Source organism: Teleopsis dalmanni, chromosome 2 (assembly GCF_002237135.1).
Source record: "Teleopsis dalmanni isolate 2A chromosome 2, ASM223713v2, whole genome shotgun sequence".
In the NCBI taxonomy this organism is placed as follows: Eukaryota; Metazoa; Arthropoda; class Insecta; order Diptera; family Diopsidae; genus Teleopsis; species Teleopsis dalmanni.
In genome coordinates, this window is record NC_051847.1 from 121,016,773 (window position 1) to 121,078,584 (window position 61,812).

Here is a 61,812-nt window from a genome sequence, read left to right on the forward strand (position 1 = left end):
AGAACTGTAACTGTTATTAATTTAAAATATAGTGAAAAATAATAATTCACATACCAAAATTCCACTAAAGCTAATAAAACCACTAAATGCCACGCTTCATAGATATAATAATAAACTCTTTAAATATTCCAGATACAAATGGTGTTTGGAGCATGTAATTTTAACATTCGATTTTTGAACAAAAAGCATATGATTTCCTTAATTTGAGCATTTTCGAAATTAACTTAATTTCATTTTGACGAAATTTATAAAACATTTTTAATTGTTTCATGGTATACTTATAGAGCTAGAAAAAAATACAATTTTTCGTTTTAGTGGCAGTTCATTTCAATGAGCTAATGCTAGAATTAATAGTACAGCTTACATAAACTTAAAAGTAACCACTTTTAATCACTGACATTGTCTTGTCTGGGTTTAATTTTTTAATCCAAAGTATACTTTTGATATTATTTGCTCTAATCTGATTTACTACAGGGTATTTACATGTTCTCGTTTCGTTTTCACTGTTCCTTTTTGTTTTGTTTTTACCGAAGTATTTTGCAAATGTTTTTGTTGATAAACAATTTGGAAAAATAGTAATTGCCGTTTTTGTTAGATTAATATTTTTTATATTTTGTAATTAAAAATGCAATACCAAAATAAGTGTTGCAATTAACAACTCAAATAAACCACTTTGGGCAGTAAGATCCTTAAAAATTTCAATCTAAGTGGTGTAGTTCCTATCTAAAGTTTACGGAATTAATCATCCTACCATTCATCAGGGATCCAACAAAGGAATCCTACTTACAAAATAACATTAACATGTAAAAATATTGCTAAAGTATGGATGGCTCAAAACTCTTAATGAGTGTATGACAGCATTTGATTGCATCGGTTTCCAAGCGATGCATCAGCTTACGTGGGAGTAATACCAAAAATAATAGTCCTCTTATTATATATTATAAATTACAACTTAGCAATTAACAAGAGCAACAATTATGTCCGAAGACGTAAGATAATATGTAATTAACACATTCCTGAATTGGTTTGAAGAAGTCTTTGAAAAAATGATTTTTCTAAAGACACTAAAACTGATATTTAATGGTGAGACATTGGTCATTTATAGCTGTTTTAATACACGGTATTAATTAAATGGTATATTCATATAAATTATAAAATAAAAAATTTTTTAGAAGTCATCATTGCATAAATCCCACAAAAAATTTCAATATTTTATTTGGAGGATTTCGTTCTAAAATTCTTCAATTAATTTTTTTGCTAGAAACTGCTTACTTGATCTACAATCCAACACAATACAATCGGTCATCCAAATGAAAGATTCAAGTGAACCGAAGTTTTATTCTAGCGCTTCGCCTTTGCCAATCTCATAATGAACTTCACAATTAAAGAACCGATGTCAACACGGACCTAATAAAACCTGACCTAATAAAAGAATGCCATGTAAGTTTTATTTTATTCAAAAAAATATTCTTCAACAAACTCGATCCAAAATTGATCCACTGATAAATAGCTTGAATAATAGAAGAATAGAAGTACAGCGAGGGATCTATTAGGGGCATTCCCGTATACCCCGTATACAAACGTGCAAAGGCACGCGAAGCTAATTAAAACTGTACGAATTCCTGCGCTATACGGGGAAATGCTCACGTTATACGAGGGTTTGAAATCGGGAGATTACTGTATTTCCTTTTTTACGCATTTTTCTATTCAAAATAGATATAAAATTTCTACAAATTGATTTTCTATAGTCCTCTATTAATCTAGTTAGTTTGATCCCAATTGTGGTTGCTTTTTCTTTTTAGAGAAAACTGATTAAACTCCATACCTATACTATAGAAAAAAATGTTTTCATTCTATATTCGTTATAGATTATAGTTTCCTGTAATCTGTCGTCCTTTGACAGTCTTGTTTTATAATTATTTATTTTTGAAATTTATCGAATAATATATTCTAGTTCCGAGACGGTTAAATTCAGTCTATAATATAATACTACGTTTTTATAATTAATTTTTTATATATCTTAATATTAAGTTGTTCAATATGATTAAGTTTTTTCTAATTTATTTCATTCAGAGTTTTGTATTAATAAATATATTGCAATCAGAAATATATTAAAAATATATTAAAATTTTGTAAAGTATCAGCAGTTTTCTTCCGAACATTTCACTATAACTTTTTTATATCCAATATTTGCTTCGTGTTGCGCTGTGTCGAAAGCAGTTTGTATTTGATTCCATCCAAAGATTTTTCGTACCATACAGCACATTTGTGCCTTACCAGTTGACATTAAATGTAAGGCGGTCGGAAACCTATATGAAACTTTAGTTATTATTAATGCGATATGATATGTAATAGATAAGCTTACATATTTGTAAATCTAAAACTTGGCACCAGTCTTAGATTTTTCATAAGTACGTCTATTGCATTAAAAGTAGCACACTCCGATTCGCACTCGGCTAGCACACAAGTTCCACAGGGTTGCAGTGCCATTACAGCAATATTCATTGTCTGCTCTGATACCGAACAGTTTATGACTACCTCTGGCCAATTATTCAATTTGGCCCAAATCGCATCTAGTATCTGCCGATGACTTGTATCACAATCATAATAAACATAATCAAAGTCGAAACATTTTCGCATTTGTTCCAGATTTTTATGCATATTACACACCACGCAAATGCTGTGTACTCCCATAGATCGCGCACAAAGTGCAGCTGCGATTGCAGTAGGACTGGAACCCATAATAAGTAGTCTTGTTAATGGTGTTATGTGTGTCTTAAAGCAAGCCTGGCAACCCAAGGCTAAGGTTTGCGTTAATGTTGCTTCTTCCAGTGACACTGATTCGGGTATTTTATGACAAAGATCAGCTGGATGTACTTGATATTTCGTTAAAAAACCGTTATAAAGGAGTTGCGCACACATATTGTATGCACCTCGTTTGCAAAAGTCGCAAATTCCACAAGATAAACCAGATTCCATCGCTACTCTGTCACCTGGTTTTAGATTGGTTATACATCTTCCCACCTATGTTAACGAATTGAATAAAAATCAAGAAATACTTTTCGAAATTTTAGTCTACAAACTTTTTGTACTGTTCCCGAAGCATCATGTCCCAACGTCATAGTTGGACACAACTTTCCACCAGTTTCATACAGATGTATGTCAGAACCTGAGATAGCTACCGAATCCGTCTTTATAAGTACATCTAAAAATGCCCATTTTATTAAGATTATATTTTATAACATATTTTTGTCTTCTTATTTATTAAGATATTTACCATATTCACTGAACATTGGCATTGTTTCAGAAACTTTGGTGAGTTTACACACGTCTACAACTTTCACTGCCTCATTTTCACATTCATCATTGCTTTCTTCACATGGATCTGGATCTTCGCATTTATTTTCTTTATTGCAACATTCAACCACTTTCGAACTAAACATTCTAATAGGCCCCGAAAAATTTCGACATGGTATTTGATAATTATTTTTTGAAAAAGTTGTACAATAAGACCCCTTTTGAGAGTACTTATTTTCTACCTTGTAGTAAAATAAAAATTTAAAGTCAAAAAGTTAAAAAATGTGAAATAAAAATATAATTATTCAAAAACTTTGAAAATAATGTATTAGTTATAACCCGCTTAAAAAGCGTTTTAAAATGTATGAGTCTTTCCAAATAAAGTGGCATAAATGCTGTTCATTCCTTAGTCCAAGAAATGTACCAACAAAAGATTTGAGAGAAATAAGTAATTATCGAAAAAAACTTTTAAATCCTTTTAATAACAAAGCCATATGACCAAACAATTTTAAGGATATTTAGTGAACTGAGCTGAAGAGCGTTTTTGATCAAGTTTTACTTGTCAGCCTGCATCTTGATGAATATATATTAGAAGTTGGGATCCTTCATTTACAATATTTTTCTTTAATAGACCAAAAAAAAAAACAACTACTATTTTTTAATTAATAAAAATATTTGATTCTTAAGACCAGAATCGACATAAATTTGTAAAAGATAACAAACCACTTCCTTTATAAAAAAAACCCCACCTTTTAATATATCAAAATTCGAGATCATATAGAACTGACAGTAGCTATCATTATAATCATAATTATATATTGCAATTGTAAAATTATTTATGTAGTATGAACTATGTATGTATCTTACGTTTTTTACATTTCTTTTCCTTCTTCTTCTGCTTCTTGCAGTTTGGTTCCTTGCACAATTTCTTACCGCATGGATTGTCATCATTTTTGAAACAGTCAGCACCATCTTTACGGCGTATTGTTTTGCGTTTTTTAGGAATGACAGGTCTTCCCTCTATGCATTTACCTGAAGAGCCCTTATCAGCGAAGCTCCTAATACAACTCAGTGATAATACTCTTAGTTCTAGTTTTGTTTTCCATGTTGACATTGTTGTGTGATATTGACGATGTGGAAATATATTCGTTAAGTTTGGTACGAATGCCAATGTACTGAATTTTTTGTCGCTTCCCCCACCGCATTTGGGTTTTGTTGGTTTAGTAGGTTTGTTGCATGCGCCTTTTTTGGCTTCTTTTTCTAGACTTTTACAAGGATCTTCTGTCTTACATTTTGCGTTCGCTTTTTTCTTGCAAGGATCTGCCTTCTTAGACTTACATGGATCTGCGCTCTTCTTTGATTTACATGGATCCGCCTTTTTAGATTTGCAAGGACTTGCTTTCTTGCTTGATTTACATGGATCTGCCTTCTTTTTAGCCCCACATGATCCTGATCCTGAAGCTGCTTTATCTCCGCCTTTATTGCATTGTGGATTAGTTTTTTTCATTTCTTTCTTGCAAGGACCTCCACTTTTCTTTGCATCTGCCTTTTTAGCCCCACACGGATCTGCCTTCTTTTTAGCCCCACATGATCCTGATCCTGAAGCTGCTTTATCTCCGCCTTTATTGCATTGTGGATTAGTTTTTTTCATTTCTTTCTTGCAAGGACCTCCACTTTTCTTTGCATCTGCCTTTTTAGCCCCACACGGATCTGCCTTCTTTTTAGCCCCACATGATCCTGATCCTGAAGCTGCTTTATCTCCGCCTTTATTGCATTGTGGATTAGTTTTTTTCATTTCTTTCTTGCAAGGACCTCCACTTTTCTTTGCATCTGCTTTTTTAGCCCCACACGGATCTGCCTTCTTTTTAGCTCCACATGATCCTGAAGCTCCTTTAGCTTCGGCTTTTTTGCATTGTGGATTAGTTTTTTTCATTTCTTTCTTGCAAGGACCTCCACTTTTCTTCGCATCTGCCTTTTTAGCCCCACACGGATCTGCCTTCTTTTTAGCTCCACATGAACCAGAACCTCCTTTATCTCCGCCTTTATTGCATTGTGGACTAGTTTTTTTCATTTCTTTCTTGCAAGGACCTCCACTTTTCTTTGCATCTGCTTTTTTAGCCCCACACGGATCTGCCTTCTTTTTAGCTCCACATGAACCAGAAGCTCCTTTAGCTTCGGCTTTTTTGCATTGTGGACTTGTTTTTTTCTCTTCTTTCTTGCAAGGACCTCCACTTTTCTTTGCATCTGCCTTTTTAGCCCCACACGGATCTGCCTTCTTTTTAGCTCCACATGAACCAGAGCCTCCTTTATCTCCGCCTTTATTGCATTGTGGACTAGTTTTTTTCATTTCTTTCTTGCAAGGACCTCCACTTTTCTTTGCATCTGCTTTTTTAGCCCCACACGGATCTGCCTTCTTTTTAGCCCCACATGAACCAGAAGCTCCTTTATCTGCGGCTTTTTTGCATTGCGGACTTGTTTTTTTCTCTTCTTTCTTGCAAGGACCTGATTTTTTCTTACCTGAATCACCTTTTCCGCATGGATCCGCTTTCTTTGATTTACATGTATCTGCCTTTTTTTTAGGCTTACATGGATCTGCTTCCTTTTTCTTGCATGAATCCTCTTTCTTTTTAGGTTTACATGGATCTGCTTCCTTTTTCTTACATGAATCCTCTTTCTTTTTAGGTTTACATGGATCTGCTTTCTTTTTCTTACATGTATCCTCTTTCTTTTTTGGCTTACAGGGATCTTCTTTCTTCTTATTACATGTATCTTCTTTCTTTTTCTTACATGTATCCTTTTTCTTTTTTGGCTTACAGGGATCGTCTTTCTTTTTGTTGCATGAATCATTTTTGGCTTCTTGCTTTTGTGGTTGACATGGATCTTCTTTTAGCTTATTGCATAAATCAGCTGTGGCAGCTTTTGTTATATCTTCACATGGTTGGCAATCATCTATTGATTTCCTTCTTTGCGCTGCCTCAGCAAGCGCTTTCGCATAAACATTGCAATTCATTAATCCCCACAATGCTCGACTGCCGCTAGATGGCGAGAATACAGAACTGCTATCTACAGCTGGTGCATCACCACCTGTTGATGAATATGATCGGTTTTCAGAGTTCCCTGGAGACACACAACCTTTTTCGCCTTCACGTACACATGTTATGTGAGGATTACGTGGCTTACTCTCTCCCTTTTTAGAAGAATACGTACGAAACATATCAGTTGGAAAACCTTTTTGTAATGCAGCACTGCATATATTTGCAGCTATAGCTGTAACGTTATCATTAAATTGTGCTACCTGTAGTTGGCTTAATTTTTCAAGATTAATTTTTGAGGGATCAATCGATATAACACCCTGTATTAATGCATTAAAATTAAGTGGAATTGTTTGATTTGGATGAATATTTTCCAAATCAAAATTCGTCGTGAGTCCTAAAGTAGGATTTTTAAGAAGCTTTGGGTTTGGCTGATTAAAGATCTCCATTGATTCAACCTCAGCGCTGTGTTCAATTGCTTCTTTAATATTAGTCATATCCATTTCGAAACCAAGTTGTACAGATGATACGGCCATCTGACTTAATTGGCTTTCAATTCCTTTTGACACCTCTGTAAATAAACTATCTTTTGATGCATTCCAATCTTCAACATTAAAGGAATTTGCTGGTACCATCTGCAAATTATCTCTTAGCTGTAGAGAATTTTCTACATTATTGTACATATTTAGATGATCTTGATATTCAGAGTCATCCAATACTGTTAGTACATTATCTGTCGATGGTTTTTCTATATTTTCGTCAAGATCTACGACAGTTGCGGAGTTAGTGACAACTTTAATGCTTGAAGGATTAATAGCATTTGTATTAGTCGATGTTGTAACTATGTAGTCTATTATATTACTGGTTTGAACAGTGGAAGGCGAATTTGGGTCATTCATTTCATTAGGTTTTGTCTCCATAACATCTAAAGGACAATTTTCCATTAGATTTTCGGTAATTGCTTCAACTTGTTTAGCGTGTTCTCGTATAACAGATATGGTACTTAAAGGATCATTCTTAAGGCTTGTACGATCATCAAAGATATTAAGTGGTATAAAGAGAATTTTCATAGAATTTTCATATTTATCCAGGTTCACCAAAGCCACAGGAAGGACGTTTGATATATTTTTATTAAATATTGACGTTGTTTGTCCAGCTACACTCTCAGCTAACTTACCTGACTGGCTGTAATTCCTGTAGAAAGAACTACTAGGAGACATAGGAAAATTTCTAGTTTCAACTAGCCTTGGACGGTATGGACTCTCTTGTCGTGGGCGAAAATGTTGATGATTTGTCGTTGTATGTCCACGCAAACCGAAAGTTTCGGGAAAAACACATTTTGGAGAAGAACATATCGATAGCCGAGTGGATAGCTTAAATATAAAATTTAAGTAAAATAGAGTAAAAGAGAAATGAAATTATATAAAATATTTAAAATAAATTAAATTAAGCTTTAAGTTGTTTTTTTATTTTATATTATTTTACAAAAATATTCAGTGAATAATACTTAAATTATCTACGGATTGAAAATAGACAGAAATATTAAATTTATTTATTTATATATTATTTTATATAAATTTTAATTGCTGTTTAAAATTAATAAATAAAATTATTGGTTTTATTTATTTATTATTTATTTATTTATTTTAATTTATTGTTTATTTATATTTTATATGATTTAGAGTATATAAAACAGAAGAAAGAACAAAGATCATTTACAAAAAAAATAAAATTAATTAAATTAAATTATTTAAATAAAATAAATGAAGCAAAAATAAAACAAAATTGAAGCTTGCCAAAAACTTGAAGATGAAGTGTTATTTATGGATTTTTGTGGAAAAAAGTCCTGATAAATCCAGAGAATAAAAATGGAAGTTAGAAAAGTAACTGTTTAAAAATTGTTTTATTTAATCCTGTATATTTGTTATATTTTTATTATTTTGTACTTACTATTTATTTATTACTATTTGTTACTTTTTAAGTAATTAATTTAATTATTAAATAATCTGTTCAAAAATAATTTTAAATTTGATTCTAGCGATTATAATTCATAAAATAAGATTCACTGGTTCCACATTTATTTCATTTAAAAAACAATAAAAATATGAATACCTTTAGGATTTCAAGAAATGTCAAATCAAATTTAAAATAAAAATTTCATTAAAAAATAAAAGTCAAAGTCCATTTTTATGCATTCTTTAAATGATGATTTTTTAACAAACGCGTAATGTGAGTAATGCCGTACTTAAGGGATTTTGAACTATAATTTAGTCCACTTTCTAAATGTCGCACTATCGGAACATTTATTTACAAACTACTTCGGAGTTGGCAAAAGACTCTGAGAGGTGATGATGAAGAATCTTACAACATAACCACAACATAACCGCGGACGTCCAGGAGATCAAGTCATTTATGAAAACTGATTATTATTACTTACAGGCCAAAAATAAATATTAGCGACAAATTAAACTTTAATAATTTTTTGCAAATTTATTACCTTTTAAAGAGCAAAATATTTGCATAAATTAAAGCATTATTAAAACTTATTTAAATAGTTTAAGAAAAAAAAACGAAGTTTGTACTTACTTTGAATGTGTTGAGAATTTTGCTAAATATTCGCATGTTGAATATTCACTAAACAAATAATTTTGTTTTTGCCGGAAGATGAAAACGGTACTTATAAAAATAAACCAAAATTCTTGCAAATTTATCCAGTAAGCATTTTAGCTTTACTGAAACTGTTCGGAAGGAAATAAATTATAATGAACAACAAACATTTTTCTTTCTATATTTTAAATTTTTTATGTTAATATTTCAAAAAAAAAAAAGTAAACGCTTGCTTTTCTGCATTTCATTTATTTAATTAGATTACAGTATGTTTACACTGTAGCATTTAAAACACTGTAGCATTTCCACAATTAACTCACTGGTTACATAGGTGGGCGTTATCTGAATACTACAAATTGAAATTCCGATACTTAACTAAGGCACTGTTGTTTGATGGTCAGCATCCAAAATTGATATTCCAAAACTCAGTAGAATTCAGAGATCAGCTAAAGTTGGCATAATAAGCCCCCTTAGTAAATGCACTGTGAATACACTAATTGTGATGTTACATTATCTACACAACGATCTCCATATTAAAAATATGCTTACGACAGCGCTGTCAGGATTAAAACAACAGATTGCTTAACAGAACATACACAAGTACATAAGCGAATTCTTAATAAAGTTTTCAACTTACTGTACATACTATACATATAATGAAAACAGTCTATTTTATCTCATATTGATGTTTCGAAAGCTATTTCACAATAATATTTTTATCAAAAAAAAACTTTAAAAAGAATTATAATCTCAATTTTTACGGAAGCCACGAAAATATAATACGAGGTGGATTTAAAACATTGCTCTGTATTTGCACACATTAAATATTTTCTTTTGCTAGTATTTGTCCAGGCTAAAGTCTTAGTGGTTACGTACTAGGATAAGTTCGCCATTTTTATCGATAGCAAGCGTTGATTAAAGAATTTCAAACTTTTGTCATTAAATCGAAGCTAGTTATGGTAGAGAATATAAGCCGGAAATTGTGAGACTAAAACGATTCCTTGTCATCTTTTCTAATCACATTAAATATTAAAATTAGAAGTATATAGTTTAGACATCCATCTTCCATGGACATCTCTCTGGGGATACCGGTTCACATTCTTTCGGATATCGTTCCTATTTCTGTTTTCTATAGCTAGTTAAAAATAGGTTAAAGTCACTCAAAAACATATGTAACACTCAAGCCTCTGTAGACTAAGATTTGGCCTTGGGAACTTATTGAGACTAACTGCTACAATTTATTATGCTAAATGTAGTTCTTTTACAGAAAAGTTACATATTGCTTTTAATACTTTTATAAAAATTATGACAATTTAGACGAAAAAGAAACAATAGAGTTTATTATGTTACTACATACATTCCACTCTAATAATTATGTGCGCTAAAGATAAAGTTCACCCACTTCTATATGGGTGTGTAGCCTTCAGCACGCCCTCAAACAATAATATTCGTCAGCTAGAAATTGCACAAAGACAGGCTCTGAGAAGACTTTTCAAGGTGCCATGTTGCGTTAGGACGAATGACATCCTCAGGGACCTCAAGATTGATCCGATCAAAAAATACATAAAGGATAGAGCCCTGAAACTATTTACGAAAACTGACAGATTTACCAACACCGCGTTATTAAATCTCAGAATGGTTACAGGCACTTCGGGAAGGTATGCAGACCTGAGGCATTGAGTAAAAATATTATAGAGTCACAATGCCATAGAAATTAATTTTTGTTCTAGGTATCTACTACTGGGTACCCAAATCACTCAAATCTCTGCCGACGTCGCTTCAGTCGTTTTTGCTTCATACCAAAGAAGATTTTGCAATATTCTCTGCTTCATAGGTTCAAGAAATTTTTATATTTCTTTTTTGTGTTTTTTTCTCCTTTTGCTCTTTGAGGTGTTGTTATTGCTTCCTTGAATTATAATGTAAGTAGTAAAAAAAATTATTCGCTATTTTATATTCATTCATGCCTACTTGCTTTGTGTTTAAATATAAACATATGGACATTGATATTTTTGTATGTAATTTCGGGGGCAAGAGATATCAAAATTTTATTTGCAGCATTGAAACAATTTTTCATTGTGATGGCATTTGAAGAAAGAGTTATAATTGTTTTCGTAATTAATCGTTATTAAGTATGGATTTCCAATTTTATCGCACTTACATAATATTTATATTAAATCTTAAGAAGTAATACAATCATAAGAACACATATGTATATAAAATATTTACCAATAATTGGTAAAACATTTTTAAAAATAGTATGCTTTAGTTTTGCTAAATGTATTACAATAAAATTATATAGAAATCAATTTAAGATGAATAAAAAAAACTAAAATTAAACCTTCGGTTTATATGGCAGTTTGAATAATTAACGCTATTTCACAAATATATGCGCTTCACAGATACTGAATAAGTATAAACGGAATATCAGGGCAAGGGGTACAAGTATATCGACTATTAGCTTTTGCAAGCGGATAATTGCCGAGAAATGGAGATTTATTTAAATAACTGCATAATCATTGATAGTTACTAGATCGACATACATGAAAGGTTATCGTTAATTAAATAGAAATGACAATTTTCATGTTACTAGTTGCGTACTAATTTCCAGACCACCATTGAGGTATAATGCATCGCGCGTTTTATTTTACATGGTGTCCCCAGGAGGCCTAGTCCATGTTAACGAAGAAATTTTGTTTAAAAAAAATAATATAGAAAATTGATTTTTTTTACTATTTCAAATATTTTTTTTATTATTTGTTCTCTATTTCGACTATAATTTATAATCGTCCTCAAGAATTTGAAGAACTTTAGTTTTTTATATTAATATACATTAGTATTTTCGACAAAAAGATTTTTTGCATATAAATGATAAAGAAATATATTATCACACATAAATAATTGGAAAATAGAGTGGTAAAAAAGAAGAAAGAAAACTACCTGCAGAAGATTTTCCGAAAATACTTCTAAACCTGCCTAAAATCCTACCACAACAAGGCCCAATGACAAAACGACAACAAACAACTCTCAGAAATAGAGGAATACCACCACCAATAAGAGAACATATTTGTTAGTTCTTGCCGTTATTAGATATATATATGATACATTATTTTTTATTGTTTATATGTATAAATTGCTTTGTTTAAAATATTAATGTATATTAACACAAAAAATTATAAATTGATCAATATCCCGTGAATAACCATAAAAAATAGCGAAAGTTTTTACGTAATAAATATTAATATTTACATTTTTATACATATTTATTAACACATGTTTATTAATAACTATCTTAAAATTAATTCACTTAAACTATGTATTTTGAACAAAATAAATAAATAAAGTAAGTAGTTATGGTAATAAATAAATTATAAATATATGTTATTAAGCCTGTATTAGGGAATATTTGTAATATAAGGTCATATAACAATTTATGCCTTAGTCGATTTTACTTTCTCTACCATCCAAAGGAATTGCTTACGAATATAAGCAGAATAAAGTCCAGCAATTCAATTCGATGCAGTCTGCAGACCCCAATAAACCAACTCGGTAAATTAATGTAAAGTAAACTAAAATTTCCTAAGGTTTTTTGCACTGCACTTATGTTAAAAGTTTTCAAATTTATTTATTATACATCTTATAAAATGTTCCCAATGGTAATACCTAATTTACCTAATTTACCCTACTCGAAATTCTGGTAAATACCAACATTCGCTGCCATACGGACATAATTTATCATTTTCCTCAATTTACCATCAATTACTGAACCGCACACGTCAATTACATACAATTACTTATTGATAATACAAATACAACATTACTGTATATTCCTGTAAAAAAAAAAAATCGAAATTGGTTGCATGCTTCAATTTCCCAAAATAAGATCAAAAAATATCAACTTCAATGTTATAAATGTATGTTATAAATACAGGTGTCAAGAAAGTGTTGACAAAGCACAAAATTGTATTGTTGTTATTCCGAAAATATTAGTTATATTTTAATCGATCTTTTTTTTACACATTATGCTTACGCAACATATTTAATCTTAAAATAAGACAAAAAACTTATTCATTTAATGTTACAACAACAATAAAAATAACGAAAATAAAAAAAACTTAAAAATACTAGTGTCAAGAAAGTGTTTTTACATTATTTATTTCTTCCTAATTCGAACTAAGAAATGCATTTACCGTTATTCAAATGATGCTGACGTATGTTTAATGCATTTATTTGTTTAAATAGCAATTAAAAATAATAATTTAGTTGCGTCTAATCTTCGTGGGTGGTAGGTAAAGTGTGCTTATTGAAATTATTAAGATGCCAGGTAAAAGAGTTTCGTTTAATATAGTACAGTTGGTGTATTACAACTATTATGATGGAAAAACCATCAGTGAGCTATCCGAAATGTTTTGTTTAAGTCGACAAACCATTTATAATATCATAAAACGTGCAGAAGATGAAGGAAGATTGCAACCAAATGAAGTAACTGGCCGTCCTCGAAAGTTATCAGATCGAAATATTCGATCTTTATTAACAAAAGTAGATGAAAATCCACGACTTTCGATCAGAACCCTTGCGCATGAACTTAAGGAAGAAAGTGGTGTTACTGTTTCTCATGAAACAATGCGGCAAGTTCTAAAAAAAAATGATTATACATCAAGAGTTGCACGTAAAAAACGACTGCTATCGACAGAAAATATTAAAAAACGCTTGTCTTTCTCAATATTGCATATAAGTAAGCCAAATGATTATTGGGATGACGTCATATTTTGTGACGAAACTAAAATGATGCTATATTATAATGATGGACCTAGTAGAGTATGGAGAAAGCCATTAAAAGCGCTGGAAAACAGAAATATAGTTCCTACTGTAAAATTTGGCAAACTTTCAATTATGATTTGGGGATGTATTTCCACCAAGGGCGTTGGAGATCTTGTATTTATTGAAAATACAATGGATGCAAAAGGATATTTAAATATATTGCGCAATCATTTAATCAGCAGCGCAAATAAATTTGGCTTCATTCAAGGCAATAAGCCAAAGTTTAAATTTTATCAAGACAATGATCCCAAACATAAGGCGCATATGGTGAAGATGTGGCTACTATTTAACTGCAACAAAGTCATCGATACGTCTGCTCAGAGCCCAGATCTAAACCCCATTGAAAATTTGTGGGCTTATTTAAAAAAAAAGTAGCTAAACAACACCCAAAAACTCTATCACAGCTAAAGGCAGCTATTTTACAGGAGTGGTCTAAAATACCCATTAATTATGATGTGCCCAAGCTGATAAATTCAATGAATAGAAGACTGCAAGCCGTAATGGACTCAAAAGGAGGTCCAACAAAATATTAATTTATATAAATATACTTATTTAATATCACTGTAAAGTGAAAACAACCGTTTATTTCATTTGTAAAAACACTTTCTTGACACTAGTATTTTTAAGTTTTTTTTATTTTCGTTATTTTTATTGTTGTTGTAACATTAAATGAATAAGTTTTTTGTCTTATTTTAAGATTAAATATGTTGCGTAAGTATAATGTGTAAAAAAAAGATCGAAATAAAAAATAATAACTAATATTTTCGGAAATAAAAACAAAAAATACAAATTTTTTGCTTTGTCAAAACACTTTCTTGACGAACTGTATACATATATTTATACACATACATATATATGTAGGTCAGTAAACTTCCAAACAAGTAGGGATGTTTCTCATATTTGCATTATAAAGTGATATTAAATGCATGAAATTTTTACGTGCTGTTTGCTACTGCCAAGCATTAATTGCAAAAACAAATAATTACACCAAAAACTAATTTGACTCTTTTCTTCGTAAACAAGCAAATCTGTTTTTTGTTTTCATTTTTGTCCTTCATTCATCAATAGTAAAATTTTTAGAAAGAACAAGCACAAGCGCGGCCGATCTAGCAGCAGCGCAGAAAGAAGTAAAATCTTCACTCCGCCCTCCCGTGCCTGTTGCTGAAAATTTAAAAATTGAGTCATTGTGACTCTATAATATTCTTACTCAATGCCTGAGGTCAGTTATTACTTAGTTATAAAACAAATTTAAAATTAAAGTCAAAAAATAAATTGTTATATAAAACTAATTTAAGTATTTAAGTAAATAAAATAAACCGTCAAAAGAGGTAAGTATTTTTTAAAACATTTCTCTTTTTATCAATGAATTATATAATTGATACATAAAAATATCAAAATAAGTTTATATATAAAATATATATTTATATATGTCATATATTATTTAACAAAAAATATTCATTTCAGTTGAATATCAGGACAGAGAATGGATGAAGTTTGTATGGTGCATTTATGATGTTTGTAAATCAATTAAATAAAATATTATTATTAGGAAAAAACAAAAGAATTGAAAATATGTGGACTAAGGGCAGTAAGCAGGCTTCGTTAGATCAGTTAACTTACTTAATATTGCATGAATTACTTGAATCTCAAGTAAATTTACTATTCTAACGACCTATACTATAAGTGACGAGGCACAGATAGCTTCAGCTCTCATGACCCAATATAAGTGACGAGGCACAGATAGCCTCGGCCCTCATAACCCAATTTGAACCGACATATTGTTTTTTCTCTCACTCTCAATTTTACAATTTACATTGATTTTGACGAGCCCATGGCCCTAAAGAAAGTTATTAAGGACGTGTGCCAGTTAGGCTAAGTTGATGCCAAACTAAATGGGACTTTTCTTGGGATTTTTTGCACTGCACACATTGAGCCATTTATCAATATGTATCGATACATCATTATATTATCGGCACTACTTAGAATTTCCCTCATTTAGAATGCAACTTATCCTAACTTGCACACGTCCTAAATTTAAATTAAAAATTTTTAAAATAAAGAAAAAAATTTATTGTTATTTATTTACTTAATTTTATTTTTGTAATTATCACTAATTGAAGTTCGCTTATTGTAAAGTGTAAACAAAGTATTAAACAAAAAATTTTTGTTAGCATTTATACCTTCGTTAACATCTACCATAGCAGGTTCCCACAGAAGTATAAAAGTATGAACAGCTGATTTTGTTTCTATTTGATTCACTGTCAAAACATACATATATAAAAGCGTTGTTTGCTTTTGTTGTTTTTTTTAATTTCCATTTATCAATAGTTCGTTATGAACACATCTCTATTGATGCCTTAGTTAGCTTGTCTCATAGTAAAGTTTAATAAAAAAAATGGACTTACTTGACAGTGAATTTAAATTTACGAATTTAAATAGACTTACTTAATGTTAAATTCGTAATTCGCAATAATTCAATTGTATAGCGAAATTTTGAATAATTTATCTATAGGCGTATTCGATGGCTAACAAGTATGGCAAAAAACAGCAAATTGCTGGCCTATGCAGGCTTATACTGGCCGCAATGTACGCAAAACAACAACATTATTTCCTCTACCTCGGCCAACGCAATAAGCGAACTATTGTGAACCTTCATTGAAAATTCCAACGAATAGTGCAATCAAATGTCAAAAATTGAGGAAATAAAAATTCAAACAGAATTCAAAAATTTGAAAAATATTGAAAAGTAACGAAGAAATAATGGAGAAATCGTAAGCATTAAGCACATTGAATTTTTTATTATGTTAGTTATTACCAAGTAACATTTATTTTATTTCATTTAATTTGTAATTTACATACGTAAAATTAATTAAACAAACATAATTTTTGAAACTATGGACCACAAAGGAAACGAAGTGTTTTCTAGAGTGCATTCATAACATTTAAAAAATCCGTGAAACAACTTGCATCCCTCGGCCGCTGCAAAACGTTGCTTTCTTCTCCCAACATTGACAGTACCTACAAAAATTTACTTATCTTAGTGTTTTATTTTTAAATTTTCAATATTCTTACCATTCCTTTTAATTCCGTGTTCATTTTAATTTTATAATATTTTTATAAAAATATATTTGATTTACATGCACATATACAAGATTTGCTGTTTGTGAAAACAAAACATTTGACAGATTGCAACAGTGATGACAATGCCTCGCGTGGCCAACATAGGCCAACATGCATTTTTTGCCGTACTTGCGAGCCACCGAAAAGGCCTACTGTCTCGCGTAGCAAATATAGGCCAGCATGCACTTTTTGCCACATTTGCGAGCTACCGAAAACGCCTATTATTATCGAGAAAAGATTAAAAAATGAGACATGCAGATATTTGTTATATTTATGGTACTTATGATTGCTATGATTAAAGTTTATTCCAGTTTCTAAAGATTTATATACAAAAATGATAAAAAATAAAAAAAGTCTGAGAAAATAAAACTCCACAATTTTAATAAAATTTTATATAAAATTTGAAGAACTATTTGCTATTGTGAATGGAGACTCTTCAAAAGAGGAAGCACAGAAAGTATGCATTTAAAAATTGTGTTGTTATCTGTTTTAGATGTTTGCGCTGATTAATAGCATCTTTTTAACAAACAAATAAAAGTTAATAGTTTTTGTTAATGTGTACTGAATTCTGTTGAGAAAAATGGATAAAATATCGCATATTAAAAGAGATGAGATTCGATTTAAGCACGATCTAGAAGTGAATAAAATGACTTCACGGGAGTTTTATCAAGACCCAAGAGCTCGTGTAGATTATCAACAGTATATCCTAAGAGATACTGAATATTTTAATCTTTTCAAGCTAGCTATTCTTTATAACAAACACCTGTTTGTAAATCGCACAGTACTAAATTTGAACTGTGAATTAGGTTTACTGGCATTGTTCGCTGCAAAAGCCGGTGCGAAAACTGTTTATGCCATTGACGATTCTAAAGTAGTGGATTACACCCGTCAAGTTGTTGCGAGCAATGGCTTTGAGCATATAATAAATGTAATAGAAGGTAACATACGAACGATTAAGTTGCCTACAAAAGTGGATATAATAATTGCCGACTGGTTGGGTTATACGCTTTTGTTTGAGTCAACTTGTGCTGATGTTATATATGCTCGCGATCACTGGCTGAAAGATTCTGGAATTATTTTCCCTGATATTGCCAGAATGTTTTTGCTATTAGGACAAAATACTGAAAATAGAAATGCTTATACTGAATGGTGGCATAATGTACATGGTTTTAATATGAAAGCACTACGACAATCTGTGACAAAAACACCCAAGTTTCAATATGTGGGAAAAGAAAATGTAAGATACTATCCTTTTTTAAATAGTTACATATATATAATGTTTTTTTTTGTTAGCTTCTTACTGATCGTTATGAGATATACGACCTAGATATGAACACTGCTACGATAGCTGACTTAAAAGTTCGTTCGCAATTTATATTTAATATAAAGAGAAGTTGTACAATTGATGTCGCTATAACATATTTTGAAGCAAAGTTCTCAAAATCGCACATACCAGTATATATACGCACAAATCCTTCTTGTAAGAGATCGACCCGATTTAAGCAAGGTATTTTTTACTTCAATAAACCGGTGAATGTTGAAGCGTCTAGTCTACTTTATGGCGGTATCGAAATGTGCCCTGCACAGTTTAATACAGACTTTAAATGTATCGATATCAATTTTGAACTGTACGCGGGTAATCCAGGAAATTCTAATTTACTGACTGAAATGCATTGGAGACTGCCCTCATATTTTGTTGAACGTAAAACAAAACCAAGGATAAATGTTGTGAATAACAAGCAGACAATAGTAGAAAAAGTTGAAATCGTCGATCAACTTGTGAAAGATGAAAAAGATGAGAATAAAGATATTAATGGCAATAAAACTGAAGAGCACGTAAAAAAAGTCAATGAAGATGCGAAATGTAATAAAGATGTTGAAGATTTTAACAAGCACTCCAAGACTAAAAAAAACCGCAAGAAGAAGTATAAAAAAATTATTTAGAACTTGTTCGACCATAACAATATCATTTCATACATATTTGTGTTATAGTAATTAAAAAAAACACAAAATATTAAATAAGTTAATTATTATAATTTACTAGAAAACTTATATGTCAGAAATTTGTAATTTATTATAAATATTATTGGTTATTATTACATAATAAGTTTATTTAAAGAAATTGTGTAAAGCAACTAATTTTAAAATATTTATAGTATGTACTTGGTTACAAAATAATTAATATAAATGCCTTTTAAAATCAAACATTGTATATTCTTATATGAATGTTTCTTGAAATAATTATTAAACTAATTCTAAAAATGAAATTATAATTAATTTTGTAAAATAAAAAAAAGAACTTTGTTTTTGTTGAATAATATATATTCAAGTCAACTTAAATGTTAAAAAAACTGTGTATACGCTTATCTTAATAAATTGAAATATAAGAATATACATTAACATATAAGAAGAAATGCATAAGAATATATAAGAAGAAATATATAAGAAGGAATATATAAGAAGAAATATATAAGAATATATAAGAAGAAATATATAAGAATATATATGAAGAAATATGTGAAGAAATATATGACAATATATATAAATATATAATAAGAAATATTTGAATATTTTATATAAATATATATAAAATATAAGAAATAAATTGGGCTATAATTTAAAACGTCAAAGAAAATAATATATTATTTATGTTGTTAAAAGCTTGTGTAATCTTAACTAACTGCTAGTTATTTTCTTATTTTTATTTTATATAGTTATTTTTTAATAAATGTCGTCAACGTTTGAGACATTATCTGATTTGTTCCTTAGATCGGGGTATTATCACAAACTTTGAGAAAATAAGCTAAAAAAACTTTAAAAAGTCGGTGACATTTTTAAAGAAAAAAAACTATTTAAAATAAAAATTAAAAAACTAATAGTTTTTTTTATTAGTTTCTGGCTTTCAACAAAAATAAAAAATAAAATCTTCAAATAAGTGGACACGTCACTATTCCAATTGAAAATGATCAATTATTGATATTATATTTTATAACAATACCTTGGACGTTACTTTTTTATGGACTGATGAGTATTATTAGTAGTGTTATATCCCTAGATTTAAGATGTCTCCTACTAGCAGGAATAATGGTAGTAAATGGCTAGAACGTTCGGATTACCTATTGAAGTCATTTATCGTCGACAACCAAAAGTCTAGCAAATGTCCTGTTACAGTCTTACTTTTTAAATATAAAATAAGTTAAACCAGGTTCCTTAAGCAATTGGCTATGAGATGCAGCACATATCTTCTACGCCTATTAATTAAATATGTAAGCTCATATATGCAATTTTTCCATATTGTTCTAGAAATAGAATATATCATACATTATAAATAAGAGAATCTTTTAACAATGGAGATATTCACTGATAGGCGCAATTATTTATTTTTGATGAACGCACTCAAAAATGCAAGAGCAGCTACTCACAAAGAATATAAGATTTACTCAACGATTGTTCAGTTATGAATATATTAATGAAAACATACAATCCATTGAAATAGAGTATAAAGTAAACTTTTTTACCATAATAATAGATACTATCATAATTGATACCGACTGTCGTTTCAAAGCACTTAATCGATATTTTGAAGAATTGGGTTTCATATATGAAGTTAATCATATGAAAAGTATACCAAAGGAAGAACCTCTCAAGCATTATATTGCTTTAGGTATAAACCTTCATCTTCGGGAAGCTAAGAACACTGACATTCAGCCTTTTGAACTGTATGAGGAACTGCTGTTTTTAAAAACGAACTCACTACACTGAAACAACAGTAGAAAAGCAACTCAATCCGGTATATTAAAGAAAAGAATTTAAATGAAGTATTTCTGAATGTTTATATAGTAACCAGAAATATACTCACAGTTCCAGTCATTACAGCTTCTGCTGAAAAAAGCTTTTCAAAGTTAAAATTGTTTAAGACCTGTTAGAGAAGTACGATGAGCCAAGAGACACTATCTGCATAGGCAATTCTATCAATTAAAGCAAAAATAGCGAATGGTTCAAAATGATATAATTTCAAAAAATTCAATCAGACTAATAGAATGAAAATTCATTTATTTTAATTAGTGTTTATTTTAATTTGATTAGCAATAAAACTTTTATACATTCTTCGTCGTATTAGTAATATTATATATATATATTCGCATATATTCACATTTATATATTGATATTTATTTATAGCTCGGTAATGAATGGGGGCTCACAATTCTTATGTCGCCGGCGTCCAGTTTTGATCTAGCTCCACGACTGATACTCACTAATATTACCGTTCTCCTTCTGCTCTATTGATTTATGTAGTCACTTGTAAATTTGTGCTTGATTATGAGTATTGATGGTCTTAGATCCACTATGTTATCTATATGTCTTACAATCGTTTAATTAGTTCTCTTATTATTTCTTCTGTTATCATAATTAATACTTAACAAAAAAATCTGAAAAGAAAAAGATGAAATTAAATTATATTACAAAAGAATTTTTCTTTCAGTGTATTAGACATCACTGTTTAGGCTTATAAACAAATCGAAGAGCTCAAATGCATAGTCCATGCTATTGGATTTTCGGCTACAGCTCCCGCATATTAATTACTTATTTAACGATTGTGCTTAGTTGCATATAAAACTTATTGTTTTTTGCTTTGGTTTTATAATTCATTGAGACTGCCGGTTAGTAAGATTTTGGCCAACAGAGGCAGCAGTACTAAAAAGTTCTTTAAAACCAAGTTTTAGTAAAAACAAAAACTCTTTCTGAGCGAAGATTTAGTAGAAATACGTGGAAAAAAAATGTCGTGGTCTTTTCGTAATAAAATTTTTGCAGTGTATGCTATAGCTGTGATCAACGTAAGTGTTAAATTATACAAAATAAATAAAAAATATATATGATTATATTTATGAATTTACACTCGTAAATTAATAACTTTGTGAATAATAATTTTATTTTGTAAATTATTACCAATAATTAAAATTAATATAATTGTGTTGAGTGCTAAAATGTTATGAATTATTTTAATTAATGTCCTTGTGAATTCGATGTGATGGCCTTTGATTTAATATATGGAATGTAGACGACGCAACAATTTACGGTAGCGGATTTTGATGACCATTATATTGACAATATTGATAATAATAATTTTATTTTATCATTCAAAAGAATAATTATCTCAAAAATTCTTTTGAGAATATTAATTTGTCACTTAATAAAAAAATGAACCCTGATTAATATTTGAAATGGAAGAACTTTAACGAATTACTATATGATTATAAAAATCCTGTCTCTACTTACAATTATAAAAAGTCTCATTAGTGCAAATTTGTATGGATTTTGTATGAAAAATGAAACGTACTATGAAATTCATTTGTGTATTTATAAAAAAAAATTTATTCTCACTTCCGTTGATAATTCAATAAAAGAATTCAGAATTACACACATAATTATAATTAAAGCTAAATAAGTGATAAATCGATGAACATTTCCATAATAATTTTCAAATATTTTTAATGGTTTCAAAATACAAATATTTTTTAGTCAAAATCAATAAAAATTAAGAATTCAATTATAAATTAATTTCCTCATTGAGTTTATTTATTTTACTCAAAATACCTAATATATGTTTTTTGGCTTAGTACTGAAATTTTTTTTAAAAATAAAAAATAATATATAATTCAATTTAAACAGATTTTTAGTTTTACCATCCCGGGTCAAGAAATGTAAAATTTTTACAAAAATGGAAAGATAACCTGATTATCCGACGTAGTTGAGGAGTGTGACTTTATTTACTAATAAACTGTTTTTGTTGAAAGAAGAAGGAAGAATAAATCTTAGCACTCTGTTAGAGATATTTTGTTTGCAAACATATGTATATCTTTAGGTTTTACATTCGAAAAAATATTTTTATATATGGAAATAATAAAGAGAATATTAATAATAAAGAGAAGCAGAATAGTTTTAGCTGAACAACCACTGCAATTAGTCATGGACCACATACAGAAAATTCAGATGATTCCCAGCAGTATAGCAATAACCAACCTCTGTTTAATTATTAAATCCTAATATATATTACAGAAGTATTACACAAAAACTAAGGCATGAAATTTACTAAATTATAAAATTGTATATTTTTTTCTGTCTTTGTTCTTCTATTACATTTTTATGGATTTATCGTCTTAGGATACAGAAACTCTGAAACTTGTCCAGATATCATGTAATATAATACGGATGCTGTTGACTTTTATTATGTCTGATAAATGGATTATATGGAACTGTTTTCAAAAAAATGTTTGCTTTTATAACTGCAATCTATGAACTTACAATTAACTATATAATTCGCCACATTTTCGGGAATATAGCGAATTCGATTATTTTCAAATTAAACCATATTAAACCATTGGCTTCTATTTTCTTTGATTATAATTTATCGTATTCAATTGTCGTAAAAACCAAGCCTGGTTTGGTTAATTTAATAGCAAATCTTTCTTAATAAACTTAAGACTCCTTAGTGTGTATTGTTGTATGAATTATGATTTCATTTCGATTATCCAGTATAGGTTATCTTGGGTATTCAATTTTGAAGTGACTTTGATTATTAAATACATTAAGTAAAAACATTTACTTCTGAAATTAACAATACAATGCATCCTCATTCTATATTAGCAATGCTTAAGCAGTACTGATAGTTTTGTCAGTCTATTTAAGGAGAAATCATTTATATGTATGTTATTGTTACACATTGAGAAAACCAGCGGATACGATTGCTAATGCTGTAGAATGGAATGCCCACGAAGTGAGCAGGACAGGACAATTGCAAGTGAAACACAGAAAACTTTTAGTCAGCTACGTTTTTCTGCTAGAAATAGGGGCAAATGTAAAGGACTTGTACGAAATATTTGTAAACTGAGAGAACATAGCATAATAGATATTCCAGAATTTAGATATTAACGTAGCATGGTTCAACCACATGAATTACTAAATCAGTTAGTGCAAAATGCTTCTTGTGACGAAGTGCAGTAGAAGTTTTGATAATATCTAGCATAATTACATATGAATCAAAGTATATATTTTATATTCATATTTAGTTATTTTCATTAGATATACCATAACATGATATATAATGAATTTTTTACTGTTAGTACGATAAACTAAGAAAATAAAACGTCAAGAGTAATAACAACAAGAGTCGGTAAAATAGGCATTTATCTTTTATATCAGATAGGGAAGAATAATAGTTTTATTGATTGCTTGGTTCTCATATCCCATTATATCAAAAGTTGTTTCACATTTCAAGTTTTCCTATTTTAGGTTAGGTTAGGTTGATAGGACTGTGCTAATACAACCATAAACACTTCCACTCTAAGACATTAATTGCTCATTGTTATGCCCTCAAACTTGCTTGGGGTTAACATTAATCATTGTAATTTCAATATATTAACTATTCTTGTTAAAACAACTGGTCCTCTTGATAGAGCTAAGCTTATCTAAGCGAGAAACGATCTCTATAGAAAATACTAAGATATAGGCATTAAATGATATTAAAGCCATTTAAATTACGTCTTAATATTAACTTTAACTTTAAATTACTTTTGAGACTTAAGTTACGCCTGTAAAATTGGCCCTTAATGGACCGAAAACTGGTATATAGAACTGGTGTATAAGTAGTAGGAATAATTTAGTTTTAATTGATAATATTAGGTTGTTTAGAAAGCAGTTTTTTTTTTTTTTTTGTGGAAATGAAAGACAGTTTTCGTATAATAAACAAATACTTTATTAAATTATATATTGGCCGTTCTAGTCCAATACCTTTTGTCATCTTTCTGGCATTCTTATCTAAAATTATTATCTTCATGTATGCCATTTACTCAAGATATATATTTGACGAATATTAGATTATTAAATCACTCATTGATTTTATTTATTAATTATATTTTGATTATTTTTCAAGATATAACTATCTTGGTTGCTTGGCGGGGCACATTGGTGGGGAAATATGTACAAGCATAAAAAATCTATTAAAATATTTAGAGAAGTACAGAGTACAGTATAAATATGCGGAAGTTATAAATATCAATAACAGATTAACAGATTATTATTATTTATTAAGCCCTAATTTGATTATTTACATAAATATATTTCAAAAATTTAAAAAAAAAAGTCTAAATTAACCCTTGAGTTGCGTTGAGCTTAATTTCCCTATAACCTTTGTTTGTCCATCTACGGTTTTTCTAAAATTATTAGAAATATTTATCAAACATACAAATAGTTTAATTAAACAATTTTGTATTATATTTTCCCGCGCACAGAACTCCTCCTTCTCAAAGTTTAATTCTGCCATTCATTGTTTTGCGATTTTGGTGCTACACGTGCAGCGCATAATGAATTATTAATTAAAAAATTTAATAACATCATTAAATAATTTTGTATATTTTAATTGAAATCTTTTTGCAGTTCACGTTATTGGATTTACGTGTATTTGCAGTACCAACGGTAGTGCCAACAACTTCCCAGCCAACTTCACAAATCGTGAATTTTGACACACAACGCAAAGCCAGGGCCAATACAGATACAGAGGACTTACCTGATTTCGACTTCGACGAAATTAATAAAAATTCTAAGGACAAGGATCAGTTCACAGGTTCAGGTATGAAATTAATATTTTAATAGAGTGATAATAACAAATATTTATTTTAAGATAATAGCCTTGATACATCTCCACCACACACAGATGATGAACTGTCAAGCAGTCAGAATACATTAGATAACACTAATGAAATTTTTGGACATAACGATGTTTTCGAGTCATCGACTGTGAGCAATAATAACCCACTGCATCGTGTCAAACAAAGCATTGGTAGATCTTTGGAACCAGTTAAACATCTTATTAATACCGTACGCGATGGTGCCTTTAATCTTACTCACCCACAAAGTCCCCACCATCATGTTTTGCGTGGGCACGCTGCACGCAGACGTGAGCACAGTGAACATACAGAGCATGTATCTTCAAATGATGCTTCGGCTATTGAAACGGAAGAGGAGCGTGAATCGGTGAATGAAAGTAACGAATTTCGATTTTTGGAAGTATTGGGCACCGTTGGTGGCATGATTTGGCAATTTTTAATGAATATACAAAGAGCTTTTGCTGCTAGCAGTGGCGGTGCTAGTTCTGGGTCTTCAGGAGGGAATTAAGTGAGCAGAATATATTGCATAAAACGTGATTTTTACCGAGATTAGTTTTCTTTGAAAACAGTTGGTATTCTATGTAGATTTGTTATGTGTAGTATCTTAGATAAATTAAAATTTCAATGATGTTTATATACCTTTAAGATCATATTATATAGTTTTTCATAACAAACAGGCAAAAGGTACTTTACTTTAAATTTGATCAATGTATTAAATACTTCGAAATAAAACTTAATCTTTCTAAAATAATAATTTGATGCATTTGATAATATATGGATTATAATGTAAAGGATGGATAAGTATATGTTTGAGAGATAAAATATATTTGCGTTGCTTTATTCATAATCTGAAATAGTATCGCTAGGGAGCCGGATTTCTTAACACCAACTAGTTCAACCTACTTACTATATATTCTATCTAATAAAATATGAAAAGATTCATTCAAAAATCAGTATAAAAAAGCACATTATGATTTAAGTTTTTAGAATTCAAATACAGGTATAGTTTATATAAGTTTGTGAGGGATAGTAATAAACAACACATTTAATTAGCTTGGACTATTGTGCGCTTAAGACAAGAAATTTCAAGGTTTCAAAAATGTCATTCTGCTTATCGGATTATCCTTTTTGTAAAGGCTACTTAAAATTTGTAGCCATATGTAGCTAATTATCAAAGGTTACGTCTAAACAATAGGAGATGTTACATTAATCTAGCTCGCTCCAAGCCACGCATAGACATTGTTTCTTAACAATAGCAGATAAAATTACACCTTCATATAGATCGTATAGTTGAGACTATTGCAAATTTAATAGAGTCCTACAAGCTCTATTTCTAAGAAAGAGAAATCAAGCATTTAAAAAGATTTTTCAAAGTGTATTTTTAAACCAGAATTAAGTGAGACTTAAACCCAAGCTTTGTGTGCCGTAGTTCTAATGTACATTATCGTATCACTGGCAATAATAGAAAATACCAAAATAAAGTTAATATATTCTAATTTAATAATAAAATATAATAAGGATCCGATTTCGATTTGACGATGGATCTTGGCTTAACTTGATTCTTGAAATATTGAACTCAAAAATTGCAAATATTTACAAGGAAACCAGCAATAACAATAGAAAGTGATGGATGTTATCACTGTAATCAATGTAAAATCTTATTTTATTTAATACCACTAGATTTCGTGATTACTTTCTGTTTGACTAATTAATTTGAAAATTCACAACTTTAATGCACGATATCTCAAGAATCTACCTATATTAATCTAGATCGTTGTCAAATCACGGTTTTCCGAAATTCGTTATTATATCATCATAAAGTATTTAAAAATTTGTTTCTGTCAACTAACAAGAAGATAGTTTATTTTTGTTTTAATTTTTGAGTCGTTATTTCGAAATTGTTTAAATGCGTTTATTTTTGTTTTTTAAAATATACTAACTTTTATTTCGAAATTTTTTTTTGTGTATCTCTACACGTGTTTCGGCAAATTCGCTTTTGCCTTCATCAGGAGAATTCCTAATATTAGGAATTCTTCATATCCTGATGAAGGCAAAAGCGAATTTGCCGAAACACGTGTAGAGATACACAAAAAAAAAAAATTTCGAAATAAAAGTTAGTATATTTTAAAAAAACAAAAATAACCGCATTTAATAAGATAGTGTTTAAGATATATAATAATACATTAATATATAATAAGAGATAATAGCAAATAACATATGGACATTGAATATGGTCCTGGGCTTGAAAAAATTGTTTTGCTTAGCACTTAACGTTAAGAATTATTTGTTATCAAACCAATATAACTATTATATATGATGATCAAATTTTTATATACAAGGGCGTTTTGATAAGTCTGTGACTTTTTGAATTTCCCACGCAGTTACTCCAAATGCAACAGTGCTGCCGTCAGCTGTAATCTACCAGTGGGCAACTTTTTAATTTTGAGCAAGCTACGTCCACTGGTACGTGAGCATGCCCACTGGTAGATTACAGCTAACGGCAGCACTGTTGCATTTGGAGTAACTGCGCGGGAAATTCAAAAAGTCACTGATTTATCAAACCACCCTCGTAATTTTACTTTTTGTCAGGACGATAAAAGTATCAAAATGTATTCTTTCTTTTTATAAAATCTTTTTTTAATGAATGAACTTTTGCACATGATTCCTTGTATAAACGAATTAATGAACATTTAATTATATACCAAGATATAAAATTTGATAGTAAATATTTCATTTCTACAGTTTTATTTTATATATAATAATTAATATCTAAATATTTTTTAAAAAATTAATTGTGATGAATGAACTTCTGCGCATAAACATTTGTATAAACGAACAATTGAACGTTGGATAATTTATATTCCAGCAATTAGTATTTAATAATAATTATATGAATACCTACAATTATTTGTACTTATATTTAATATATATCCATATGTCCCACTTTGCGATGATAATAAATTTCGTACGATACTGTAGTGTCCTCATTAATCATATTACAAAATGTATGCAAACGTTTTAAATAAATAAATAATATGCCGTTATGCAAAAGTAAATATAAAAATTGCCATTAATTTATTTTTTTCAAACTTAAGAGTTGGAGTTTTTTTCTTTGCTAATATAGGCAAATGTTAATACTTTGTTTTCCTTGTAAAATTTAAAAAAATTTTGACAGTTCAACTATTGTGAATACTAACAGAAATTTCCTTTAAGAAGCAAAATATGGGAATTTATTTTCCAAATGACATATGTTTGCCGCCTGCTATCAACAGTTTGTAGCATTTTGTAAATATTTCTGGTTTTCGTGTACAAGCAAATTTATTTAAAGCAAACGAGATTGTGAAAATAAATTAGAAAGCATTTGACACTTAAAAAGTACAAAATAATTGCATATGCTAAGTTTTTTTAGACGTTTCTCTAAACTTATTGTTGCTGCGGAAATGTCTTCCAATAAAAGTAAAGCCTTGGAAAAACTGCGTGAATTTGGTTACGCTTTCAACAAAAGTATGTAGTTATTAATTTTGTTAATTATAATTATACAATCACTAAAAAATAATTTATTCATTAGGTGGGCAGTTGCGTAAGATAGACCCAGAGACCGGTGAAGCCGGCATGGAAGGTTTTGTGTTTAACGTATACAAAGAACAGGAAAAAAATCAGGCACGTTACGAGCAGTTGGCAGAGGTAAACATGATTTCATATTCAACTTAAAAGGCTTCTGCATTTTTAATAATTTTCGTTCTTGACTTTGTAGCAAATCCCAGATATTGTTTATGATTTACTGGAGCAAAATGGTATGACGCGCATCTACATACCTGATAATTTACCACCGGAGAGACAAACATGTATATTTACTCAACCGAAAAACTTGCGTAGATCTCAAAAGCTTATTGTGCTAATACATGGCAGCGGCTATGTTCGTGCTGGACAGTGGGCCAGAAGGTATTTTTTTTATTTATTTACTTAAATATATTTATATTTATTGTAATGGTTTTTCTCTTTAAATTAGTTTGATTATAAACAATTCCATCGATCACGGTACACAAATTCCTTATATCAAGCAGGCGAAATCTCTAGGTTATGATATATTGATAACTAACACAAATGATAATTATCGTATAATTGATGGTGTAAAAAAATCTGTATCTGGTCTTAGTACACCATCAGATCATGCTGCTTATGTCTGGGAAAATTTTGTTATATCATCAAATCCAGAAAGCGTAGCGATAGTAGCTCATAGTGCTGGTGGTGGCGTAACTATTGAACTGGTAATTGATATTTAATATAAAAATATTTCGATTAATATCTTATATTTATTTTCTACTAACAGGCAAGGCGTTTTCCGGATTTCTTTAAGCAAAAAGTTTTTGGAGTTGCGTTTACAGATTCAGCACATTTTGGTATGCCAAGTGAATTGCAGCAACTATTATCAGACAAAGCATGCAATTGGGTATCTAGCAATCAGCCTTTGGATAAGGTTTTAACAACTTTTAAAAATGACTTACCGTGTCGTTCTGCAGGTTGAAAAGCTTTGTTTAATATACATATACTATAATTCTAATTGATATATATATATAATAAAATCGTTATATAAAATATATATTTTTCTAGGTCATGGCCAACATGAGTGGACCTCTTACACTGCAATCGATGCGGTATTTAAATATTTAGAAGAAAAGTTTGAACAATTTACTATTGATAAAAAGCAGTAGATTTACAAAATATGGACAAAATCTGTAAAATGCAGTAATTATCTTAATATATATTATACTTAATAAGTCAATGGTTTGATACTAAAACGCCAACTTTGGCATTCGTTAATAATATTCATTTTTTGCGCTACAAATTCAGAATACAAACGCCATTTGTCAGCATAAATCAAGTAAAATTTAACATATAATTTCGTTTTTACACTATAAAAATATATCTTTTTAGTTATGAACACTACCAAGTGGTCAAATATGTCAATAACATCGACATCAATACATTTAATTTGATTTGATATTTTACACATACAATATATTGAAACTTAATCTTATTGATGTGGATAACACATTTAGATAAAAAAGCCACTGAGTAAAGTGGGCCTTACTTATATTTGTATAATAAAAACTGACACTCTGCAAACACACACACTGTGTTCACATAGAACTCAAGGATATGCTGTACAATAAAAAATAACCATAAAAAACTGATAACGGTAAGCGTTAAAAATCACTACTTTTGTTTTTCTTTCTTCTTCTTCTTAATATTAAGGGGGTTGTTGGGTTGTTGTCTGTGTCCTAAAGTACTGGTCAATATGTGAAGTCACCACTTGTTTCGAGTCGATTTTGAATGCCTCATATCACACGTCATAAGCATAAGTGTCATAAAAAATAACACATACTTAACATTAGATAGGAAGGAAAAGTGCCATCTTATACACTTAGCTTGTGGTATAAATGTCCCTAGGGAGTTTGATATTGCCTTATGGGTTCAAAAGTTATTGACTAGTCTTATTAAAGTTAAAGCTGTTGATGATATGATGTCATTAAACAGTCATAATAATATTTTTTTTTAGATTCGTAAATTATGCTATTTAGTTTTTAGTTCAATTTGTTATTAAAATATTATTAAGTATTTATTTATTATACGAGTGCATGTTAAAAGTTTAAAATTAGTTATATATATGTATACCATTTATAGCTTTATTTGTTCCGTTGCATGTATTGAAAGAATTGAAAGTATATATATATTAATAACATATAAGTTATCAGTGATTAGATTGTAATAGTCAAACCTTAGTAGGATCGTATGGTAACTATTACAGTTATTGGTATAAGGTTGTTTAACATAAGTTAGGTCTGTAGATGTAAACATTTTATATTCATTTGTAAAATACCTAACTAAAGCTAATAGAAGTAATAACCGCATTTGAAGTATTGAATGAATATATTAGGAATTTCAGACTATTTTAAAGGCTTAGCCTTAAAACCTAACAAGGATTTCGAATTTTTCCTTAAACTTTATTAGCCTTAAAAGTTTAGTAGACACAATGTGAGAACAGTTACAGACAAACTCTAATTTGTATATTGATAAATTAATATCATATCTAATTATTTATGTTAACTGCACAATAATTGTGTTGGTATAATTGGCGCGATCGGCCTTTGGTCTTCTGTGATAAGTGACTCCCGAAACCATTATAATTATATGTAGTTCGTACGACACAAAAGGCACCATAAAGGCACCGCCAGTCTGTAAAATTGTCTGTAAAAATGGTTTTCGGTTCCACCGTTTATGTTTTTTTTAAAAATATGGGTACCAGTAAAACATATTTTTCTGGCTCGTAGTACGTTTGAGGTTGAAAAACGTTGATATAATGTACCGATTATGTGTAGGTTTTTTGTTTTTTTTTCACAAATATTTTTCACTTAATTTGGATTTAGTTTAGGTTGATAGGGTTGAATAGTACAATATAGTACATCTAGATACTAAGAATCGTGTATATTCTTAGGGCCGTGTTATGCAGAGTGTTGCGGGCACGGTATGAGAACAATTGTTGTTGTTTTCAATACAAATTTTAAAATGGCGAATGAGAGAAAAAACAATATGGCCGTTCAAACTCTGGCATGAGAGCCGCCGTATTTGTGACCCGGCACCACGGTTGCCACTTATGGTACTTTAGTACCAAAATTGGTACTTTTTTTTTTCGTTTGGTACTCATGTTCAAAAAATGGTACATTTTTGACGACCCAACATTATAGTGGATATTTCCAATAAAATTTTTTTAATAAATGCAACTGCACTATTTTATATTTTGTTCATTTATAACACTATGAAAAACACAGAACGAAAAAATAAAAAGGTTCAGAAAAGTTTTGGACCTTTTTTTACAGAAATGGTACCTTTTTAAACCAATTTTGGTACAGGAAAAAATTTTCAAGTGGCAACCGTGCCCGGCACTAAGGCAAAACAGTGTTGTTTAGTAATAAATTTTAAAATTTGCGCCTTTTAGGAACAAATTACTACAATTCTAATACGTTTTGGAGAAAAAATGGCAGTAAGCAACACAGCATTTTTTTTATAAATTGCTAATAATATAATTATTACACTTCCCGAGAAGAAAGTAGTAATAAAAATACAAAATTGGCAATACTGATGTGACACTCTTCACAACATGCATTTTCGGTATAGCCCGAAAGAGCGTAATTTGCCGTGCCTGAGACGCTCTGCATAACATGGCCCTTAGTATTATACATGAATAGTGAAATATAAACATCTGATATATATGTTTATATATAATAGATATATATCTGATTATATATCTATTTTATATATAGATGATTCGATTACACCTAGTATATTATTATTAAAATATTTTTGTTTGTTTTCCATATTATAGACTTATTGTGTAAAAAATCTACAAATTTAAATTGGTTTAGTTATTTTTGAAGTTTTGCAATTAATATATTTATTTGTGACAAATAACTGTTTAGCAGTTATATCTTTATCCAGATTTCAATTGGAATAATATAGTTCTTGCTGCACTGTGGACACGTTTTAAAGATACTAAACGGAGACATGTTAGGATCTTTGTTGCTTTAGTATAAATTTTTGTTAGCCCGCGTTTGTACTCCATCTCATTGATATTAACTTAATTACAATGCGTCGAGAGGGAAGATCACTGTTTCGAAGACAGGGATCTTCACTTGCAGCGGAAAGGGGGCGCTCTACTGACTATGTTACCATTTTAATTTTCATTTCTGTGGTAAGCAAGTAGAGTTTAGGCGTAGCTAGGTCTATATATACCGCCTCACTTACCACTCTCAACAAGAATTATACCAGCAGACGTGTGTTTCGGCGGAATTTAATATACTTAGTTAAAAGCAAGTATGACATGTTATCATGGGATTTTTTATTTGTTAGAAATACTGGGCCGATATTTTAACTTTTGAACTAATGTATGGTCATAGTAAATCCGCACGGATGTGCTTGAGATTGTTTCTATTCAAAGCAATAAACTTCTATATGTACAGCTATTTTATTATATTTTAATATTTTTCTCTAGACTGATCTAAATGTAAGATCTTTGGAGAGCTCTTTATTTTAAATTTGAAACAAATATAAGACGGCATAGGGAATAAATATAATTTTTAATTTATATATAACAATAGATTTGTATTCAATATTATAAGGTTTTTTTATAAAATTTGGTTCTGGTATAAATCTACATTATTTTATTTCATTTATAGCGCAAACAATGTTGATTTCAAGTACTTGTAGTTTATTAAAGTAAATCAATGATTTAACATATCCTCAAAAAAAGAGAGTACAATGAATTTATTCTAGAGTTCTTTGGTCAGTTTACATCATTATTTCTGGATATTGAATTTTTTTTCTCAATGAATTGATTTTGCCACGAATTATATGTCATGTTGCAGCACTTGTTGAAACCGTATATCGTCCAAATCAAAATCATATAATTTAACTAAATCAGAGTATAGCGCTCAGATTAAGAATGCAAGATCATCTTAAATCTGATTTTCTTTTCCAATTTAAAGTTTTGTTAGAATTATTTGTTATTGCAGTACTTTCGCCTATACTACAGAATACTTTGAGATCAAGAAGTGAACTTGCAGTTTATTTCCAGATTAGTTTGTCTGTTATTGTTTTCCTTTGAATTTCACTATTTCGTGGTTCTGAAAAGAAATAGCCTTAAAGTTTTTACTGACGCCTAAATTTTCTCATCGCTAATAATGCGGACCAAATATGCTATACTAAAACATTCTTGGTTAGTAAATTAAAGAAATTTGTGGGTTAATGTTAGCACTTAGTTTTGATTGGATGAAAAAAATGTCTTAAATCCATTTTTTTGTGAGTGGCTCTAAAGCGTTCTAGAGGCTGTAAATGTGGAAAACTTTATATTTATATTTGTATTTGTGTCTATTAATAGTTTATAAAATTATATATTTGTTTATATATTTATTTATATATACATTATGCTCTAATATATCTCGTTTTCTCGCTGCTGTATTGTTATTTTTTTTTTAACATCATGGAAGTGAAATTTGAGACTGACAGTAAAATTTTTTCCGATTTACTGATGGGTAAATTCAGTTAAAATTTTGTGATTAGACTTTATAGTTGATCAAGGACTTCTGCAGATCTGTAGAAAAGGTATTCATTATTATGGGACTAGTATGCCATGTTTAACTTTAACACCCTTCTGTATAGTAATGCATTTGAGTTTTTTAAGAATTATTAGTCATAATGAATAATTATTTTATGATTGTTTCCAATTTTTAATGGTTTTATGATTCATTTTATAAATAATATTATTTTTGTTATTAATAATATAAGTGAAAAAATACCAAACGGCAGTCGATTCGATAAACTGTTCTGTCTAAACTATCAAGTCCTAAAAATACACTTGCCTGTGATAGTCTGGCAAGTTTCTAATACTGCTCTTCTTAGAAGTTATAAAAACTTTTTCATGTGACTATTAAAAACGGATCCTTTGAAATTCTGATTATCCTGTGAATGTTAATTACTGAAATAAATTTGTCACAGCATTTCGCTGACAGTTTGACATTTGCTTCTTTCCAGGATTTACGTGTTCGTTCCTTTACCAAATAGTTAAGAAGTTACCTAAGGCTTTCCATAAGAATATTTTGTCTGCAATATGTTACGTAATCACCTTTAAAATATTTTTTAAAAAAGAAATCATTGTAAATGTTAAAGGAATGTCATTCTGTTGACACTTTTTATTTTGATTTGACGCTAGGGCATTTCAACGTGACAAATATTTAAATGTTTTCTTGGCACATTTCAGAAACGTTAACGCACTTTTCTTTTTAACTAAGAAAAAACAGTGTTTATTCCGTATATGAAAGAAATATCCTGTTAAAGGACAAAGAAACACTTTTAGCAAGAAATTGTGTATAGCAAAAAAAAAAACAAAAAAAAACCACAGTAAACTCAGTTTTTAATTTTTCTACTCTTATTTTAGTAAGGCACCTCCCATTTTCTGTTGCATCTTCCCGCTGACACCTGAAATCCCTCTTTTCAATATTCTATATTAATGCTGTCATAGTCACAGTCATGGCTTCTGCTCCACCTTAGCCCACCTCATACAGAACAGTTACTCACGAAATGTTTATGGTCCTACACTCTGAACTTCAATGCGGGTTCGTGTACATTTCGGTGCTCAATAATGATTTCTGAGTTCAGGAATGGGTCATGCGCTCCATGTGACTGCAAGTTGCTATTGTAATTGTGTGTATATATGGACATTATGTATTTAGTTAGCGTTGGTAAATAACAGACATTCCATTTTTGTGGCTTATATGCGTGTACATCTGATGATACTATATATGTAAAATGGAACCAAGTAATGATGAAGGGAAAAACTTGAAAATTAAGTAAAATTTCAAGGCTTCCGGTTGATAAAAGTTTAAGTTTCTAAAAAATAGTTTATTGTAATGGAAATAGTTATTTGTAAGGTCTCTTATTAAAGGCAGATACTTTAAAAGTGAACAATTTTGTAAGATATTGTTGAACTTACAATGTATATATATATATAAATTTTAAAAAAGTCTATTTTGAAAGTCCATGTCCTGATTAAAAAAGTATCTGGTTTAAATTAGTTATTAAATATATAGCTAAAAATTTTTTTTTTAGATTTGTATTACTCTATGTTTATTCTAAACATACTTTACCAGACGTAGTCTACTTTTTGTTTGCTCTCTTACTACTGAAGTACAAAATTACGCCATTTCAATAGGAAGACCACTGAACAACAGCAAATTATATCCTAAAAAACAGGTGAAACTTGTTTTCAATGTATTTTATTGTTGCATCAAAGACTTTTTTACGGAATTTACTGTATAAGTTAATAGTATTTTGAGTTGTTAGCTTTTTTTATCGGGACTTTTGGATAGTCATTATCTTTGTTGAATATGTGATAGTAACAAAACTCCATAAACTATTTGTAAATCATTCCATACGACAGTGTTGTCTACATATAGCTCATCAAGTTATTTTTCTGGTTTCAGAAATGATATTATTCTTTAGTTCAAGGTTTTTTTAGAAGTTGTTTCAGCAGTAACGCAGACTCATTTGAGTAGGCTACTGAGTAGGGTACTAAGATTTGATTAGTATATTTTTTTCGGGTTATTTAATATAATAATCAAATCTATCCAGTTGGGTTTATTTAGTTTATTAGATCTCTTGTTTTTACTCGTGTGCTGTCTAATACTTTGTTATAAAAATACTTCCCAAAAAATCTGTTTTTATGTTAGCCAGAACTGGGCAGTCAAAGAAGAAGTTTGTTCTTCTAAGTTGATTTTCTGCAACTTCTATAACAAGTGTTAAACAGAAGGCATAATTTCTTTGCGTGGGATGCTATGTACCAGTGAATTAAAAGAGTTTCATTTAGTCTGGTAGTATGGATTCGATCCCTGTTAATAACTTTTCCGAATTAGGTCTTATTGTATGAAGATCAGATTGAGATTCATATTGTAAGAAACTTACACCTGTTATTAGTTAACTGCAGCAATTCTATATTGATATCTCTCCTGACTGTCTTTACGAAAAGATATATTAGTGCTCTATTTGATTCCTGCTCTACCTTACTAGTACTTATGGTAAAAGATTACAGTATTTTAATTGGCTGCTTGGATATCAATAAAAATGGCAACCTCAATGTGATCCAAAATCAATCTAATGCAATTAACCGAGATGTCTCCATAATCGCTAAAACTTCAGCTTAAAAAGTTGTATCTTGACTCGGAAACCGAAGAGAGTAATATATATCTGCGAATGGCGAAATATTCCTATACCTAATTGTACCTCGCAGTCATTTTTAAACCTCGTGATTATTGTAATAAATACAAGACAGTACTATACAACAACTGTCGTATAATATTATTCTAAAAATTCTTCTGCAATATGTTTATTATTATTATTATGTTGAGCCTTTTCCGAGTTAGTGCATCTGGGCACTTTTACTCTTTGATAGCTGGGGGGTTTCTGCAGAGTCCCACCCATCTCACTGATTAATTTGTGTATTCATCTAAGATTAATAAAAATAATCTTAGGATTAAGATTAATAAGATTAATAATAATTAATAATAAAAGCTTTCGCTTTGGTCGATATATACTTGCTTATTAGAGATAAGGACTTTTGTTGTAGTATTGGAATAATAGACATTGTTTAAATATAGGTTTATGTTGCTGTTTTGATTCCAGAACTATGAAATACTTATGCGACATTTAATCATTCTTCTCCTAATTTTAAAAATTGTTATGATTATAACTTTAAAACCCTGTGAAGTATTCTTCACTAAGTAGAGTCAACACAGAAGGATCATTAATCACTCAAATTCAACCATAAAAATTCGTCACACTGGACCATTAAATAATATGTATAATTCGTTCATTTTTATACAGTTATCGTATGAATTTGTTAATGGCTTTTTCAGTGACCTTGTGCCCATTTGAGCCACAGTTGGCCTGCTGCACTGCTCCTTCCATAAGTAAGCAATTTTTTGTAATGATGATTGCGTAGGGCGGTGGCTGGCAGGGATCAATGGTCACTTAAAAAATAAAAATGTTCACATAGAGCAGTGTGCGTTTTTTAATGGTTGTTTTCGTTTTGGAATGGGAGGAACAGCCGCCCATCATATTGCTCATGTATGTACGCTTTACATTTATTGGCAAACATTATTATTTATGACTTTATGATGGCCACGCTTGAACCTTTCAACGCTGAGAGAATAAAATATCTCAATTTAAAATTGCTTGCCACAATATATAAAATTGTGATTTATGAATTATTTTTAAAACATAATTTTTTTATTTAAATAAAAAAACTATTTTACAATATTATTTCACTTTAAAATTTATTGTAAACATTTTATTCGAATTTTTATCACAAGTCGTTGTTTGTTATCAACAAAAATTTATGTGGCCTCTTTGTGTTCACCCTCAACATACGAAGCAAGGGGTGTGCAATCTATAAACTGTAAAATCAACGAAAATTAAAGTGTTAAAATTTGTGACTCTAATCAAAAACAAGAATCTTAACTGTGTTATTTTAAACACATCCTTAGCCCTAGTATCCTTTGCCGTAACAGTCATGAATTTACTTTCTTCACACAACTTTACTGACAACTAAAGGGTTCCATTGGCCAAATTATACACCAATCCTTCTCCTCATGCTTGGCATTAATGTTTTCGTTAAAGATTTTATCAAGTTTCCATAAGAAAAAGGATTATTTTAAGTAATTGCTAAGCATTGTTATGCGTCTTGTGCAAATATTGCAGGGAATTGCAAAATTTGGTTTTTGTTACTCTTCGCAAAATATCTATGAGTATTTTTTGCATCCTTAAAGGATGTTCGATACTTTAGTTGTGTGTGTGTGTGCCAACAATTCACTTCAATCAGATTTCTCGTAAAATACGTTGCATCAGTTAAGCGTAAGTACCACTAAGGATTAAATAAGGACATACGATACTCTTGGAACGCATCAATTTTATTAAAATGGTGAAAAAAATGGCATTCCTTGTTGAGTTTCTGTATGAGACTTGGATGGTGAGTTTTTTTTGTGTCATAGATATTATATGGATATCTTGCTTTAAAGCTATAATTATGATTTATTATATTTGAATAAAATTATAAAATATTCTATTTTTATGCAATGAAAGCAGGGAAGTAAAATGAAACATTAGTTATTTTTTATTTATTATAATCAAGCCGTAGGGTCTAAATGAGTTCATCAACTAGGGCGATGGATACATTAACTAATCTATTTTTTATTTTTTACAAAACCAATTAAGTCGACATTATTTTTTTAAAACGTATAACAAATATGTTTAAGATTAAAAAATTTTTTTATTTTTTGTTACATTTAAAGAAATGCATTATCATTTTAATCCAAATGATCTGGAAATTTTCTACAATTCTATGAATTTTCTAACTTGCATTAATATTCTTGTACTGAATAGATTCTGTACTACTATCACATGGACTTTAACATAGTATTTATTATACTTAATTTTGTGTGTGATATAGTATTTTATTATGTAGTGTCTTTAAGTACTAGACTGATAAAAATTTAAAATTATTAAGGTTGATTTTTTTTTGAAGCTTCTTCAGTTTTCTTATAGAAAACTAAAAGGGTTCGAACAGTAATGAAGAAACAACAACAAAACTTTGTTTAATTTATTGAAGTTTGGCTGACCATACAACGCTATTTTGGTAGTTCGCAATTGGCAATACTCGAAACAGCGTTGTGTGTTCAGCCAAATTTCAAATAATTTTTTGTTGTTGTTTCTTTATTACTTTTCGAACCATTCTTGATTTAAAGTTATTTTTGTACTCTTCCAATATTGTCGGGTTCGATGACTGTTCCAATATCATTTAAAATTTTAGAAACGAGTTAAATTTCTAGTTCGAAAACCGAGCATGAGTTTGAGTTTAACATATTCTCACGTTCTATATATTTTGTAGTTATACTTACAAGTGGTTGCGGACTTGGAAGCTGCAGACCAGTTGTTATTAATTTAAAATATCTTCTTATGGTTGTATTATAATTTTTTTCGTCAATTAAGTTGGACTATCGTCTTTCTATCAATGGGATCTGCTTTGTTAAGATCGACCTCAACTGCATAATAATAGATTCATTATTTTTTTCTAATTTCTCGCTAAGTTCATCTATTGGGCAATTAATTACATTTTATTTTTAATTTATTCATTTTAGTAGATATTGTTTTGTCCAAGTCGTTTCCTTGGTTTGGTAACAAAGTATTGTAATTGAATAAAGAATCTTAATTATTATATATTTTGCAGTTGATGGACTCTGGTAACGAAAAACTTTTATAAATCAATTGAAAGAATGTAGTTTTTATTTACTGTTGTTTCTATCTATTTACTATGTTATGTTAGTTGGTAGCTTTTTTAAACAATATTAAACCTAACATAAATTGAAAATCAAAAAAGAAGACTAACTTTTTTTCTCATAAAATATTAGAAAAATTATGTTAGTCTAGAGTTGGTATACTGTGAATATATTACTAAAAATGTTTATTAACTATAGTTAAGAAAGTATGTTGTAAAACATTGACTAGATTTCACAGGTGAAACAAATAACACCTTGGAATTTATACGTGTATAAGTGTATCCTGGAAGAATAAGACACGACTTCCTGTCTCTAAATCTGGTGATTCTGATTTGGTCATAATCAGGTGCTTGAGGTGCCGAACCTTCCGAAATCAGTTTAAGGAGTTTTTTATACATACGTATAATCATTATTTAGGCCTTCAGATAATTTCTTTAAATTGCTGATATAATCTGAAAAATATCTCTGCGGTAAATTTCTAGCTAAATGCCTGCTCCTTATATACCTCGACTGAAATATACATCAAAATAATAAAATATATTATAATCTTAATAATATCAATGATCTTCTGTTACTCGTTAATAATTCAAATCACATTTAAAAATCGAGGGCTTTTTTAAATTTCGTTGATATAATTGTATTTCAGAAACTGTTTCGGTAAATCCACTTTCACAATTCTCTTTAAATACTTAGTGTAGCTTTTACTTTCACCACGTTTACCTCCTCTTCAAATTCATCTCTTCTTTTTACCATCCTTGACTTCATTGTTCAAAATTCGTTTAAGCCGCTAATAAATGTTGCAAAAAGTGCTGAAATGCAAGTTTAACGTAAAAATAATTCGAAATAAGATTAGATAAAAGTTTGTTGGTGGCCCTCGTTGAAAAAAAGGAAAGACTATAAGAAATACAACAAATAGCGTAATTTACACCCCTTTCAGATAGAAACACACAAAAAATGCAGATATGTTTTTAAATGTTGGTACAGTGGGTTTATGTGGTTTACTAATTGGGAAAAAGTGAACCAAAGTTAAAGAAATCGTTCTGGAACTTCTAAACTCAACTATTTTAATTTTTTTTTTGCGGTAGGTGGAAAACATCAAAACCATCTCAACACATGCAGCCCCGTCCCAGTAATGAAGTGCGGAGAGGAGATAGGCTTAGTTTTTAGCAAGCTTAATTTATCAAAGCCAGAGATCATAACCGAGCTTACTTAGGAAGGATGGTGTTTATAGGTGAAGTGGGTGGGGCTGATGCAGATTAAGTATTGTAATATATATACCATATTAATATAGTTAACTAAATGTTAATTGGTATCTCATAAAAATAATTTTAGTAGATACTTAAGTAAGTGATTTATTAATAAATAATCTCATTACATATTCTGAAAGTTCTTGAAATATAAATATGTCCCAAATAATTTTAGCTTTTCGCAAAAGTAATAATGACAAGATTTTATAAACGATGAACATTTTTAAGCAGTGGTTCTCCACTTTATTCCCTGCTTTAAGTGTATTCTTCCAAACTAATATCAGTAAAGGAAGTTAAATGCAGTCGGATATTTTCAATGTAAAGGGCTTTTATATCTCTTGTACTAGGAGCCTGCACTTCCGCTCAATAAAATATTTATAGTAAAATACCACTTATATGTGTATTAAATAAATATTCGAAATAATTGAACTAACAATTTGATTTCAACAACCGAATAATATAACAGATTCAGGTTAGTTTATTTACATTTACAGAAAATATTCGAAACAGCATTGTAAGGTCAGCCAAATTTCAATAATTTAACTAAAATTTTTGTTGTTTCTTTATTACGGTTTGAACCCTTCTTATTTAACTAAAATTTTTGTTGTTTCTTTATTACGGTTTGAACCCTTCTTAGTAATTTGCCATAAATTTGTTTAATATACATATTTAATAAGTATATTAAGTAGCTATTCAGAACAGATTATTATACCAAGAATTTCTTAAATCCATTTAGAAGAATTTAAGCGACTCAGAAATAATTTGATATTTTTTTATATCTGTATGATTGTACATATATATACTTTAATTATGTTAAAAGAAAATGCTTATTTCACAATTAAAGTGATGTAGATTGCAAGGATATGCCAGTGTTAATCAAATGAAGCGCATCCAGAGGAATGAGTTAAGGTGTTCGCTGTTACCAATTCTATTACACATGGCTTGAAGCCCACTTTACAAAGCACTCTTCCATATAATATTTATTTTTATTTAAAATTACTTCGCTTCGTTCCACTGTAGAATTGAAAAATTTTAAAAGATTGTAACATTTGATTCTTAAACAAACAAAAACCATGCAAATCACTGTTAAAGGAGACACTCTACCCCGGCTACACTGTGCTGGACACAAGTGGGTGTCTTAATGTTAAACTTATTTGCGGTTTATGTTATTGGAAGGTGGAGTGCGCACAAAGACTTTAAAGCCAATAAAACGATTTTTCTTCAGATGTTTTGTGGTGCATATTTTATTTGAATTTTTTTCTGTTCTGTTGTTCTGTGTTGACTGTTTTCTGGCTTATAGGAATATCAAAAAAAGGGCAACTTAAGGAGATGATGTTGACAGCTTGTGCCGATGTTAGTGACTATTGTCAACGCCACTCGTAAATGTGACGCGATATAAGATAATAGCATCATCAACACCAGCCGCAGCAAGAGTAGGATTCAAGTAAGATTCAAGCAAGTAACACTAACGTTGTTATGAGTACCCTAAGGCCAAGCAATTTAGTGGCTTCCACTTGAAGGTTTTGCTTTTATTTTTGGCAGATGGGGTGGCATCCATAAAGAAGGACAATGTTTTATTTTAAAGGATATGCGCTACTTAAAATTGGTATTATTGTATTTTTGATATTGTAAAATTGATTGCTGTTATTCGGTGTTGTTGGTGTTGTATTTAATGTAAAACATTACAAGATTTTGTCTAATTTACATGAATTTGTCTAAGATTTTATATTGAAAGAATAAAGCTTTACACTTTATTAAGTAGTAACAATTGATTAATGTTACTAGAAGGTATTTATATTTCATATCTTTTATATGATAAGTCAAATGATATACTTACGGGTTTTTAGATCCAACAATGACTTTACATAGACTCGCAGGTTCTTTTAATATGTTTTAAATTAATTGGATTCCTCTATTTTTGTTCGGTTTGTTTGTGTATTTCATTTTTCCATGGTATGAAGAAATTTTATCTTCTTCCTCCGGACGTAGTTGATGGAGTAATATGATCTTTTTTTTAAGATCATATTAAAAAGTTAATATCTGAGAGTATTATAATATATAATGGTGATGTAGGTCCATAGGTGGTGTTGAATATAACGATGGTTAGTTTAAGTAACTTCTACTTAGTGATATGATTTCCTAATTTAATTTGCTTATAAAGATAGCAATCAGCTTTAAATGTTCTTAAAATCCAATTTCTAGACTTTATTTAAATCAAGTGTGTCTTTAATAGGCATTAATCTATTATTTTGATAATCGCAGGATACACTCTCTCATCACTTTTCTTAAGTGCCATATTAAATTTATTGTAGAGAAAAATGGAAATTTGTGTTGGAAAATAAATTACTAATTTAAATTTTTTTCACTTCTTACTGAGAAGTTTGATACCTTTTATATATTGTTGACCTGAATAAGTTGCTTGGATTGCTATTAAATCCGATAAATTATTTTTTAATTTCAAACAACAATTTTATATTTTCTGTAAGTAGTAACTATAGATATTTTAAACGTTTTAGATAACAAATCTATTGAATTTGTTACGAGTCAATATTTTTTTCCCCTTTGCTCACTCCACTTGGGAGCATAAATTCAATTCAATTACGATATCTTACTCTCTTCAGAGATGATATTTTTAATAAATACACGCTTTTAGTTTTACATGCAAGTGAATGCATGTCATTGAATGAGCTACTCAATAGGCATATATTATCAGCATAATCAAGATCTTCTAGTCTGCGAAATGGGTTCCATACTCTCGCCTCTCGCTGAACGACTACCCTCGCACAGGATGTCATCTAACGCAGTAATGAAGAGTAGAGGCGACAAAACTCAGTCTTGCGTAACTCCTATCTTGACATTTATTGGGTTCTGATATTATTATTATGCAAAATTCGAGTGCTTATGTCAATATATCTTGTTTTAAGTATTCATTAAATTTTTGTAGTATATGTTTTAATAATATGAGTCAATATTAAGTGCAGCATTAGTAGTTTTATTATTATTTCTTATCCGTTTAAAATATTATTTCCACTCAGTTCTTTCTAATATTTATATAAAAAATCTCTGCAGTGCAAATCTGAAGAAATTGACTAGAACATCTTCTGCTAGACATCGAACAAATGCTTTGAGTTTATCTTCTTGCAACAACAGAAGTAAAATTTCAAGTACAATTCATTCAACATTTAAAAATCATTTAAAAAGCCATTAAAGCCACTTTCGGCTTAACGCTGCATATCCTTAAAAAAAGAAGGACAATATCCCAACAAATTGGGTACGTAAAAATGTGAATTTTTTCCATTTAACCGCTTGCAACCTGTTAAGCCAGCATCACACCCTCTTTGTGGTTTCGGCTGTGGTTGACTCTTATTTTCATTTGAATTCCTTTTTTAATTTTATTTTTTTCCTTTTTTATTTTTTGTATAATTTTTGTTTTCAGTGCTCTAATCTTTGCGCCATTTATTCACACTTGATTAACACGCGACTGACATTTGTTTGACTTTTTTGTTTTGTTTGCTGAGCATTAAAGAGAAATCATAAAAAATATTAAAATAAATAAAAATAAAAGGAAAACATTTTAGTATGTCCTTTACGCCCAAGTTTTATGTGCTTTTTTGTATTTGTTGCTTAATTTACAAGTCACAGCCGTGCTCTCTGCTATTGTCCTTTTCAGCTGTAAAAAAGACGCTCACACAACACAAAAAAAAAATTATTCATTTGCAGAAAATTACGTCTCGGGTCTAGGCTATGCTTCCCCGAGGCCAAACTGATTAATAAACCAAAACGTCAAATGGAACACAATGGAGTAACAACATACCGCCCAACAAGCAACCACCTCACCCAACCATCCAACCATCCAACCACCCATCCACCCAACCGCACGGCAACAATGGAAGAGGACCACAGCTGTCAACTAAATGTCATATTCAAATGCGAAAATAAATATGGCTACGTGCGTGTTGCAGTTGTTAACGGTTCATGTCACAAATGTCCTGCGTATAACTTCCGTTCGATTTCATTTCACTTGTCCTCACAGATCATTTCAAGATGTGCAATTTTATAAACATTTTAACATTTTTGTTTGTTGTTCTTGGTATTGTTGTTGTTGCTGTTGTTGTTGTTTCGCCAGCTGATACGATACCGCTGTGATGAGCATATTGTTGTCAATTTGACTTTTGAATACATTTCCGGTATCCTTTGTAACTGGAGTAGTGTCAGCCGAGAGGTCACATTTGTTGTTGTGCTCTTTGGTTAACAAATTATTAGAATATTTTTATTGTTTGCAGGATATCTTTTTTTAATAATTTCTTTAAAAGTTTATTGAAAGAAGTTGTAGGAGCGCAGTTCACTTCATCTTAATATATAACCTTAATATAATTTATTAATGCTGTATAAAGTGAAATTCATATTCAATAACACATTAGTTTACGAAAGGTTCAATTTGAACATTGGATGTTTTATTCGTCCGTCACTTTTATATGGATGTGTAGCGTTTAGCAAAGCCTCAAACAATACTATTCGCCAGCTAGAAATTGCACAAAGTCACGATCTGAGAAGACTTTTCAAGGTACCATGGTACATTAGGACGAGAGACATCCTCAGCGACCTCAAGATTGATCCGATAAAAAAATACATAAAGGATAGAGCCTTTAATTTTCAGATTTTCGAAAACTGACAGACTGACCAACACCGCGTTATCGAATCTATGCAGATCTGAGGTCAATTATTGCTGAATCTGATGAAGTGATAAAGAGTAATGCAGTCAAGGCGTAGAGAGAGGTTTAAAAGAAACCTCGCAGTTAATAGAAAGTAAAACTGCTCAAGTGCACTGACTCAACTAGCTTCAACATAATAATTTGCAAACAATAACTATCAAAAATTAGTTCATGAATGTCTTAAAACTCAGAAGTGATTAACACAAATTAAGCTATTAGGGAATAATCAACAAATAAGCTTTTTTTTTGATTTTGACAATTTATTTATGTAATTTGAACAAAAAATGGTTTAAAATGTGTAATAAAGGCACGCATGGACTAAATTCACTAACATATCCATATATACACCATATTTACGTGCACTAGTATCAAATAGTCACTTATTTCAAAGGATTTCATTGAGAGTTGTTTCTTTTTAGCTGTATAAACTTGTTCTAAAGTGACAGCAGATCTATTGCAAACGGGCTTGAGAGATAATATATTCGATATTCTTTGTAACTTTAGACGTTTCTAATTTGATAATTGGGACTCGGATTAGTTTGTGTAGTTCGCTGTTGTATAATAATAAGTATATATAAAATATACTTGATAATGTACAAAATAATTATATTATGATCATAATTTCCATCTATCATAACAGTCAGGTTCGATCAATTTGGTGGCCACAAAGAATAAGAGGTATAAATATCCATCGAATGTCGTATATCTACTCTTACTTTAAATTAAAATATTTTTCATAAAAATATATCTAAGATAAATAGGCCTGGATGAGAGCATATATTGCCTAAATATTACTGCGACATCTTTTCAAATATTATTGTTTAAGTATAATTTTGATATTACATTAATTTCAATTGGTTTTTACAAAATGAAAAAGGGCCTTCATATGAAAGATTTAACATCGAACAAAATTAAAATTGAGTTGAATAGTACTCATATCACTTTTATACAGTCCTAAAGTCTATGTACAATAGCAGAGGATTGAATTTAAACATTGTCTTATGTCCGAACATTGTGTTATACGTAAAATTGTACCAGGTATAGAATGAGCGATCATTACTCTGGCTGTACACATCAGAAATGAAGAAACAGTTAAAATTATGAAATCTATTTGGGTAATCCAGTTCGGAAGACTACGAATACCTTTAAGTCAACTAGAAAAGTGACGATCATAATTTTAAGAAATGCATATAGTTAAATTCATATTGATAACATTTGTAATAGAACTACTTTGAGCGCTGAATTGATTGAACTATTTTAATAATGGCTGAACAGATTTTATCAGTGAATTGATTTTTGAAATTATTATTAGTTTAATTTTATGCCAATTAGTATCATAGGTGAATCCTCTATCGGACTTCACCTAACAAACAAAAAAATGATTGATTTCTGAAGTCTACCAACATCGTGAAAAGAGGTTTATTAGTTTCAGTCATTTCTTATGTTTCTAATAGATCTCTTGTTTGTAAGTCAAATTATCTAGGTTTGAGGCCCTAGGTTTGAGAGGTTAAAATGCAGAGTAAGAAACTATCTTAGTAGAGATTCCATGGTATATTAGATCATAGTAGATCTTTTATTTCACAACGGACCCTAACCGAACAGAAGAAATTCAGCCGTTTCAATCAAGGCTAGAATGTTATTTATTGAGAAGTTCTAATATCACACTAACTGCTATAACTGTCAATCAGGAAACATGATTAATCCACGTGCTATATAGCTATGTGAAAAAAATGGTGTAGCCAGATTAAAAAACGATACTTCTCGCTTTATAATCTACTCCACTCCTAATCCACTGTAACCTTACGCAGATTCATCTTCTTGAAATGGTAGCATAGGTTAAAATGTCTTGTCAAGTAACATGTCGGTAATTTCAGTTCTGTGCTATTAAGAAAGAATGTATACTGGCATTATTCTTAAAAACAACTTTATTTTACTAAAATGGTAAAATTTTTTATTTAATTTATATGAATTCAATGATTCCTTAAATGTGTAACTTTCTGTAAAGTGCATAGCTTTTCCATTCCAAACTACATACTATTTACATCAAATCATACCGTATATCTTTGACTGTTTGCTCTGTAAATGATTAATGGCGATATATCAACCAAAGCGTGCTCAAGGCATTACCAAGTGTATCCTGAAACGCAAATATCCTTTGCGCTGAAGATGACGTCGTTCAATTGCAATGAAATAATAAAAAATTGTAGGGGTGGCTATTTTACCCGCTGGATATATGACCACCGAAATGAAAAACTAATGTGTACATGCATAAGTCATTGTTTTAGATATTTTTTTGGGCTAAACATGTTTTATTGTTGTTTGGCATAAAAAGTAACGCATGAACTTCAGATTTATTTCGCAATTTTTTATAACTTTTTTATCAATTTTTTAGATACTTTCGTCGTCGTTGTCGTTTTTTTCTTCAATGTGTGATTTCTGCACTATTTCGAGCATTAAGTTGGTGGGTTTGTTCTAATAAATCTTCCGCATCATTAATAGAAAAATATTAACATTTAAATCTGCAGGGAATACTTAAGTAACACCTATGGAATTGAGTGTTAACCATTAGAAAGCCATAAGAATTGATTTATAACAACTAAATTGAGTGCCAAAATATATGTAAAAATAGTTCAAGAGATCAAAAAAATACACTATATTAACTATAGATGACGCTTGAGTTTTTATTTTATTGTTTCCCATTTTGTTTCTAATTAAAATTTATTATTTATTGCGTTAATAATTATAAAAACATTGTAATATTTTTCAATTTCCGCTCAGCTGGTAGCACTTTTGGATTAGGGCGAACCCCACGAAGTTAATTATAAAAATTTTAAAAGTTCCTTGCTTTCATGAAATTTTTGGTAATTTTCAGACAAATTTTTGGGGGACACAGCTGGCTACTGCTTTTTGGTTATTATTTTAAGTGAAAATTACTTTTTGTGTAATTACAAATGGCACTTGTAATTATAGGAAATATACAATATAAAACAAATTGGTGATAATAACCCATTAACAACAACTACAACTTTTATATTCGTAGTTGTTATATTGTAGTGTAAAAATAGCCTAAGAAATTGATTCTTTACAATTTATAATTAGACCTGTTTTGTTGGAACCGTAAGTTCTCAGAAAGAAAATAGCAACATTAATTTGTTAATTGAAAAAAAAATTGCAGTACGAATTCTACCCGTATGGCTAAGAGTTGGATTCTGGCAAATCCGTCAATATTTCTCATAATTGCTTAATATATACTGTGAATGATATACATTCATTAACATTCATTGTATAATACGTAATGACAGAAATATATATTGTATATTATATTTATAACATCTAATGTTTAATATATAGTATACAATTCGTAATATATATAGAAACAAAAATATTTGTGTGACTATCAAAATAAGAGTACTTCTAGCAAACATTGACATCAGATATAAAACTCAACCTTTTCACGGATAAAAAAGCATGTGAATTGGTTGTAGTATTAGAAAACAGAAACCTTTAATAACCTAATAAATACAGCAATAATATTAAAATATTACCAGACACTATATATATTACTATACAATGGAAGGGGGTTGCAATAATAACATTATAGAGCCAGGTAAACCTGTTAATGAAATAGTCTCCTACATACCGATAAGTTTGCTGCAGTCATATCGAAAATATCTGAACAGATGCTAATAAAGAGTATTTTGAAAATAATTTAATATACAAAACCTACATCTAATCACCAATTTGAGTTAATATTAAGATATATTACGATTAAGGAGTCACATAAAGTGTACAATATACTTAGAAGTGCTCTGAAAGAAATAGAATATTGTACTGTCATATAAGTATCATATAAGTATTACGCGGTATTCCGTCAGATCTTATCATGATCAGCTATTGTTCGTGAGCTCAAATAACTCAAAGTGAATAAAATGTTTGTATATCGTACCATAAATCATTATAATAGTACAGGCAGCGACGCTAAACGCTATGGTGGTGGACGAAAAACAACAACAACATCAATAGTTCGGAAACTAAAGGTTCGACTTAAGTTTTAATCTACGTCGCAGTGATAATCATATGACCACAGAACTGAACATATCGCAGTGAAGCATTCGACGCATATTCCAAAATGAGCTCAAAACAAAGTTTCAAAAGGGACTAGATCTTACACAAACAAAAACAAAAAGTTAGACTCGAAAGAGCAAAAGAGTTGTTACACTTGTACGAACGTTGTGTTATCTGAACTCTCAAAATGATCGTTTACTTAACTGAACGCACTGCCGAATATTTGAGACTATAAATGGCTATCCGAAGTAATTTTACATCTTAAGTAAAGGTATCGACAGCTGACGCTCTCCAATCGTTTTCATCAAACCTAGTGAACCTGGTGACTTATCGATTCAAAATGTCACTTATCGGAAAAATGTTTTGGTAGTTGCTTTAGAACCGTGGGCACACAAACATTTCGGCCATAAATCATGAAAGTTCCAACAAAACCCAGCACCGTCTCTTAAAGCTCGAGTAAATCAAGAATGGTTAAAATATAATGAAATAATAAATACAATGAAATGTTTCTACAAGTTACAAGTTGCTCAAAGTCAGGCTCTCCGAAGGTTCTTCAAAGTGCCATGGTACATCCGCACGAATGATATGCTAAGAGACCTTAGAATAGATCCGGTCAAAAAATACATAAGGGCCAGAGCTTTGAAGCTATATGCGAAAACCGACACGCTACCCTACTTAGCACTATCTAATCTCAGAGTAATTACTAACCGCACGGGGCGGTATGCAGATCTTAGATCAATCATTGAATAATAACGAAGATTATCAGGAATACTCAAACTAGTCGGTGAGATGGGCGGGACTCTGCAGAATCCCCCCAGCTATCACAGAGTAATAGTGCCCAGATGCACTAACTAGGAAAAGGCTTCACATAACATAACATCATTACGTCCATACAATGGCTTTCAAATTCGTCAGATGCAAATCCAATGGATTATTACCTCTGGGCCATTTTGGTGAACAAGGTAAGGACTAAAAAATAGTCGAGTATGAATGCGCTGAAGAAAGCTATTGTTCAGGAATGGGTCGAAATACCAGAAGATCTAATTAGTGAACCCTGCATAACCCTGTATATTTACAATTATTGGGTTTTGTGTAAAATATTACACAATTATTTCTTAAAACACAAAAATTTAATACATTTTTAAAATATTTTAAATATATATTTTTATTTCATGAAAGCATATTAAAGCATATAAAAATCTGGAACATGAAAGAAACTAAACAAATGTTTTCAAATAAATGAAGACATTTTCTAAATATGCACACGTAGATTTCATTAGGTGAAAAGTATTTTCTTCCTTGTTCGGTAAAATTTGAATGCGCAAACCGTGCGTCGATAAGGATATTTTCGCTTACATGTCTCAATGGTAAAAACTTTGTTTGAATTCGTTGCAGTTTCTCTCTTTTCAAAAATATTCAATTTTATACGAAAGTTAGATAAAAAAAATAAAAATAAAAATAAAATAAAATATTTATTTTAACAAATGTTGCAAGCAACTTCACAACATGTTGTTTGAGAAATTTTCTAAAATTGTATTTACTGCATAATCAGTAAGAAAATTATGCAAAATTGTTCCTGCCACAGAACGCATGCAACAAGAAGTACAATTTGCGAATCCTTCGCCACATTTCCAGTTTAAAGAAGAAACACAGATAGTTTTTCCTTGGACCAAAATTTCCAAATCGGTACTTGCGTTGCGAAATTTCGCATTCAGTTTGCGTGCCACAAAAGTGGATATTGATATTTTGTCCTTAAAATTTTGTTATTTATGTGCTTTGTTCCGGTAAATGCCTTCATACCCAAAAATAGAAAATAATATACATAAATTTGTACTTTGAAAAAACTAGTAACGAAATGCGAAACCAAAAATTTGCAATTTGCTAAAAAACTCCATTCGAAAATGTGAAAAAGAATATTTCGCAACAAAAATCTTTGCCTTGTAAATTGTGGCAACTTTGCGTAAATTTAACGTGACATTGTGCTTTTATGGAGAAACATTGATGGAGGGAGTTTGAGTTTAAGTTTGGTTGAGATAAGAGGGCGTAAATGCAGGCCTATTGACATGCAAGTCATGTGTCATGATTGGGGGCGGCAAACATTGACAGACCACATAACCTCGGCCGTCATATTTTATACTTTTCAAATAAATTTTGTTACGCTTTGTTTACGAGTTGAGTATGAAAATCCACTTCAAATTTTCAATTGTCAAAAATTTTTATTTTAATATACCGTAAAATTTATGAGTGACAAATTAAATAAATTTTTGCTGAAGTTAGAATTAGTATTCAATTTAAAAAAATATATAAAATTTTTAGAAATGAACAAAGAAGAGTGGAAAAACTAGAGTGACCTCTAACCCTTATCTAGGATTAGAGATTCATTAATCCTTTCAATCTGCAAGCAAGTCTTCGTTTTATAAAAATTAATTTATCAAGCAAAGAACAGTATTATAATGTGAAAATGCTTTCAACACTTTTTACTAAAGTAATTGAAAGAATTATTGAATGTATTCTAATTACTAAATAGAATGCTAATATCTCATTGAATTTCTCTCAAAAACAGTTACTTTAGAAATTATCATAGATTATAGTTTTTGCATTTGCATGTGACTAGGAACTTGTGCTTCCCAAGTCAATCAATCGTTGACCCAGTTGAATATACTACTTAACACACTAATTTAAAAGGAGAAAAGAAAACGATCCAAATGATGAATGAGTCAATCAAACCCAATTATATTTAAAAACCTGAAGAAAACCTTTGAAGAGAACCTTATCAAGTAAAGACATGTTCAATATTAAAGTACATCATTTTTTTAAAGAAAAAAGTGTACTTTTTTACACTTCCTATGAAGATCACATTAAACATTATCACACAATCGACAATTTACTTCTCCCTTAAAGAAGAACTTTAAGCTGATAAGTAAATTGTAGATTGCATCGATGTATAAGTGCTTCAGCTGTAATTTACGGAGTTTCATTGTAGTCATTAGTCCAACAACAACATTAAGTGCTAAAAACGATCGATATACAAAACATAATTAAAGAATTTAATAACTTATATTAGAAGATACTAATAGAAATGAACCTAAGAGACCTGATGTAGTAGTGATTTATAGAGTTTCAATGTAGTCACTTATCCAACAATAGTACGAATTGCTAAAAACGATCGGATACGGTTAACATATTAATTATGATGGCAAAATTCATGCTCTGTATAATGTCAATATTGATATTATATGGATATTATATTGATATATCGATATTATCCATATTGATAAAAGGAATTGGAGAGAGGTGATGCAGGAAATAAACCTGTTTTTAAATTTTAATAGAACACTTGTATACAAAACATAGGCTTTGTTGCACTGAATTCGTTTTTCGTGTTTAAATGCAGAGAGCTTTCTAATTCACTGCATTGGTGAAGTACAGATTCATTATTATTAGAATGAATAATGATACACCACAAGTTATGATAACTATTGTGGTTATCAATCTAACTATATGGTGAAAATAAAAAACAGAGGAGTAAAGTTCACTGAATAACCCAAAAAAATCAAGAATGGTTTCACTAGTAAGTACAGGTGGATGAGTTTAATGAGTGCTTGATATAATCTAGTAAAAGAAATATTTATTCATTCAATATTGTAAGCAAGAAAATATAATGAGAACTGAGTTTTTTTTTTGTTAGAAATAACTGTTATTTTTTATTTGAGGAAGGGTCAAATAATAACGTTTCAGTATTTTGAATTGACTATTAGACAAAATAAAAATAAAGCGACTACACCACAAAATATATATTTATAAAATCTACTTTTTTATTTTATAAATAAAAAATTTTAAAATCTGAAGTAATAACTTCCTGTCCTCATATTTGTATGAAGCCTGTGTAGTAACATCATGTGATGCTCATATAAATACTAATTTTTGGGGTTGTTCCTGATTTATAAAAAAGCTTTCTGATATGAAAAGTTTCGCTACATTAATTTAAGGTCAAAAGTATTTTATATGTCTGCACACAATTACGAGTATATGTCACTCTTAAGGAATTGAATAAGGGTTAAACATGTCTTTAAAGTTTCCTCTATTGCACAAGAGCATCTTACATGTAAAATATATTTAATAACTTTAAAGCCCAGCAATTTGTATTTCCATATGAAACTTAAAAAGGAAAAATCGACTTCAGTATATCTTCAAATTATGTGTACTTAATTTGTTCCCCGCATTCACATATGTTCAATAATTTATTGCTATTTGTTGTTTTTGAAAAGTTCAAAATTTTTAATCCTTTTATGCCAAACATTTAATATTTCATTATTTCGGTCTCAGATGCTCTACATTTTTCAATGGATTTTGATTTAATTATTGTATTTTTGATAAATGTGTTTCACATGAAAAGAAATTGAATATATGATATATATTATGAAAAATTAAAGCTTTTAATTTGCTTTTAAAAATTTTTAAGTATTATTGTTACTATTTGACTATATAGTATTTTGACACCAGTTACCACTAAGAGTTCATAAAGTAAATGTTGTATTTGAAACTAGTCCTTATAATAGCGTTAGTAAATTTTTTCTGAAAAGTTTGGCCTAATACTTGTCCTCCTAACTCTTTTTAGAATATTTATCTTATATTAAGAAAAAATTAATCACTTTTAACGATAGAAATTCATTCGCAGTTTTAGTTTACTTTGCAAACTTTTTCAGTTCAATCATGTAATAATAAACATTAAATACATACATTAAACTAAATTAAAGACAATATACCAACTAACAGCACCAACAAAGAGAAATAATATAAATAACAAAAAAAAAAAAATAATAAAAAACTAAAATTTAAAAATTTTAAAATTTAAAAATGCTACTTAACTGCACTCAAAACACATAATTAAAATCAAAACAAATTTTTGGAAAGTATTATCAATATTCAAACAAAATTAAAACTGTTCCAGAGTGTAATTGAGTTGAACTTAATTCATTGTACAATTTGTTGGATTGTTCAATTAAGACAATTAAGACAATTAATCTCTGATTAACAAACTGAGGAAGTCTGCTCGAATGTAATATGCCCAAGGTACTGAACAGGTATTATCGGAGTTTTTGTTAATAAATATAGAATAGTATCAGAAGCCTGAACAACGATTTGTTACATTAAGATTTATTTTAAGTCTAATAATTGGAAAGTCCTACTTATATATATTATTAAGAAACAAAAAATTTATCATTGAAATATATAGAAAAGGAAAAGTCTAAGAACTAAGTCTCAATATAACCCAGCAGGTAGTATTGTTTCAGTACTCATTCCATACAAGTAATAACTGCGGTCTATCAGTTAAGTGACTGAATATTATTATTAAAATTCTTTTAGGATTTTTCCACCAATTTTCTTATGTGTTAATTTATATACCATAGAAATAACTGAATCTATTGTAATTTTCTCCATTTATTCATGATGTATTTGGTCATAGATTGCGTTACGTGTATGTGTACAGTGTGTTACTAATTATAATTATGATTTTGCTCTTAAACGTAATTACTTTTAGAACAAGGATACTTTTTTATCGTATATAAGGCTGTTCTGAAAGTAAGGTCGTCTTTTTTTTATAAAAATGCGTGGCTGTTTTATAGTGTCCATTCATTTAGCAGTATCGTAATTCCACTCCTGTAAGATTTTTCTTCGTTGCTGCCAAAAAGCTGATTCAGTTGATTTTTTCGTATGATCGCCTTATTTAGAGCGAAAAAAATTTTGTAGGGTCAAGAATTAAAAATTTTCAGATAGTGCCAAACCTGAAGAATATGGTGGCTGTGGCAGTATATCGCATACAAGCTGTAAAAGGTTTTGAAAAATTACTAAATTTGTAAGGAGTTTCGCTATATCTTTTTTTTTACACTAGAAAAGTCTAAGAATACTGTATGTTTTTTTTACCAAGTAATTCTGGCACTTTCTGTTTAAGGGAATCATTCAATTTGGTTAAGTGATGACACATACTTCAAAATTGATTGGTGTATTGTCCGGTAAAAGCTTTAATAAATATTTCTTTTGAAATCCTTCTTAATCTTTTTGACTCAATAATCTTTTGCACTTATCATTGTAGAAGACAACCCATTACTTTTTTAAAGTGACGAAGCGTTTTCTTAACCTCGATCATCGACTTTCTCCATAAACATCGGATATTTATTTCTAGTTTAACAGGATTTTTACTTTTTTGATAGTAAAAAGCAATATATGTATGTCTTAAATACTGTTCTTTGCTTTCCATATTTGAAATAGCACCAATTAAGAAGTTCTGTCCAGAATCAATAGAGTTTTTTCATAAGCTGGCCTTGCTATATCTACTGTCAAAATATATAGTTTTTATGTGATTTAAGTGTAAAGTTGGTTGTCACAAAAAATACAATTAAGCTCTTTGTTGGAAACAAAAATAATCTCTTTTTGTACGACCCAATACCTTCCGGATTTTGTTTTTTGTTAACTACTCCTTAAGTAATAGTCCTTTTTCAAAGATTTTTTTGTTATGTTGGTACACCCTTTCTTAACATGTGGTACAAATTTGAGCGCCATCTGTCAATAAATTTGTTTACAGCAGCTGTTAACGTGAGACTACCTCAAGTGCATTTAGCGATTTTTACTATGGAAAATTCTTGTTGTACGTAATTTTTTGACCAAACACGGCACCACTGTCATCGCTCAGGCACCATATTCGCCAGATCAGGATCCGTGCGACTTTTTTCTGTTCCCGAAACTCAAATTGTCCTTTCGTGGTAAGCGTTTTGAGTCGATTGAATAGGTAAAAGAGAATTCGCCGAAGAAACTAAAAGCCATACCTCCACGGGCCTACGAAAAGTGTATGGAAAATTGGGTTAAGCGTTGGCATATGTGTATCATTTCAGAAAGAGTATATTTTGAAGGAGATAAAATAAATGTGGAATAAAATTTAATTTTGTGTTTTATTTACAAAATCCGGGTACTTTTTGAGCAGAAGGTATTTCTTGAAGACTTCAATAAATATGTTACCGTTATTAGTTATTTTTTATAACTCACATTAACATTGAAGTTATATTTTTGGATTTAATGCGAAATCAATCAACATCAATCGCATTTAATTTTGTTTGTTTTAAAATATAACCGTATTTTTCTGAATTCTTTATTCACGCAGATGCAAAATATTCACATAGATCTAGATTGTATTTTGATGTTTGTTTTTTAGTTGTTTAGTTTAAATTGTAAAACAATATATCATTTTTCGATATTGAAATTATTTTTCACGGTTTGTACCCATTTTTCTCTTATCTCTTGTCATTATATCCATTGAATATTATGGCAAATGTTTGCATTTTTATACAACAAATCGATTGAAGGTAGTGAGATAGATATAGTATGATGACAGGTATATCGTACTTAAAGCTGTAGTTCAATTTTGTAACTCTAAGTTATTGTAGTGTTTTATCAAGCAGAATCATACTGATAAACTTCGAAAATTTGCTTCTGAATGTTGTCATGTTGAACATAATTTAACTATTATTAGCTATATATTTTCTGTTATTACGGTTAATATAGTAACATTACTTTTAATTTTATTGGTAAATCCTATTTGAAATAATAAAAAATTTACGTTAGCTTAAATTAAAGAAATTATCTTGTAGGTGTCGTAAATATTATTTATTTACTTTTACTTACCTTTTAGTGACTTCAAGTGTAAAGCTTCCGTAAAAAACTAATTTAAGCAAAACAATGAACAATTTCATGCATTCGAATTGCAAATAAAGTAGACAATAAATCGACAAATTCTTGCATTCCTGTTTATGTCATGCAGAGGCAATTCATATAAATTAAAGTGCCATAGTGCCATAGTGCCACACCAGCCATTGTGTCATCTTAAATGTCAATTGAAGCACCCTCGCTTAGATGCTTTTTTATGGTGGCTGTAGTCGAAAACTGCACGACCAACCAAAATAACTTGCTAAAAAGCACCTGAAGTTACTGACTGTTGTTGTTGTTGTTGGAGTATCTTTTTTATCTGTGCTTTGTTGTTGCGAATTTTTCTCACAACCTCAAGTTAATTTAGCAAAAGCAGAAGGAAACGCATAAAAACAGTTCCAATCAATAAATTTCCTTTACGTAGATGCATGCTCAGTAGTGCAAAAATGCTACACAATCGTAACAGAAATTGATTAAGGACTTACATTCCTGCGGCTGATATACGGTGTGAGGTATTTACCATACAAACACACAAATTCCCTAAGCTAAAACCTTAACCAAGCCAGGCTATCGATGTCCATTGAGGTGCATACTTGGGCGGCTGTGAGAGATGGCATGGGTAGCAATGACATTGAAGTGGCGCATTGCACATATAAAAAACAATTTCGTTAAGGCAGAAGTAAAGGCAAACTACTTCGATTGTGTGGAATTACATTTTCTGGAATAAAAAATGAATAAAAATCATAATAAAAAAAATGTCCGTATGTGCCATGACAATGGAGTGACCATATGAAATGAAAGTGGCCATTATGAAGTTAAACTACATCGTATTTTAGAGAGTGCTTAGGTGTGTGAAAATAATGTTAACCGTTGAGCAGTGTGTAGTGGGTGTTAAAAGGGGGAATGGGATATGTAACATTGATCTCAAGGCTTTTAGTTGTAATTCCAGAATATTGTATGTGCATTTTGGGTTTTTTTCTGCCTTCGATTTTCATTTAAACGGAAGTTTAGGTTTTGTTTATGTGACATAATAAATCATGTACAATGTTTGGGAAATCACATTTCAATGTATATCGGTATCGATAGCATAACATATATACATTTTATGACAAAAGAATTTATAAGAAATATAATTTATAGAAAGGAGAACTAATGGATGCTTTAATATAACACCATTACACAATTAGCTTTTCAAGAAAAAACAGTGGTTTCCTTTATGTTATGATTGTTTTAGTTATTTGTTTTATAAATGTTATCAACACAGTTCAAATTTGAGTTCCTTTGACAACTTATTGTTGTGCTATATTGTTTATTGTAGACCGACTGGTGATACAAGAATGAGGATTGAGTGGAGCCCGATGGATAGCAGAAGAAGGGGCAGACCTGCACACACTTGTAGAAGGCGAATTGATATAAAAATGTTACACATGCGGAAAAGCTGCGGGAAAGATGAAGCTACTAGCTAAAAATCGCACCGAGTGGAAGATCTCCTCCTAGGACTTAAAGGATTCAATATATATATATTGTTTTTTACAGTTACAGAGTAGAATATACTGTGATCTGTACTCTGAATCATTAAAATTCTTTTTAATGATTTTTAATGATTCTTTTTAATGCCTATCTATTCGTTGGAAACGATTTCGAGCATTGTATGAAGCTGAAAAGCTTTCAGAGACACCTTTTTGTGGTCTGGTCACTAAATTCAGTGGTGAAGCCATGTGCTGGATGTGTATAATTATTATTGATCAGTAGACTAGTCATATTTAATCATAATGCATAAAACTTTTATTTGACATATATAAATCAATATATTCATACATTCATTGATTTCAGATATAAATATATATCGAGCTTATAATTATAAAGATAATGTTATTAAGCAAACAACAACAGTATATAGGATCTATTTTCGACAGATTATCTTTTACATCACACACGGACCAGGTGTCTACACTGAACGAATATGTGGCAATTAACAATGTGAAGAAAATGGTCATTGGATTTTTCTTTTTAAGAGGGGATAACAGATAACAATCAAATGACTTACTTCTTCCTTTATAGTTCCAGATCTTAAAATATAATTTTATTAGCAAGTGGAGTATTTTTGTTTGGAAAAAAATAAAAGGCTGTATTTCACTTTCCATTATTTATTTTAATTAATTTGCTTGCAGTCTTCGATAATACTAGAATATTAGAACAGATAATGAAGAGAGTACCAGATACGGCATAGAATATTACCACTACATAGTTCATTCCAAACAACACTTTGTTTATAAGACTTAATAATGACAGCCTATTAATTTAAGTACAGAAAATTCTTATCAGTGAATTTATTTTGTCGTAAAAATAGTTTTTATGACTAAGTATATTTTGCTTTTTGTTTTTTTTAATTTTTTTGTATCTAAGATATTTTAAAATGTGTCGTCGTGTAATATGGTGACGAGGTAATAGTGACGCTTAAGTTTTGATTATTCGGAGATCTTTATAGGCAATATAAATATAAATTTTGTTGCTAATTTATTTAATCTTGAGTAGAATTCAGTAGAAACCCCAAGGTTTGTTTTGGTTATTTTTTTAACTCGCGACTTCTATTTCTTAAGTTCAAGTTGAAGGTCTTGTAGTGTCACTAAACAAATTACTCTTGATCTCTTCGATATTTATTAGTAAACATATTAACTCGATTAAGCGCTTAGCGTAATTTTGTTTTGAATATATTAAAATAACTTAAATAAATATATTTAAACATGAAATTTCCAAAAACCGATCAATAATGAGTCATTATCGATTTATTCGACTTGATAAATGTTTTATTTACATGTGCAAGCAATTTTGAATATTTTGTTCTAATATTTTTATTTAAAATTAAAAAATCTGTTGTTTTTGTAATCTTAAATTAATAAATTTTAATTAGTTATTAATTCGAGTGTGTGTTATTTTAAGCAATCACATAGTATTAACTTTGCAATACTAAGCCCGTTTGCTGAGCATCAGTCAGCATGAAAAACGGGTTTCCAAAGAGCCGGGCTTGTTGTGGAATAATTTACAAATTTTTGGGAATTTAGAATGAAATCGGAGGCAAATTAAATGATTGATTTAAGATAGTCTCATTTTGTGGCTTAGAGCTAAAAAATACGGAAATGAAATTTTCTATTTTTATGGTAAATTCAGTATTGTTTAGATATTTTTTATGTTACTGAAATGGATGCGTAATCTGTGTTAAAGTTTGTTTATGTCACAACAAGTTTGTTTTGTTTGTTTGACTTTGGGTGTTTTTGAATTTCCAAACAAATTTTGTGTATAAAAAGATGTGAAAGATTTTGTGAATGGAACAGTCTTCAAAAAATTATTGAAGTGAATTAAAAGTAACAAACGAGTAGTAAAGATGCGTTTTTTTATTGTATTTGCCATCATTGCAGCCATCCTGTGTGCTTTGGCTGTAGCTGAAGAATCAAATCAACAGGAATGGATCAGAAATAAACGACAATTCGGTTTCAATCCTTACTATGGAGGTGGTTTCGGTGGCTTTGGTAGACCAGGTTTCGGAGGTGGCTATTACGGACGTCCAGGCTTCGGTGGTGGTTTCTATGGAAGACCAGGATTTGGTGGTGGGTTATTCCGTCCAGGATTTGGATTCTATGGTTAAAGATATATAGGATCTAGTACAAATGTTG

At 29.9% G+C, this 61,812-nt stretch overlaps 5 protein-coding genes across 7 annotated transcripts in view; 3 read left to right on the forward strand and 2 right to left on the reverse strand.

The window, feature by feature from the left end:
- LOC119680566 (serine/threonine-protein kinase rio2) overlaps nucleotides 1-127 on the reverse strand; it is a 5,304-nt gene extending 5,177 nt beyond the window's left edge. The window contains exon 1 of the mRNA XM_038093460.1: nucleotides 55-127. The gene's annotated coding sequence lies outside the window, so the exon portion shown is untranslated. The remainder of the gene's footprint in view (nucleotides 1-54) is intronic.
- A 1,950-nt stretch (nucleotides 128-2,077) lies between these two features.
- On the reverse strand, nucleotides 2,078-9,105 carry LOC119677906. 3 transcript variants are annotated; one of them, XM_038089488.1, is made up of 7 exons: nucleotides 8,916-9,105; nucleotides 5,800-7,702; nucleotides 4,165-5,523; nucleotides 3,278-3,535; nucleotides 3,084-3,205; nucleotides 2,366-3,024; nucleotides 2,078-2,309 (listed from the first exon to the last, which is right to left on the reverse strand). In XM_038089488.1, exons 1-7 carry the CDS (start codon nucleotides 8,949-8,951, stop codon nucleotides 2,141-2,143), a joined length of 4,506 nt encoding a protein of 1,501 aa, XP_037945416.1. In that variant the 5' UTR covers nucleotides 8,952-9,105; the 3' UTR covers nucleotides 2,078-2,140. The 3 variants fall into 3 exon arrangements, with proteins under 3 accessions (XP_037945416.1, XP_037945415.1, XP_037945414.1); XM_038089487.1 differs by having other exon boundaries at nucleotides 4,165-4,723; nucleotides 4,868-7,702; XM_038089486.1 differs by having other exon boundaries at nucleotides 2,079-2,309; nucleotides 4,165-7,702.
- An 8,209-nt stretch (nucleotides 9,106-17,314) lies between these two features.
- Nucleotides 17,315-18,877, forward strand: LOC119685409 (protein arginine N-methyltransferase 1-like). Its single transcript, XM_038099676.1, has 2 exons — nucleotides 17,315-18,111; nucleotides 18,168-18,877. The coding sequence occupies exons 1-2, from the start codon at nucleotides 17,455-17,457 to the stop codon at nucleotides 18,816-18,818; spliced, it is 1,308 nt and encodes a 435-aa protein (XP_037955604.1). The 5' UTR covers nucleotides 17,315-17,454; the 3' UTR covers nucleotides 18,819-18,877.
- Nucleotides 18,878-21,535: 2,658 nt separating this feature from the next.
- Nucleotides 21,536-26,231, forward strand: LOC119681508. Its single transcript, XM_038094721.1, has 3 exons — nucleotides 21,536-21,709; nucleotides 25,308-25,500; nucleotides 25,552-26,231. Exons 1-3 carry the CDS (start codon nucleotides 21,653-21,655, stop codon nucleotides 26,043-26,045), a joined length of 744 nt encoding a protein of 247 aa, XP_037950649.1. The 5' UTR covers nucleotides 21,536-21,652; the 3' UTR covers nucleotides 26,046-26,231.
- A 2,507-nt stretch (nucleotides 26,232-28,738) lies between these two features.
- Nucleotides 28,739-59,712, forward strand: LOC119684384 (FAM172 family protein homolog CG10038). The gene is made up of 8 exons (XM_038098419.1): nucleotides 28,739-29,041; nucleotides 29,106-29,221; nucleotides 29,292-29,479; nucleotides 29,547-29,805; nucleotides 29,868-30,057; nucleotides 30,149-30,419; nucleotides 30,473-30,737; nucleotides 59,460-59,712. The coding sequence occupies exons 1-6, from the start codon at nucleotides 28,930-28,932 to the stop codon at nucleotides 30,247-30,249; spliced, it is 966 nt and encodes a 321-aa protein (XP_037954347.1). The 5' UTR covers nucleotides 28,739-28,929; the 3' UTR covers nucleotides 30,250-30,419; nucleotides 30,473-30,737; nucleotides 59,460-59,712.
- The last annotated feature ends 2,100 nt before the right edge of the window (nucleotides 59,713-61,812 follow it).

Bases quoted from the DNA above. Each gene is read 5' to 3' on its own strand.
- LOC119677906 (XM_038089486.1), bottom strand. From the start codon at position 8,951: ATGCGAATATTTAGCAAAATTCTCAACACATTCAAA. The intron at 7,703-8,915 runs GTAAGTACAAAC...TTTATATTTAAG, and splicing joins AAATTCTCAACACATTCAAA to CTATCCACTCGGCTATCGAT. The intron at 3,206-3,277 runs GTAAATATCTTA...GGGCATTTTTAG, and splicing joins GCCAATGTTCAGTGAATATG to ATGTACTTATAAAGACGGAT.
- LOC119684384 (XM_038098419.1), top strand. From the start codon at position 28,930: ATGCTAAGTTTTTTTAGACGTTTCTCTAAACTTATTGTTGCTGCGGAA. The intron at 29,222-29,291 runs GTAAACATGATT...TTGACTTTGTAG, and splicing joins GTTACGAGCAGTTGGCAGAG to CAAATCCCAGATATTGTTTA. The intron at 29,806-29,867 runs GTAATTGATATT...TTCTACTAACAG, and splicing joins GTGGCGTAACTATTGAACTG to GCAAGGCGTTTTCCGGATTT.
- LOC119681508 (XM_038094721.1), top strand. From the start codon at position 21,653: ATGTCGTGGTCTTTTCGTAATAAAATTTTTGCAGTGTATGCTATAGCT. The intron at 21,710-25,307 runs GTAAGTGTTAAA...ATCTTTTTGCAG, and splicing joins ATGCTATAGCTGTGATCAAC to TTCACGTTATTGGATTTACG. The intron at 25,501-25,551 runs GTATGAAATTAA...ATTTATTTTAAG, and splicing joins GGATCAGTTCACAGGTTCAG to ATAATAGCCTTGATACATCT.
- LOC119685409 (XM_038099676.1), top strand. From the start codon at position 17,455: ATGGATAAAATATCGCATATTAAAAGAGATGAGATTCGATTTAAGCAC. The intron at 18,112-18,167 runs GTAAGATACTAT...TTTTTTTGTTAG, and splicing joins AATATGTGGGAAAAGAAAAT to CTTCTTACTGATCGTTATGA.